The 71,556-nt window shown below is 45.7% G+C and overlaps 3 protein-coding genes across 6 annotated transcripts in view; all 3 read left to right on the top strand.

Moving 5' to 3' along the window:
* Positions 1 to 249, top strand: part of hars (histidyl-tRNA synthetase) — a 26,313-nt gene extending 26,064 nt beyond the window's left edge. For both annotated transcript variants that reach the window (XM_055642796.1, XM_055642795.1), the window contains exon 13: positions 1 to 249. This exon is cut by the window's left edge and continues 106 nt beyond it. The gene's annotated coding sequence lies outside the window, so the exon portion shown is untranslated.
* An 8,330-nt stretch (positions 250 to 8,579) lies between these two features.
* On the top strand, positions 8,580 to 20,138 carry LOC129701542 (dead end protein homolog 1-like). Of its 2 annotated transcripts, XM_055642794.1 has the most exons (5): positions 8,580 to 8,704; positions 11,499 to 11,619; positions 16,159 to 16,626; positions 17,776 to 18,285; positions 19,373 to 20,138. In XM_055642794.1, the coding sequence occupies exons 2-5, from the start codon at positions 11,502 to 11,504 to the stop codon at positions 19,435 to 19,437; spliced, it is 1,161 nt and encodes a 386-aa protein (XP_055498769.1). In that variant the 5' UTR covers positions 8,580 to 8,704; positions 11,499 to 11,501; the 3' UTR covers positions 19,438 to 20,138. The 2 variants fall into 2 exon arrangements, with proteins under 2 accessions (XP_055498769.1, XP_055498768.1); XM_055642793.1 differs by lacking the exon at positions 19,373 to 20,138 and having other exon boundaries at positions 17,776 to 19,335.
* A 4,689-nt stretch (positions 20,139 to 24,827) lies between these two features.
* zmat2 (zinc finger, matrin-type 2) lies at positions 24,828 to 40,742 on the top strand. 2 transcript variants are annotated; one of them, XM_055642791.1, is made up of 6 exons: positions 24,828 to 24,981; positions 26,435 to 26,531; positions 27,363 to 27,486; positions 29,440 to 29,513; positions 36,668 to 36,813; positions 40,451 to 40,742. In XM_055642791.1, exons 1-6 carry the CDS (start codon positions 24,964 to 24,966, stop codon positions 40,592 to 40,594), a joined length of 603 nt encoding a protein of 200 aa, XP_055498766.1. In that variant the 5' UTR covers positions 24,828 to 24,963; the 3' UTR covers positions 40,595 to 40,742. The 2 variants fall into 2 exon arrangements, with proteins under 2 accessions (XP_055498766.1, XP_055498767.1); XM_055642792.1 differs by having other exon boundaries at positions 24,862 to 24,981; positions 26,438 to 26,531.
* The last annotated feature ends 30,814 nt before the right edge of the window (positions 40,743 to 71,556 follow it).

Raw genomic sequence — 71,556 nt, 5'->3', positions numbered from 1 at the left:
ACCACACTTCACACTGGTCACTATCACGGTATAATGTGCTGCAGAGTGAACATCAATCTGCTTGCCAACCAGTATGATAAGAAGCTTACAGACTTCCTCACCGCTAGGGGCTGAAAATAACATTCTCCTGTTCTATTGAGTTTGGGTTTCAAAGTATGCCTTGATCCAATTATGTCTGACATTATTATCCTGTCTTTCATAGGGGAGAGTGAAATTTACAGAATCAATAAAAGACCTGCTTGCAACTTATCTTGTTTGTTTTTTTGAAACAGAAATGTTTGACCACCTCTCAGCTAAAGCCAACTGCAAACTTCCATTGCAAATAAAGCATAATTAATCCTTGGCTTTCCTTGGCTAAATTGGCTGCCGTTTTAAGGCACCATCTCCTATAGAAAGGAGGCACAATGCTGGAGTAACTCAGTGGGTCAGGCTCAGGCAGCTTCTCTGGAGAACATGGATAGGTGACGTTTCGGGTCGAGACCCGTCTTCAGACTCTCGGTCACGGTATGGTACAGCAGTTGCACCATAGCGGACAGGAAGGCACTACAATGGGTGGTGAAAACCGCGCAGTACATCATCGGTGCCCCGCTCCCTGCCATGGATGCCCTCCACCGAAAACGGTGTCTGAGACGGGCCAGGAAGATCATTAAAGACCCCTCCCACCCAACCATGGACTGTTTGCCCTCCTCCCATCAGGGAGGCGGTACAGGAGCCTCAGGTCTCGTACCAGTAGGATGAGGAACAGCTTCTACAATAATACCATCACATTGCTGGACTCGACCGCCGATAGACTTCTCCAGTTTCTCCGTCCACATTGTTCGATTATTGTTTGATTATTCTGTATTTTTATTTCTATATTGCACTATACTACGGACTGACGCTAAACTGCATTTCGCTGTACCCTTACTCGTATTTGTGCAATGACATTAAAGTTGAATTGAATTGAAACCTGGCTCGGAATTCAGGTGAGTTGACAGCCCCGGCCTGCTGGCAGCCAGGGGAGAGTCGATGATCGCGGCTGGATTGCAAGTAAGGGTTGGCGGTGGAGGTAGGCACAGCCTGGATGTGGCCTGGGTGGCGGTGCGGGCCAGGGGTGTTGTCGGCAGCCTGGCCTGGCTGTCAAGGTTGGTAGGTCCATCCATAACCGAAATCCGGTATAAAAGCTGTGTTAAAATGAGGGTTCATTGTACCTTCTATTAGGTAAACTACTTTGAGATGCCAGTGGGAAGGGATAAGCTAAAGCTGCAATTAAACTAAAGGAGGGCCAATAAACATTATGGAAACACCAAAGTAAGGGGAAAATAGAGCTGATGTCTAGAAATAAGATAGACAATAGGTGCAGAAGTAGGCCATTCGGCCCTTCGAGCCAGCACCGTCATTCAATGTGATCATGGCTGATCATCCACAATCAGTACCCTGTTCCTGCCTTCTCCACATATCCCCTGACTCTGCTATCTTTATGACCCCTATCTAGCTCTCTCTTGAAAGTATCCAGAGAACCGGCCTCTACTGCCCTCTGAGGCAGAGAATTCCACAGACCCGCAACTCTGGCCTACTCCTGCACCTATTGTCTATCTCTAGCAGCCTTCAAGATCCCTTTATGCCTCAGTTCCTTCTGGACTTGCACCGTCCAAGTATTCAGTGCCCGAAGAAGCATCCCATTCCGAAAAGTCAGCTTTAGATTTTCGAGATACAGTGCAGAAATGGGCCTCTTGACCCACTGAGTCAATGCCAACAAGCGATCACCCCGTACACTAACACTATCTTACACACTTGGGATAATTTACCATTTTTAGCGAAGCCAATTAACTAACAAACTTGTTTGTGTTTGGAGTGTGGGAGATAACCCAAGCAGACACAGGGAACATTCAATTCAATTCAGACAGCACCTGTAGTCGGGATCGAACCAGGGCCACTGGCATAGTGAGGCAGCAACTATACCACTTTACCCAGGGTAGAGGAATCAAAAAGACGTAGGTTTAATGAGAGGAGCAACGTTGCCACTGTCGCGCCCCTGTCCATGTTCTCCAGAAATGCTGCCTGACGCCCTGAGTTGCTCTAGCACATTGTGTCTTTTTTTGTATAAGCCAGCATCGACATTTCCTTGTTTCTCGTAATCAGTACTCACTAGGGTAACAAATGCTTTCTGCAACTTGTTGCAAGCAGATGTCTGGTCCAAAACAATAAACTGGCTCCGGGATTCTTCTGTTGTATTCAAGCCTTGGACTCGACATTGCAGGGGTTGGAGATAAGAGATCTATTAACACCTCAAAACAATAAACCAGTTTAATTCTGCAGCTGCTGAAGCTTTTAACAGAAAGTTACAAACAAAATCATAAATCAAGGACCACTCACACTCGGGGTTATTCCATCTTCTCTCTCCCTACAAAAGCTTGAAAGCAAGCACCAAATATGTTCAGGATCAGTAAACATCGAAACATAGAAAATAGGTGCAGGAGGAGGCCATTCAGCCCTTTGAGCCAGCACCGCCATTCATTGTGATCATGGCTGATCGTCCCCAATCAATAACCCATGCCTGCCTTCTCCCCAACTCCCTTGACTGCACTAGCCCCTAGAGCTCTATCTAACTCTTGCTTAAATCCATCCAGTGACTTGGCCTCCACTGCCCTCAGTGGCAGGGAATTTCACAAATTCACAACTCTCTGGGTGAAAAAGTTTTTTTTTTCTCACCTTGGTCTTAAATGGCTTCCCCTTTATCCTAAGATTGTGGCCCCTGGTCGCCCAACATTGGGAACATTTTTCCTGGATCTAGCTTGTACAGTCCTTTTATAATTAACCATATAAAAACAATTTTGTATGTTTTTATAAGATATCCCCTCATCCTTCAAAGGTCACAAAGTGCTGATGTATTCAGCAACTGGCCCAACCAATCTTTTGTCACCTTCACCATCAAGTCTAACTTCTTGAAGGTGCTGGCGATCTGATTCAGGGGAGGCCGAGGCTTGTGACAAGAATTGATGAAGCAGATAGCCAAGTGGGTTTTGTGGAAGCACCGTTCCCTCTTGATAACGGGAAAAATGTGGTCATTAGGTGTGAGGTGCTGTCGGAGCTGTTGTACTTGGAGTAAGTGTGGCCCGTCTCCTGCTCCTACGCCACAGCGATCACCAGGGTTGTCTTTCAGTTCATCTGGGAGGGTCAAAGGTGGACCGGGTCTGACAATGCACAAGTCAGCAGACAATAGACAATAGGTGCAGGAGTAGGCCATTTGACCCTTCGAGCCAGCACGGCCTTTCAATGTGATCAGGGCTGATCGCCCCCAATCAGTACCCGTTCCTGCCTTCTCCCCATATCCCCTGACTTTGCTATCTTTAAGAGCCCTATCCAGCTCTCTCTTGAAAGCTTCCAGACAACCTGCCTCCACCGCCCTCTGAGGCAGACTCACCACTCTCTCTCTGTGAGAAAAAGTGTTTCCTCGTCTCCGTTCTAAATGGCCTACTCCTCATTCACAAACTGTGGCCCCTGGTTCTGGACTCCCCCAACATCTGGAACATGTTTCCTGCCTCTAGTGTGTCCAAGCCCTTAACAATCTTATATAACAATCAGACAATGGGGGCCAAAGCGTGCCCAACGTCGCTCCTACCTTGTCTCGCAAAATGTCTCAACGCCAGAACTCACCACCAAGCACCAAGACCTGGCTTGGCTGGAGGTGAGAGGGGGGCCTCCCAATCAGATCCTTCCTGCACCACCAGAACCTCACTACCAGTGCACCCTGCCCTCTGGGCAGCTTATATGGAGAGGATATGGTTGCCAGTGTCTTCGCAGAGTGTGGATTTACAAAGAGTCTGAAGAAGGATCCCTGTCACTGTTTATCCTGAACAGCTCCGTAACGGCGAACTCTCCGATATATGGACTGTTCACAGGATATCATTCAGAGTCGGACGTCATGTGCTGCTGGAGGGTCATCGGTGAAATCCACTCCTTGATCTGCCCTGAAACGTGTTGATTTCACTGCAGAATGAGATGTCCATCAGGGAATGTTGCTGACTGGCCCGCTCCAGACTGCAGAGGTATGCGCTGAGGGATGCACTGAAGCTTGGTGCAGGCAACGCCAAGGCTCTGTGGGGGAGGACCAAAATCAAGGGTCCTGCTGCTGCTGGACATTGGGGGGCAGAGTCCGGTGGGGACACCTCTCAAACAAGGGAAGGGATATCACCCCAGGGGGCCATGTGAATGGCAAGGGTGCCGGGTATAATGATAGTGCAATGAACACTACCAAGCACAACGCAAATGAATGCATGCATAGCCGCAGACAATGTCAGAGAACATTTTGCACGGTTGTTAGTTTGCATGTTTTTATTCTGAATAAAGTTTATTTGGGTATAAAAAAAACATTTGTGGCTGCATCAGACTGTGCGTAGTGCCAAAGCACTTGGACAAGTCCGAAAGTGTTTTATTGTCGTATGTTCCAAGCAGAACAATTAAATTCTTCCTTGCAGCAACACAACAGAATATGTAAACATAGTACTTTGTAAACAATATAATAAACAAGAAAAAATGTTTAATATATATATGTGTTAAGTGTGTATATATATATATGTGTGTGTGTATATATATATATATATATATATATACACATATACATATATACACACACACACACACATATATACACACACACACACACACAGCAAAAAAAGATAAATTCATTGCCCTCAAGTCTATGTAGTTCAGAGCTTATTTGTATGTTGTAGTGTTTAATAGCCTGATGGCTGCAGGGAAGAAGCTGTTCCTGAACCTGGACATTACAGTTTTCAGGCTCCTGTACCTTGTTTGTGATAGCATGAGTGAACTAGACTCACACTCAGTGGGCCGAAAGGCCTCTTTCTGCACTGCACTAAACTAAACGAAACAAGACAAAAAAAGGTGCTGTTTTGGGTTGGGACCCTTCTTCAGACTCCTGAATATGACAATTACATTTTCCTAACACTCTATTTTCACCCCCATTTATCACTCTCTACCTGTCACTTTAATGGATAGAATGCCCATCACCTGAATATAATTGCTATTAATCAATGTCACCTGTGTACAATTAACATTGCTATTCCTGCAGGTTGGTACATTGCACCATTTTAAGAGCTAAGAATGTGAAAGACATGTTTAACAGGAGAATTCAAAATTGTTAAACATTTAAATGGGATAAAATACCAATGTAGAGAAAAGTAATGTATTAAGTGCATAGGTTTATTAGTGTGAGGCGTTCTATATGTGAGGTGGATGCAGTTTAGGTAAGTACTAGAAAAAGGAATTTATCTCCAGAGAGTAAGGGTGGCGGAAGGATCTAATTTAATTATAGTTTATTGTCACATGTACTGAGGTACAGTGAAAAGCTTTTTAGTTGTGTGCTATCCAGTCAGTGGAAAGATGATACATGATTACTATCAAGCCGTCCACAGTGTACAGGTGAAGGATAAAGGGAATAACGTTTAGTGCAAGATAAAGTCCAGTAAAGTCCGATTAAAGATAGCCCGAGGCTCTCCAATGAGGTCGATTGGAGGTTAGGACCGCTCTAGTTGGTGATAGGATGAATCAGTTGCCTAATAACAGCTGCAGCAGCACAATGGCGCAGCAGTAGAGTCGCTGACTCACAGCGCCAGAGACGTGGATTAGATCCTGACTACGGGTGCCGTCTGTATGGGATTTGTACGTTCTCCCTGTGACCGCGTGGGTTTTCTCCAGGTGTTCTGGTTTCCTCCTACACTCCAAAGGCGTACAGGTTTGTAGGTTAATTGGCTGCTGTAATATTGTAAATTGTCCCTAGTGTGTCGGATAGTGCCAGTGTCGGCCTGGACTCGATAGTACAAATGGCCTGTTTCCATGCTGTTTGTCTAAAAAATAAAGTAACTAAAGCTGGGAAGAAACTGTCCTTGATTCTGGAGGTGTGTGTTTTCACACTTCTGTACCTCTTGCCAGAAGGGAGAAAGGGAGTGACCAGGGTGAGACTGGTCCTTGATTCTGCTGGTGGCCTTGCTAAGGCAGTGTGAAATGTAGATGTATCTACTGTCTTACAAGCAGTGAGATGGTGCTTTGTACAACCTGACCTGGGTGGAACATGTTCCATTGGTATCATTTCAAGATCAGGTACATGTGTGAAGAGTTACTCAGGCTTAGGACTAGATTAAAGGGTATTAGTTATAAGGAGAGGTTGGACAAATGTGGGTTATTTTCTCTGGAATGGAGGCTGAGGGAAAACCTGATAGAAGTTTTAAAAATGTGAGAGGCAGAGATTGGGTAGGCAGTCAGAATCTTTTTCCATGGGATGGAGGCATCAATGACTGGAAGGCATAGATTTAAGGTGAGAGGAGGGGGCAAGTTTATTTTTGTACACAGAGTGGTGAGTGCCAGGAACGCATTGCCAGGGGTGGTGATGGAGGCAGTTACAATAGTGGCGTTTAAGAGGCTTTTAGATAGGCACATGAGTATGGATGGGTATGGATTACATGCAGGCAGATATGAGTTGGTCTCGACATTATGTTTGGCTCAGATGTTGTGGGCCTGTTCCTGTGCTGTTCTGTTCCATGTTCTGCAATGTCCTGCAAATGGAGGGATATTGATTGCATACAAGCAGAAATTAGGCTAACTTGGCACGATATTCAGTATAGGTATTGTGAGCCAAAGGGCCTGTCCAGTTCTGTACTCTGTGGACCTTGTACTGTTATTGAGTAGTTTGACTGATCTCCAAGTATATAAAATATATTTGAAGAATGAGAGAGCAATGAGTTGATCAAATTCACAGTGGTGCAGCAGTAGGGTTGTTGTCTTCCATCACGAGTGGCAACAGGTTTGTAGGTTAATTGGCTTCTGTAAATTGTCAATAGACAATAGGTGCATGAGTAGGTCATTCGGCCCTTCGAGTCAGCACTGCCATTCAATATGATCATGGCTGATCATCCCCAATCAGTACCCCGTTCCGGCCTTCTCCCCATATCCCCCGACTCCGCTATTTTGAAGAGCCCTATCTAGTTCTCTCTTGAAAACATCCAGAGAACCTGCCTCCACCGCCCTCTGAGGCAAAGAATTCCACAGACTCACTGTTTCCCTTCTAAATGGTTTACTCCTTATTCTTAAACTATGGCCCCTGGGCCTGGACTCCCCCAACATCGGGAACATGTTTCCTGCCTCTAGCATGTCCAAACCATTAACAATCTTATGTTTCCATGAGATATCCTCTCATCCTTCTAAACTCCAGAGTGTACAAGCCCAGCTACCCCATTCTCTCAGCATACGACAGTTCCGCCATCCCGGGAATTAACCTTGTAAACCTACGCTGCACTCCCTCAATAGCAAGAATGTCCTTCCTTAAATTAGGGGACCTAAACTGCACACAATACTCCAGGTGTGCTCTCACTAGGGTTCTGTACAACTGCAGAAGAACCTCTTTGCTCCTATCTTTGATTCCTCTTGTTATAAAGGCCAACATGTCCCCAGTGTGTAGATAGAACTAATGTGAATGGGTGATCAATGGTCGGCGTGGCTTGGGCCGAAGGGGTTGTTTCCATGCTGTATCTGTAAAAAAAAATTCAAAGCGAACTTGAAAGGAAAGTTCTTGAACAATGGGAGTTGTAGTTTGTGCACACAGAACACATCGCATACTGTCGTGAAATAGTTCACTTATCACCCATGTGTTAAGTTGAGGAATTTTCACCTCTTGTGTGGATGTTGTTGGTTTGATTTTCACTTGTTACATTGGTGGACTGAACGCAAGTGTTCGGCGAAACTGTCGCCGAGCCTGCGCTTGGTCTCGCCGATGTACAGGAGGCCACATCTGGAACACCGGATGCAATAGAGGAGGTTGGATTAGTATTGAGGTCTCATCAACCACATCCCCAATATTTTGGGGATCTTGCTGTGTAAATGTCGCTTGCTCCCTTTCCTATGAAGGGGGAATTTTCTGACTGAAGGAACACTTCCTGGCACTGTGACAGATGCTAGAGAAATGCAGGACATTTCCGAAGTAATCTGAAGTAGAACTCTTGGGTTGGGATGGGAAAGAATTTCCTTGTTGCATCTCACTGACCTCATAGTAGCCGATGGAATTTCGAGTTCTTTAGTCTTTGCATAACGCACTTGGGGGTGGGAATTATGTGACATTTTGTGACAACATCCCCCACCCCCTTCTCTCCTCCACTTACCCACAACCACCCAAGAGAAAGTCTCCTCACCCTTCATTGTGGACCCTCACAACTAACTGACCCACAGTATGAGGTCACACTTAGAGCCCAGGCACAGTCTTGTATATATTTATATAATTCTCCTCTCCCCTACTCCCATTCTCACCCCCCCCCATTCTCCTCCCCCTCTTTCTCTTCTGTCTCTTCCCTTCTCTCTCGCTCTTCCTCCCTCTAGAGAGCGAGAGAGACAGAAGAGAAAGAAGGGAGAGGAGAATGAGGTGCAGGAGGGAGGGAGGTGTTGGGAAGAGCATCCAACTCCAACCACGCCCAACAACGGGCCAATAGAGCAGCATACCGTGCGACACAGGAGGCTTTAACAAGGGGGGAGGGATTGGCGTTGGCGACCCCCTGCCTCTTCCCGAGTGAGAAGAGGGAGCATTGCTTGCTCTCCTGGGGTAGACTGCAGACATTGTGGACTTCAGCCCATCCCAAGACCAGCAGAATTTCCCTGGACAGGGCTGGAACCAAGGACCAAGATCTACTCAGTTCCAGGCGCCCTGCACCTGCACTGACCGGTAGGTATTCTGCCTTTTAATCCCGGCCTTTAAACGCTGCGGAATGGTTTGCATTCAACCCATGCGCCTCCACCCCTGCCTCTGTGCAACGTAGCTCTAGCTGGATATCTCTGCTCCAAGCTCTCACAGGTGGTGTGTCCAAATCCCACTTCAGGGACTCTGCAGAAACTGGTGCAGGGCAGAGGTAACGCTGCCCTGCCAGAGAAATGGTCCAACCAGCGTTTAAATACCAGTCCTGTGTATACATTCAGCTTGGAGGAGAATCCAAGAGTGAGAGAAAGTCAAATAGTGTTTAATTGCCAAGTGCTACAATGAAATTCTTACTTGCAGCAGCAGAACAGGCCTGCAAACACATCACTCACAGATGTCATTAAGCTGGAAAGGGTGCAATGTTTAAGATTTACGAGGATGTTGCTGGGACTCCAGGGCCTGAACTGTAGGGAGAGGTTGGGCAGGCTCGGACTCTATTTCTTGGAGCGCTGGAGGATCTTATTGAGGTGTAGAAGATCGCGAGGGGGAATAAACTGGGTAGGTGTACAGTCTTTTACCCAAAGTAGGGGAATCAAGAACCAGGGGAAATAGGTTTAAGGGTTGCACAGTGTTAAAGTTCCTGCCTGTAAGGATGCTGTCTGTACGGTGTTTGTATGTTTTCCCCGCAACCGCGTGGAATTTTTCCGGGTGCTCCGGTTTCCTCCCACACTCCAAAGACGTACAAGTTTGTAGTTGAATTGGCGTTGGTAATTTTTTTAATTGTCCCTAGTGTGTAGGATAGGGCTCCCCCCACAAAGCATGGCGGATTTATGAAATGAGCTGCCCGAGGAGGTCGTTGAAGCAGGTACTATCACAATGTTTAAGAAACATTTAGATAGGTACATGGATTGGATAGGTTTAGAGGAATATGGGCCACATGCAGGCAGGTGGAACTAGTGTAGATGGGGTATGTTAGTCATTGTGGGCAAATGGGGCTGAATGGCCTTTTGTAATACTATGACTCAATGACTAACTGAGGTGAAGTATAATAAACGACAAAACTGCATAACAACAATACTAGCGTATATAAGCAAAAATCGAACCCAGGTCTCTGGCGCTCTGAGGCAGCAGCTCTACCCACTGCGCTGCCTCTTCATTTGTGTCAGGTGATTGAAAATCTGTAATAAAAAGGAACTGCAGTTGTTGGTTTATACCAAAGATGGGCACAAAGTGCTGGAGCAATAATTGATGAGGAACTGCATCATATTTTGCTCGGGCACCTTACAGCCCTGTGGCATAAATATTGATTTCTCAAACTTCAAGTAACCCCAGCATTCCTCCTCTCTATCCCTCCCCCACCCAAGCTCGCACCAGCTTCTCGTTTTCATTGAACAGCCATCTAACAATGGCCTGCTTCCTTTATCGTTTCTTTTTTGCATAGATTTCATTCATTGTTCTTTATCTCTCAAAATCATTGTCTATATCTCTCATTTCCCTTTTCTCCAACTAGTCTGAAGAAGGGTCTCGACACAAAACGTCACCCATTCCTTCTCTCCAGAGATACTACCTGTCCTGCTGAGTTACTCTAGCTTTGTGTCCAACTCAGTGGGTCAGGCAGCATCTCTGGAGGCCATGGATAGGTGATGTTTCAGAGTTTATGTCGGTCTATCGTTCATTGAAAGTCTTGTGAAACTCCCACGCAAGTTAAAGAACTGAAGAAGGGTCTCGACCCGAAACGTCACCCATTCCTTCTCTCCAGAGATGCTAAGTTATTTCAACATTTGTGTCTATCTTCGGTTTAAACCAGCAACTGCAGTTCCTTCCTGCGCAAGTTAAAAGATGGATTTGGAGACAATTGCCTTTTTTCACGAGTTAAGACGGTGTGTAAACAGTCAACGGAACCAGCCGCTTCAATTATACTATTAACAAAGCAGAACATCTAAGCACAATCAAACAAAGGTTTTCTAGAGCTGGGGGCATTGACAGGTGAACTAACTCACAGCTGACAGTTTCACAGGAGTAGTGAGGAAAATCCAAGCACCAGAATCGGGCGGCACGGTGGCGCAATGGTAGAGTTGCCTCGCAGTGCCGGAGACCTGGCTTTGATCCTGCCCTTGGGTGCTGTCTGTATGGAGTTTGTACGTTCTCCCCGTGATCGTGTGGATTTTCTCCAGGTGCTCCGGTTTCCTCCCACACTCAAAAGGTGTACAAGTTTGTAGGTTAACTTGGCTTTGGTAAAAATTGTAAGTTGTTCCTAGTATGTAGGATAGTGGTAGTGTAAGGGGATCGCTGGTCAGCGTGGCCTCAATGGGCCGAATGGCCTGTTTCTGTGCTGTATCTCTAAAATGAAACTAATTAGAGACACAAGCTACGGTCAAGAATAGAATCAAAGAACTACAGATGCAGGTTTATATCAAAGACAGACACAAAATAACTGGAGGAAGCGGGTCAGGCAGCATCTCTGGAGAAAAAGGATGGTCTTCAGTCTGAAGAAGAGTCCCGACCTGAAACATCACCCATCTATTTTCATCGGCCTGATCCATTGTTACTCCAGCTCTTTACATCTATCTCGTTGAGAGTGGATTATTGTCATATGTCCTGAATCAGTACTATGAGATTCTTACTTGCAGCAACACAAGTTATAGATTTAATTTTAGAGATACAGTGTGGAAAGTCGGCTCACAGACTTTGCATCTTTTCTCGTAAAGCAGCATCTGCAGTTCCTTGAGTCCACGACAAAGTTTTGATGACTCGGAGTATCGGGGGATCTGGGTGAAGTGTGCGTGTCAGAGTATTAAATGTCTCGTATTCATGTTTTGCACAGGTGATGGCAAGCATGCTGTTGAATTCTGCCAATAAGCTGGCATTCGATGCCTGGGTGGAAGAGACAGGTATCGACTTGGTCCAGGTCAATGGGCAAAGGAAGTTTGGTGGGCCCCCTCCAGGTAAGTCATAGAGCTATGGCCTAATTCTGCTCCTATGGTCATAAGGACGTAAGTGATAGAAGAAGAATTAGGCCATTTGGCCCATCAAGTCTACTCCACCATTCAATCATTGCAGATCTCTCCCTCCAAACCCCATTCAATACAATACAATACAATACAATTTATTGTCATTTGAGCCCCAGTGAGGCTCAAACGAAATTCTGTTTAAACAGCCCATACAAACCTCCGACACCTTCCTAGGCAAAGAATTCCACAGATTTAATCACCCTATGATTTATCCAACACAGTGGACCCACTGTGAGGAAAATACAAAGTCTTTATCTCTCCCCCACACACCATGTCACTCATCCCGATATCCAATTGACTAGGGCGATGATATGTCCCACGGATTTTAGGCCGTGCCGGCCAGGCAGATATCTGGAAAACATGGTTAGGTCTAAATGTCACAATGTTGGAGTAACCCGGCAGGACAGGCATGTCTCGGCCATGAAGCCGCGCTGGGTAACGTTTCGACCCCCCTCCCCTTCGAAGAAGGGCAATTGAGCGACACGGGCAAAGGAGAACCTTGCGGGAGATCCGGTAAGCGGTGTAACTTTCTCAGTGCCTTTATGCGGCCTCAACGATTTCTTCTGTTCACCCAAAACCTGTGGCAGCGATGCTGCCTTCCCGCTGAGTTACCCCAGGAGTTTGTGTCTAGCAGCGAGTTACCACCAGCATCCCAACGCTTTCCAGAGGTTTGGTGAGTTCCACGATGAATGAATGAATACTTTAGTATCACATGAGCCCCCGGGTCGTTGAAATTCTTTGGCCGCATACCCACGGTGCTAGGCCCCAACGACAACATAGACCGACAGGAAAAGTTACGAAGTCTCCCAAGTTCAAAGTGAGTTTAAACGGTTTCATGTGTCCCTGATAGGACAATGAAATTCTTGCCCCCCCCCAGCACACATAGAACATAGTAGGCGTTTAACTACAAAACAGATCCATTTGTCCATATACCATAATATAAAATATACACATATGATACACAATATCTGCGGCAGGTGCAACTGGTGTCGCGCCCCCAACATTCTCCTGCTTAGTTTTGTACACCTCTATAAGACACCCATACCATCAGAGTCTATACAGTGTGGAAAGAAAAATACCCTTGATTTGCCCTCCGCAACCCACTGTGGCAAAGAATTCCACAGATAGTCACCACTTGCCTATCTTGGTCCATGACCCATGTGCACCGTGTAGTTTCAAAATACCTATCCACATGTTTCACACATGATACAATGTCTAGTCAATATTGACTAGGAAAGACCTATGTGCTGGAATTCCCCAACTCTGGGGCAAATATCTGGAAAACCCGGTCTAGGTAGAGACATGATGCTGGAGTACCTCGATAAGGGACCCAGCATCTCCTAAGAGAAGAGACCCAGCCTACTCAACGGGCCAAGACCCTTCTGAATTCCTGGCGAATTGTACATTTTTTCTGAACAAAGGAGAACCTGACGTGGATCTGTGTATACTTTGTAACTTTGTCAGTGCCTTTATGTGGCCTCAACCTTTCTTCTGAAACCCAAAACGTCACCCAGAGATGCTGCCTTCCCGCTGAGTTACCCCAGCATTTTGCGTCTACCTTCGGTTTAAACCAGCATCTGCAATTCTTTCCAGAACATGGTTTGGTGATGTTCCAGGTTGAATGAATGAATACTTTATTATCACATGTCAAGTCAAGGTGAAATTCTTTGCTTGCATACCCAAGGGTTGCAAATAGTCGCCACATAAAGACACTGACAAAGTTACAAAGTCGTTCAAGTGAATTTATTGTCATGTGTCCCTGATAGGACAATGAAATTCTTGCTTTGTTTCAGCACACAGAACATAGTAGGCATTTACTACAAAACAGATCAGTGTGTCCATATACCATAATATAAATATATACACATATGTATACACAATATCTGCGGCAGGTCCCCCTTTGTCCTCCCCCTCAATTCCCCTCTTAGTTTTGTACACCTCTATAAGATCACCCATAGAGTGGTACAGCGTGGAAAGAAACAGGCCCTTCGGCCCAACTCGCCCACACTGGCCAACAATATCCCTGCTACCCTAGTCCCACTTGCCTGCTCTTGGTCCATAACCCTCTAAACTTGTCCTATCCATGTACCTATCCAAATGTTTCTTAAATGATGGGAATGTCCTAAGAAGGCTTGAACCTAGCGCTCTGGTCCTCGATTCCCCACGGCTCTGGGTAAAAGCACTGTGCGCTCTACCCGATCTATTCCTCTCTGCGATTTTGTATACCTCCCAAGATTGGGCGGGCGTCCTCCTACGCTCATGGAATAGGAGACCCAGCCTACTCAGGGGTAGAGTTGCCCTCGGAGCTACACCCTGTATTCCCGGCAGCCACAGCGCTGCGGAGCTTACTGCACTGAACCCTTTCAAGGCTTGACCGCTCCCCGCCTCTATAACATGGTAGGGGAACTGAACACAATATTTTAAATGCCGTCTCACCAACGTCCTATACATCTGCAACATGACCTCCCAACTTCTATACTCAGCTCAGCTGAGTCTACCCTTCAGCTTCCTGTGCTCTATGGAATGAAGTCCTAGCCTGCCCAAACTCTCCCTATGTTCTAAATTTGCACCATATCTTGCTGATCATTTTCTACCCATGTTCCTGTCCAAGTAAATGTTGTTACAGTTCCTGCCTCAACTAGCTTCTCTGGCAGCTTGTTCCATATACTAACCACACTCTGTGTGAAAGTTGCCCCTCAGGTACGCATTATATCATTGCCTCTCAAACTTAAATCCATGCCCTCTACAACTTAATCCACTTACCTTGTGAAAAAGGTTCCACTCTACATCTTTCCCTCTTTTCTTGGTTTGAAGAAGGGTCCCGTCCAAAAACATCACCTATCCATGTTCTTCAGAGATGCTGCTTGACCTGCTGAGTTACCCTAGCACTTTGTCTCTCTTTTTTGTAAGTCTGCATCTGCAGTTCCTTGTGTCTCCCCCCATTTTTCCCTCTTCCCTGTGCCGCCGCTGAATGTGCACCAATTTCTCCCTTTCACCTTCCCTCCCACCCGTCCCCTTCCGCCGACATTCCTTCTTCCATCATCACTATTCGCACCCCTTCTATCCTTATCTCACACCTTTTGTCTTTCCATCCCTGGCCTTTGTTCCATACATCTGCCTGATCAAAAATCCCCCTCTCCTGTGTCCACCTATTACCTGCCATTCCTCTCCCTGCTTTCTCCCCCCTTAGCTCCACACAATCGGTCTGATGAAAGGCCCAGACCCAAAACGTCGCCTATCCATGTTCTCCAGAGATGCTGCCTGACCAGCTGAGTTACTCTAGCACTTTGTGTCCTTCTGGTTCTATTTTAATTTTATTTTAATTTTAGTGTAAAGATACAGTGTGGAAATAGGCCCTTCAGCCCGCTGAGTTTTGCTGACCAACGATCACCTGTACACTTGTTCTAACCTGCACAGGAGGGACAATTTACAGAAGCCTATTAAGCTACAAACCTGTATATCTTTGGAGTGTGGGAGGAAACATGGAATCTGGAAAAAACCTATGTGGTCACAGGGGGAACTTAGAACTTTTCACTGCAAATCGTTTCACTGTACCTCGGCAACACGTGACACTAGGCTAGTTATAGATAGAGATATAGAGTTGCACATGCAGTTGTGGATAAACTAAACTAGTAGAGATATTGCGCGGAAAGAGGCCCTTCAGCCCACTATGAGTCCGCACTAATCAACGATCCCCATACACTAGCACTATCCTACACACTACAATTAACTATTTTTACCAAAGCCAATTAAACTACAAACTTGCACGTCTCTGGGATGTGGGAGGAAACCGGAGCATCCGGAGAAATCCCATGTGCTCACAGGGAGAAAGTATGAACTGCTTTTCATGCATAGCATTTCACTGTATCTCACTGTTACTCAGTAATGTGACAATAAAGACAACTATACTGTGTACAGACAGCACCTGTAGTCAGGATCGAACCCGGGTTTCAGACACTGTGAGGCAGCAACGCTACCGCTGCGCCACCGTGCCGCAGTGCTGACCACAAACCTGTTTGGAGTGTGCGAGGAAGCCGGAGCACACGGAGAAGACACTAGCGGTCACGAGGTGAACATGCAATCTCCATGCAGACAGCACCCGTAGACAGGATCGCATGCCATGAGGCAGCAGCTCTACTGCGACACCACTGTGCTACCCAACAATGGACATCATGTGACAAAGCAGAATTCGGCCATTTAGCCCATCAAGTCTACTTCTCCATTCAATCATTGCTGAACCATCTCTCCCTCCCAACCCCATTCTCCTGCCTTCACCCCATGACCCCTGACGAACTAATCAACATGAAGGGTCTCAACCCGAAACGTCACCTCCTTTTCCCCAGAGATGCTGCCTGTCCCGCTGAGTTACTCCAGCATTTTGTGTCTTATCTTTGGTGTAAACCAGCATCTACAGTTCCCTCCTACACAACATTGGACGTGTTTTGTGAAGTCCTTGCTGTGTTCGTTCCTCAGGTTGGATGGGAAATCCTCCGTTGACTGGCTCCGAGGTGTTCGTTGGGAAGCTGCCCCAGGACGTCTACGAGGACAAACTCATCCCGCTATTCCAGGCAGCGGGCAAGCTCTATGAGTTCCGCCTGATGATGACCTTCAGTGGGGAGAACCGGGGCTTTGCCTATGCCAAGTACGCCAACCGCTGGTACGCCCAGTGCGCCATCGCCATGTTCAACGGATACCAGATCCGTGACGGCTGCCCCATCCTGGTGTGCCGCAGCACGGAGAAGAATGAGCTGTGCGTTGCGGGCATCCCGTGGGGCAGGGGCCGGGCGGAGGTGATGGACGTGGTCAAGGAGCTGACCGACGGTGTGTCCGACCTCTCCCTTCACCTCAGTGCCGACCGCAGGAAGAAGATGACCATGTTTGCCGTGGTGAAGTATGAGAGTCACCGGGCGGCGGCGATGGCAAAGAAGAAGCTGGTTGAAGGTATGGCCTGTCCTCCCCTTCCCACTCCCACACGCACCCCCCCCCCCCCCCCCCCCCCCCCCCCCCCGTTCAGGGCCTCCTTGTGTCCATAGGTCCATTGCTCCATTGGTCCAGTCCAAAGGCCCATAAGGTACACAAACATGCTGGAGCAACTCATGGAGAGATTCAGTCTGAAGAAGGGTTTCGGCCCGAAAAGTTGCCTATTTCCTTCACTCCATAGATGCTGCTGCACCCGCTGAGTTTCTCCAGCATTTTTATGTACCTTCGATTTTCCAGCATCTGCAGTTCCTTCTTAAACAAAGGCCCAAAAGTACAGGTGCAAAGGTCCATGTCCAAGTCCAAATGTCTGGTCCAATTGTCCAAAGGTTCTATATTTTCAGGTACATGGGTCCAAAGGCCCATAAATCTAGTCCAAATGTCCATAGGTCTTGTCCAAAGGTTCATTAATCGAGTCTAAATGTCCATGTCTTGTCCATGGGTCCAAAAGTCTATAGTTCTTTACGTCATAGGAGCAGAATTAGGCCATTCAGCCCATCAAGTTGCTCCGCCATTCAATCATGGCTGATCAATCTTTCGCTCTGAAACCCCACTCGGATTAAAACCCACGCAGTCACAGGGAGAACGTGCAAACTCCAAACGGACAGCACCCTTAGTTAGGATCGAACCTGGCGCTGTAAGGCAGCAACTCAACAGTTCCAGTGATTCAAATTTGATCCTGTTTGAGTTTTGTGTTTAGTTTATTGTCATGTGTACCAAGGTCATCCACAATGTACAGATACATGATAAAGTGAATAACATGAATAACGTTTAGTGCGAGATAAAATCCAGTAGTTTCCGATCAATGATAGTCCAAGGGTCTCCAATGAGGTCGCTCAGCACTGCTCTCTAGTTGGTGATGGGATGGTTCAGTTGCCTGATAACTGTTGGGAGGAAACTGTCCCTGAATCTAGAGGTATGCGTAAGACTGTTCATTGATTATGTTGGAGGCCTTGCTGATGCAGCTTGAGGGGTAAATGGAGACTATGAGTGCTGTCTGTACAGAGTTTGTACATTCTTCCTTGACCGCCTGCGTAGGTTACAGGGAGAATGTACCCATGCATGCGCCACAGAGCCAGCCTTAATTAACCTGGTCTGTCGGTTCCTTTACAGATTGCATTGAGCTCTGGGGCCAACCCATTGAGGTTGACTGGATGAAACCTGATGGAAGGCAGAAGGGTCAGCAGATGCTTCTATCCGAAACACAGCCCAGCCTTCAAGTGTCGGCCTGGCCTGTGATGACCAGAGGACTTTGCTTGCCGCCGATCAAGTCTGCCACATGTGCTGCACCCACTGCCCGCTTTGCTGGCCGCAGTGGCTTCTCTCCCTCGGGGGAGAGGGGGGAGAAGATCCAGCGGCCATTCCCTGAAGTGCCGTGCCCGCTGAACGTGGCCTGTGATGTTGTCCGCCTCTTGGACGCCTACTGCCTGAAGAAGAGGCTGGGCAAGCCGGTATACAGCGTGCAGTCTCTGCGCTCCAACCAGCACCGCTTCTTGTTTAAGGTCTTCCTGCCTGGACTCACCGCCCACTTCAGTGGGATGGTTACGCTGACCCCAGAGGATCTGGCTTCTGGCCGGGATGTTCCAAAGGAAGAAGCGGCACGTCAGGTCCTGATGTACTTGGGTGAGTCAACCTTGTTTCCCTTGACCATGTCTACCACCCCATGTCTACCAGGATGGCACAGCGGCAGGGTTGCTGCCTTACAGTGCCAGAGACACGGGTTCCATCCTGACTACTGGTGCTGTCTGTATGGAGTTTGTACATTCTCCCCGTGTGCTCGCGGATTTCCTCCGGGTGCTCCAGTTTCCACCCACCCTCCAAGGACGTACAAGTTTGTAGGTTAATTGGCTTCTGTAAATTGTCCCTAGTGTGTAAGATACTGCTAGTGTACAGATGATCGCTGATCGGCGTGAACTTTTGGGCTGAAGGACCTTTTTCTGCACTGCATCTCTAACGTCTAACGGTTAGATAGGGCGCAAAAACAGGCCCTTCAGCCCACCGAGTCCGAGTAAAGAAATTCCTCCTCGTCTCTTTTCTAAAGGTACGTCCTTTTATTCTGAGGCTATACCCTCTGGTCCTAGACTCTGCACTGGTGGAAACATCCTCTCCACATCCACTCTATCCAGGCCTTTCACTCTTTGGTAAGTTTCAAAGAAATCTTCCCTCATTCTTCTAAACTCCCAACATGTATAAACCCAATGCCGTCTTGACGCTCATCGTTAACCCCCCCCCCACCCCCAGTCTTTTGTTTAGATATCCTCATTTGTTGTCTTTCCTGTGACAATGGATCCACAGGCCACATTTGCACATCTCCCATTACCTCTCCAGCTGCTGCTAATGGGGTCCCTTCCCACTCACCACCGTCCGTCTCTTTTCATCCAATCCTTTCATGAAGCTTTTATACTGTCTGCTTTCGACATCCTTGCTCATCGCAATCCCTCCTGATTTCTCTTTCTTTGTTTCTGCCGTCAAACCCGCTCTCGCAGTTCCCTGCATTTGTCTAAAAGCTTTTAAACCGAGTTGCCGCTAAATCCTTGGGGCTCCTTATAATGTTGCTGTTGTAACCAGGGAACAAATAAGTCATCTTGTTCAGATCTGTATAACCCATTTGTATACATTTGGGTCAACAAAAGCTTTATCTTTTAAGGTTCATGCACTTGGGAAAGGATGTATCGTGCTTTCAATGTTTTTTTTTTCATTTTTATTTTAGGTCACTCAATGGGATTTGAAGGATTCCATCCCCACAGTGCCTCTGTTGCGGAGAATCAAACCTGAAGTGATTGGTTCCACTGGAATGGAAACTTTTGTTGTTTTAAAGTTTTTGCACAAGTTTATTTGTCACGGTTTGAGAAGAAAAATTAATGTTTTGTTACTGCGAGCTCATTCAAAGATACTTTATTTATTTTAAACTCTTAACTAGTAGATTGGTAGCATTTATATTTTGTTGTTTCTCTTTAAAGCTGTCTTTATACTTGCTTCTTAGTTGATCTTGTGATATTTTTGTTGTGTGGTTTAATAATACAAAATTGGAGGCAAGAGAAAGTTAACCAGGGTCAAGGGTTTGATATGTTTAGGAAATGACGGTGAGATACATGCGGAACAAATTGGAGTATTTTTGTTTAAAGAATTTTTCATAACGTCTTCAGTTGTAGATTGGACTGCCACGTGCTGAATCTTCACAATAGTGAATTTAAAAAAAAACCTGTAATAACGATATTTTCTTGCTCCCAAGTATACAAAGTTCTGAATTATAATTTGTATAAAAATTGTTGAATTAATAGTTCCTGAGGATTTGTTCATTTTCATTTTTAGTGAATCATTTTCACCCGCACACAACTGACTGACTTCATCCACTTCACCACTAATTTCCACCCGGCACTGAAATACACCTGGACCATCTCCGACACTTCCCTACCATTCCTTGACCTCACTATCTCCATTGCAGGTGATAGACTTCTAACCGACATACACTATAAACCCACTGACTCCCATGGCTATCTGGACTACACTTCTTCCCACCCTGCTTCCTGTAAGGACTCCATCCCCTACTCCCAATTCCTCCGTCTACGCCGTATCTGCTCCACGGATGAGGCGTTCCACACCAGGACATCTGAAATGTCCTCACTATTCAGTGAACGGGGGTTCCCCTCCTCCACCATAAATGAGGCTCGCACCAGGGTCTCTTCCATACCCCGCAACACTGCTCTCTCTCCCCATCCCCGCACTCGCAACAGGGGCCGAGTCCCCCTAGTCCTCACCTTTCACCCCACCAGCCATCACATACAAAAAATAATCCTCCGTCAGTTTCGCCACCTCCAACGTGACCCCACTACGCGCCACATCGTCCCATCTCCTCCCCATATCTGCCTTCCGCAAAGACCGCTCCCTCCATAACTCCCTTGTCAATTCTTCCCTTCCCTCTCGGTCCACCCCCTCCCCGCGCCCCTTCCCTTGCGGCCGCCGCAGCAGCAGATGCAACACTTGTCCCTTTACCTCCCCCCTCAACTCCTTTCAGGGACCCAAGCAATCGTTCCAGGTGCGACAGAGGTTTACCTGCATCTCTTCCAACCTCATCTATTGCGTCCGCTGCTCTAGATGTCAGCAGATCTATCTCGGTGAGACCAAGCGGAGGTTGGGCGATCGTTTCGCCGAACACCCCCGCCCGGTCCGCAATAACCTAGCTGACCTCCCGGTGGCTCAGCACTTCAACTCCCCCTCCCACTCCGTCTCCGACCTCTCTGTCCTGGGTCTCCTCCATGGCCACAGCGAGCAGCACCGGAAATTGGAGGAACAGCACCTCATATTCCGTTTGGGGAGTCTGCACCCCGGGGGCATGAACATCGACTTCTCCCAATTCTGTTAGTCCTTGCTGTCTCCTCCCCTTCCTCAGCTCCCCTGCTGTCTCCTCCCACCCTCCAGCCTTCCGGCTACTCCTCCTTTTCCCTTTCTTGTCCCCACCCACCCCCACCCCTGATCAGTCTGAAGAAGGGTTTCGGCCCGAAACGTTGCCTATTTCCTTCGCTCCATAGATGCTGCTGCACCCGCTGAGTTTCTCCAGCTTTTCTGTGTAACCTTCATTTTTAGTGTGGTTGGAGTTTTGTTAATAATGAGAAATTCTAGAAGATTTTTCTCTTTAGTATCTGCTGTATTTTAAGTGTTTGTTAGATGTCTTTCATAAGTCATGTTTTGTTCTTTTTGGTGGAAATGCTTCCTGGACACAAATTGGGTGGCACGGTGGCACAACGGTTAGAGCTATTCCCTTACAGCGCCAGAGACCTGGGTTCAATCCTGTTTACGGGTGCTGTGTATGCAGAGTTTGTACTTTCTTCCTGTGACCACATGGGTATTCTCCAGGTACTCCGGTTTCCTCCAACACCAAAGATGTACATGATTGTAGGTGAATAGGCTTGGTAAAATTGTAAATTGTTGCTAGTGCGTGGAGGATAGTATGTGGGAGTCGCTGGTCGGCGCGGACTCGGTGGGTCAAAGGGCCAGTTTCTGTGCTCACTAAACTAAACTAAACTGGCCAGAGACCCAGGTTACGGGTGTTGTCAGTTCGGAGTTTGTACGTTCTCCCTGTGACCACGTGGGTTTTCTCCAGGTGCTCTGGGTTCCTCCCACACTCCAAAGACGTACAGGTTTGTCAGTTAAGTGGCTCCTGTAAAATGATCAATGGTTGGCTGGGATTTGGTGGGCCGAAGGGCCTGTTTCCACACTATATCTTTAAAACTAAAACATTAGACTCCGCAGCTTAGAATTGGCTTTATAAATGACGCAAAACCAACCATGGATTAGGGCTTTGATCCCAAGATATGATTCATTGTCAATTTGGGCCATTTGCACATGGGACTCCCAACGGCATCCACTCTTGGGTTACCTCAGAGTTGTGAAATTTGGGGCGGGAAGACATAGAGTGCAATGTAAAATAATTGGATGGTCTAGTTATTTGACTTGGATCTGTAATTTATTAACCAGGCCCCATCTTACTAGTTAATGGCATTGATAAGATAGATTGCCGAGTGGAGTGACGGGGAGAGAATGGGACCGTGGGGATTGAGGGGGTGGTTGTGAGATGGGGAGAGAAAATGAGAGTGGGGGACTGTGGCAAGGGAGGAGAGGCAGAGAATAAGAGGTGGTAGAGTGGGGGAGGGGGGGAGGGGAAAATGAGAATCATTGGTTATTATTTGTGAAATACATTTAAATTCCAGCTGGAAGTAACTACACCAAGGTAAAATAATTGTCTATGAATCTTTTATAACTGGTCACCAACCTTTGCCAATTCTACCACTGTTAGGAAATTAATGATCTTTTTGTTTACATCAAATCAATAGGCCATGGTTTGCAGTCACAAGGCGATTTGCTTTTCAGAGTTTCTTGTCGTTTAATTCGTCAGGTTCCTCAGCCTTCACGTACACCTGGAATCTAAGAAAACGTGGAGACGGTCTCTATTGAATCACTCCTTCCCTAGACATCTGCAAAGTCTTCTGATTCACTTGCCACGCTGTTTCTCTTGTTAAATATCCATAGAACAGTACAGCACAGGAACAGACCCTCTGGCCCACAATGTCCGTGCCGAACACGATGCCAAGTTAAAATAATCTCCTCTGCCTGCACGTGATCGATATCCCTCCTTTCCCTGCATATCCATGTGCCTATGCAAAAGTCTCATAAACACCACTATTGTATCTGCCTCCACCACGTTCCAGCATGTTCCAGGTCCCCTCCAACCTCTGCAAAAGAAAACTTGCCTCGCACATCTTTAAACTTTGCTCCTCTCTCTATAAAGCTATGCTCGCTAGTCTTTGACATTTTCACCCTGGGGGTAAAAGGTTCTGACTACCCTATCTATCCCACTCATAATTTTATTTACTTCTATCAGGTCTCCGCTCAGCAACCGACGCTCCAGTGAAAACAATCCAAGTTTGTCCAACTTCTCCTTGTATCTAGTACCTTCCATTCCAGGCAGCATTCTTGTGAACCTCTTTGAAATTTCAGAGGATGATGGATTCTTTACCATGTGAGTTGCCTACAAGGAATGCATTGAAATTCATCCCAATTGGAAGCCATTTCGGTTCTTTCTGGCTTTAAAGAAGTGCAAGTTCATTTTATTTGCAAACTCCAGTTTTTTTTTTCATTTTGTATCGTCTAATTTGCAATGCTCTGAAAAATATGGTGCTCCTGTGTTTTGTTCATAAGCTCGTTAATTTTTATTTTTTTTGCCAAAAATCTTTTGGAGGGTTCTTTTTCCTTTTGGTTTATTAAAAGAATGTTTTGAAAACAATGTGTGTTGACTTTGGTACATGGATCTCTGCACAAGTCACTTGCATCCGGTCTCAGATCAGTTGTCGTAGAGCGGTCAACAGTCGAGTCAAATAGGCCTTTTGCCCAACTTGCCAATGCTAACGACCATGCCCCCCCCCCCCGTCTACACTAGTCCCACTTGCCTGTGTTTGGCCCATATCCCTCTAAACCTACCTTATCCATGTACCTGTCTAAATGTCTCTTAAACGTTGTGATAGTACCTGCCTCATCTACTTCCTCCAGCAGCTCATTCCTTACACCAACTATCTTTTGTGTTGGTGTAAGGATACCCCTCAAATTTCTATCAAATTATTCTCCTCTCATCTTAAACGTGTTCTCTGGTTTTTAATTCCTCTACTCTGGATAAAATACTCTGTGTCTCTTGGATTCCTATTAAATATTTGTCCCCTACAGTAATTAGTGTTTGAAAATGAAATGGGAACGTGGAACAAATGGAAACAGGTCCTTCAGCCCACTGTGTCCATGCCGTTCACACTAGTATCCCAACTTTCTTATCTACTCCCTACAAACTAGGGGGCAATTTACAGTGGGCCCATTAACCTACAAACCCACGCAGGTCACAGTGACAACATGCAAACTCCATACAGACAGCACCCTAGTCAGGATCGAACCCGGGTCTTTGGTGCTGTGAGGCAGCGGCTCTGCGTTCTGTGCCACTTTACATCTGATCAAAGATTATAGAGCAGAGCTCTGCTCTATAATCTTTGAATCTGATATCGGCATGTGAGCCGCTGCCCCCCTGGTATTGTAGGAGCTATGTAAATGCAGGTAGTTGTTGCAGGAGGTTACACAGAAAAGCTGGAGAAACTCAGCGGGTGCAGCAGCATCTATGGAGCGAGGGAAATAGGCAACGTTTCGGGCCGAAACCCTTCTTCAGACTGATCGGGGGTGGGGGTGGGTCGGGACAAGAAAGGGAAAAGGAGGAGTAGCCAGAAGGCTGGAGGGTGGAAGGAGATAGTAGGGGAGCTGAGGAAGGGGAGGAGACAGCAAGGACTAACAGAATTGGGAGAATTCGATGTTCATGCCCCGGGGGTGTAGACTCCCCAAACGGAATATGAGGTGCTGTTCCTCCAATTTCCGGTGCTGCTCGCTGTGGCCATGGAGGAGACCCAGGACAGAGAGGTCGGAGACGGAGTGGGAGGGGAGTTGTTGCAGGAGCTGCTGTGCTTTGACTGACAGTTGGGTGACGTGAGGAGGCCGTTCCCCTCCCAGCCTGCGGGCGGCGCTGTGATCCTCCGGCCCTGGAGACGACGCTGTGATGCGCTCTGGGAGTCGGTCCTCCAGCCCTGCGGGCGGCGCTGTGATCCTCCGGCCCTGGCAGCCCCGGGGACGCCTCTTGCCCGTGTTTGCGTCGCGTCCGTCCGTCCGTCCGCAACATCAAAGATCCTGTAGCACGGGGGGAGGAGAGGGGCGACGCGACGCGACGCGACGTGACAGCTTTGCAGCAGCAGCGGCAGCGGGGGGACGGACGGAGCCAGGATGGCGTCGGGGAGCGGGGTGAGTGGCGCCGGGAGACCGGGGGTGGGGGCAGAGAGGGCCGCGGAGCATCCAACCACCAGCTGGTGGGGGAACAAGGGTGGTGATAGAGGTGAGGGGTCACAGGGAGGAGGTCACAGTGGGGCAGGGGTGAGGGGTCACAGGATGGGGACAGAGTTGAGGGGTCACAGGGCAGGGGTGAGGGGTCACAGGATGGGGACAGAGTTGAGGGGTCACAGGATGGGGACAGAGTTGAGGGGTCACAGGGCAGGGGTGAGGGGTCACAGGATGGGTCAGAGTTGAGGGGTCACAGGATGGGGACAGAGTTGAGGGGTCACGGGGAAGGGGTGACAGGTAGAGGGCAGGGGTCACACGGTTGAAGAATGGGCACAGGTCACCGAGAGGGCATTCAGGAGAAAGGAAGTGGCCATGGTTTGTATGAGGCTGGAGGATGGGGCAAGATTGAGTTGTTGTTCCATTGCCATTTATGGAAGCCTGCTGCATGCAAATTGGCCACATTGGCAGCATAAACTACGTTCAAAATATAACTTACATAGAACAACGGCAATGGGCCCTTCGGCCACAATGTTTGTGCCGAACATGATGCCAAGTTAAACTGATCTCATCTGCCTGCACCTGATCCATATCTTTAGTTGGACGTTACTCTATCTTGCACTAATGTAAATATTTATTCAAATCATATGCTATGTCGCTCTTCCAGGGAGATGCTAAATGCATTTCGTTGTCTCTGTACTGTACACTGACAATGACAATTAAAGTTGAATCGGAATCTGAATCTAAATGTAATTTCCTTTATCCTGCAACTACACTGTGGACGCTTGATTGTAATCGTGCATAGTCTTTTCGCTGACCAAACTATTCCCTGCACCTCCTGCGTCTATCACATGCCTTCACCACTATACAGTAGAACAAAACGGAAAATACATAGTGCAGAATATAGTTCTCAGCATTGTAGCAGACCAGTTCCAGAGACCAAGTACAATATCCGCAACATGGTAGAGGTGAATCGGGCAGTATCCTAGAGTATGTAAGGACAGTTCAGAAGCTTGATAATAGAGGGGAAGAAACTGTTCCTGAATCTGTTGGTGCCTTCAGCTTCTGTACCTTTTGCCGGATGAGAATGCGGAGAAGAAGGAATGACTGGGGTGAGATAATCTTAGATTATGTTGGCTGCTTTCTCAAGGGAGAGTATAGTTTAGATGGAATCAAATGTGGAGAGTCTGGTCTGTTTGATGGACTGGGATACATTTACAACTCTTTACTAGTACTTTAATTGAAATGGAAGGATGGGCAACCTAGGATAAAGATGGACCTCCCTCTTGCATGTACACCTCGCATGCCTTTGTGGAGACACCAATCATATCTGTGAGCATCAGCTGCCCTTTCATTGCTTTAATAACCTCCCCACTGTCCCAGTCCATTTGTTACTATTAATCCTTCTCTCTTTACCCAGCAGGCGAAAAGTATGGACTTCCGTAAGAAATGGGACAAGGACGAGTACGAGAAATTGGCCCAGAAACGGTTGCAGGAAGAAAGGGAGAAGCGAGATGGTGAGTGGATTCTGTGGAAAGAAGAATTCCCCTTCCCTGAAGTAAAGTTGTCTGGATTTTCCACCCTTCTATTTTAATGCCAGCGCTGAACCTTTTATTTTGGGATGGTTTGAAGCTTCATGGAGATAATGTGCAGTATCTGCAAAGTTAACGCATGTTGCACCAAAGTATTCTGATTTCATGCCATGTTCAAGTTTAGGTTTATTACTGTCACATGTACTGAGGTACAGTGACCGCAATAAACAAGGATGTTGCCAGGATTTGAAGGGCTGAACTACAGGGAGGGGTTATGCAGGCTCAGTTTTTATTCCTTGGAACGTAGAAGGCTGAGAGATAATCTTATCGGGGTGTATAAAATCACGAGGTGAATTCACCGAGTCTTTTGCCCAGGGTAAAGGAATCACGAACCGGAGGGCACAGGTTTAAGGTGAGAGAGCAAGATTTAACAGGGACTTGAGGGATAACCTTTCCACTCAAAGGGTGAGACTTTAAATTAAACTGAGGCCCCTGTCGATGTCTATGGAATGAGCTGTCAGAGGAGACAGAGTTCAGGCAGGTACAATCATAGCATTTAAAAATTACTTGGACAGGTACATGGATAGAATAGATTTAGAGGGATATGGGCCAAACTTAGTATGGTATCAGGGGTTATGGGGTGAAGGCAGGAGATAGATCAGCCATGATTGAATGGTGGAGTAGACTTAATGGGTCCACTGGCTGAATTCTGCTCTTATAATTTATGAACTTATGAACAATAACAAAGTTATTTTTCCCTGCAGGGTTCTCAACTATAAAGTTTATTTCATTGACATTTTGATGCTTTTTGTTTAGCAAAACCTCCGGTGCCAATCAAGCGGGAGCTGCTGCGTCACAGGGATTACAAAGTGGATTTGGAATCAAAACTGGGAAAAACGATTGTCATCACGAAGACTACGCCCCAGTCCGAAATGGGAGGGTGAGTGCTGTGCTACTCTCTCAATCCAGTGTCCTTTTTATCTCTCTCCCCTTCCACATATGTTCTCTCTATCCATGTTTAGATTAGTTTATTGTCATGTGTACTGAGGTATAGTGAAAACCTTTGTGTTCTGTGCTAATCAGTCAGTGGAAAGACAATACATGATTACAGTCGAGCCATCCACAATGTATAGTTACAGGATAAAAGGGAATAGCGTTTAGTGCAAGATAAAGTTCAGTAAAGTCTGATTAAAGCCCGAGGGACATCCAGCGAGACAGATAGTAGCTCAGGGTGGCTCTCTTAATTGTAGATAGGATGGTTCAACTGAATCACTGGAAATACACATAAAGTGCTGGACTAACTCAGCGGGTCAGGCAGCATCTCAGGAGAACATGGATGGATGACGTTTCGGGTCCCGACCGAGTTGCTCCAGTTACTCCCACTGAGTTACTCCAGCAGTTTGTGTCTATCTTCAATGTACACCAGCATCTGCAGTTCATTTCTACACAAACTGAATCACTGGTTTAGTTTAGTTTAGTTCAGAGATAGAGCTTGGAAATAGGCTCTTCGGACCACTGAGTCCGCGCCAATCAGCAGTCACCCCGTACACTAGCACTATTCTACACGCTAGGGACAATTTACAATTCTACCAAAGTCAATTAACCTACAAACCTGTACGTCTTTGGAGTGTGGGACGAAACCGGAGCACGTGGTGAAAACCCACATGGTCACAGTGAGAAAGTGCAAACACCACGCAGACAGCATCTGTTGTCAGGATCAAACTGGGTCTCTGGCGCTGTAAGGCAGCAAGTCTCGCGCTGTGTCACTGTGCCACCATTGTTGACCAGTGCCATGCTCTCCATGCACCACTGCTTCTTTGACACAGCGATTGATCTGTTTTCATGTCTGGCTTTGCAAAGTGTGAGGAAATTCGGCATGTGTCCAGTCACTTTTCCAAACTTTCACAGATGTACAATATAAAGCATACTGTCGGGTTGCTTAGTTTGGTAACAGCTCTGCCCAAGACCGCAAGAAGTTTCAAAGCGTTGTCATTGTAGCTCTGTACATCACACAGACCAGAATCCACACCAGTGTCTCGATCTACACTTTACTTTGTCTCAGGAAAGCAGCCAGCATCCCTTTATCATGTGTCTGTGCACTGTGGATGGCTCAATTGTAATTATGTATCATCTTTCTGTTGACTGGATAGCTTGCAACAAAAGCTTTTCACTGTACCTCGGTACATGATCAAAGACTTTGCCCACCTGTGGTTATTCACTTACTTCTCCCAGGCTTTTGAACCTGCTAGGGTGGATTCAGAAGAACATCTCTACAGACAGCTTGACTACCCTAAGCACGCACTCTCACTCTATCTATTGACTTCAGTTTGAAATGATTGTAATTTATGGTAACAGCTTCTAAATAAAGCCCTGTACCTCGGTAGGTTAAATTTTCGTGATTACATAATTTTTAGAATGGAATAGGGATAACTTGCTTCTACTACCATCTCCAGTGATGTCCAGACTGTGTGTGAAAAAGTTTTCCTGTACATCATCTTTAAATCTTGGCCTTCCAGTTATTAGTCATTGTGTGAGGGGAATGGTTCTTTATAGGCACAAGGAGTTGCAGCTACTGGCTTACAAAATAGTTGGCAATGTCAGTGGATCAGGCAGCATCTTTTGAGAATAAAACTGAGATTAATTTATATCCAGTTATGTTACCTGACCTGCTGAGTCCTTTTTCTCCAGAGATGCTGCCTGACTTGCTGAGTTACTCCAGCACTTTGTATCTATCTCTGGTATAAACCAGCATCTGCTGTTCTTTGTTTCTACAGTTGGGAATAGTTGTTTGCCATTAATCCCGTCTCAGCCTGTCTCAGTTAAATGTCTCCTCAGTTTTCTACAATCGACTGTACCCTCATGAACTTACTGAGTATATGATTTCTCTCTGCAGATATTACTGTAATGTTTGTGACTGTGTTGTGAAGGATTCAATCAACTTCTTGGATCACATAAATGGCAAAAAACGTAAGTAAACAGTGCGATAACAGGTGGTGCTGGTGGATCCAAAAAAGTTTGTCAGAGATGTTGCTTAGTGTAACTTGACCATGATACAGCCAAACAAAATATCTGATGACATCAGGTGTTGCTTCTGTGGCTGCGAGATACATCGCTGATTATGTTTAGTTTAATTTAGAGACATGGTGTGGAAGTAGGTCCTTCAGACTAATTAATACTTGCCAACCAACGATTTCCTGCACATTCATTTCATCCTACACACCAGGGACAATTTGCAATTTACATAAGCTAATTAACCTACAAATCTGCACGTCTTTGGGATGTGAGAGGAAACCGGAGTACCGGACCAAGTAACCCACGCGGTCACAGGGAGAACGCACAAACTCTGTACAGACAGCACTCGTAGTCAGGATTGAACCCAGGTCTCTCTATCTGTGACTGCATGGGTTTTCTCTGGGTGATGCAGTTTCCTCCCACACTCCAAAGACGAGCAGGTTTATAAGTTAATAGGCTATTGTGAATTGTCCCTAGTGTGGGATAGTGCTAGTGTACGGGGTGTTCGCTGGTTGGAGTCGACTCGGTTAACGAAAGGGCCTGTTTCCTTGCTGTATCTTTGTCAATTAGAAAGCAAGTCTATGGTAGAGCAGTTACTGAGATAGGAAATGGGTTGTACAGCTCTGTCCACGCTGTATCTCTAAAGTCTAAACGTGTATTGTGAGTGAAAAGGATAGGTTCAGTGTTATACTGTTTAGTTTTGTTTATTGTCACATGTACCAAGGTGCAGAGAAAAGCCTTTTTATGCCATAAGAGGATTGGTGAGCACATAACATATTTTAAGGTGACACAAAGTGCTGGACAGTGGGACGGACAGCATCCCTGGAGAACATGAATAAGTGATGTTTCGGGTCGGGACCCTTCTTCAGTCCCGAAATGTCACTTGTCCATGTTCTCCAGGAATGCTTTCAGTTTACTGTAGTTTTAATTTAGAGATACCGTGTGGAAACAGGCCCTTCGGCCCACCGTGCCGACCAGCGATCACCTCATACACTAGTTGAATCCTACATACGGGTGACAATTTACAATTTACAGATTCTTTTATCTTGATTGGGGGAGTCAACAACCAGAGGACATAGGTTAAGTTGAGGGGTGAAAGATTTGATAGGAAACTGAGGTGCAACTTATTTTACCTAAAGGGTGGTAGGTATATGGAATGAGCTTCCAGTTGAGGTAGTTGAGGCAGGTGCTAGACATAGGACAGGTACATGGATAGGATAGGTTTAGAGGGATGTGGGCCAAATGTAGGTAAGTGGAATATAGTGTAGATGGGACATCTTGGTCAGCATGGGCAAGTTGGGCCGAAGAGCTTGTTTTCCTGCTGTATGACTGACTCTATGACAACCTCAGGAATCAATAATTTCTTACTTGAAGATTATTATTTCCTAGCATACTTGTCATTAATGTCACTTATCAGCCCATGCTTGGATGCTAACTAGGTCTGGGCACATGCTGAGATGGACTGCTTCATTTAATCAAATGCAGTACAGCAGTTCACGAGAGTTGACTAGAGCTAATGCCCTCCGCAAGTTGAATCATGGAGTTGTTACAACACTGCAGGAAACCTGTTGGCCCCTCGATCTCACGCTGCTTTTATGTTCAGAGTTATTTAGTCAATTTCATTCCTCAGCTCATTCCCTGTAGCCTTGCAAATTTGCTTTCAAGTACAGGTCCACCATCGGTTTTCGAACACCCTTGGGTCCAGAGCCTTGCTGTATTATCAGTTTTGCCAACCAACAGAGGTCACAGTCTTTGGGGGGCGAGATGCCGGCTTGCAAAGTCAGCCAAGGAAGTCAGCAATGGGAATGGATCTACTAGCTCTGGCCGCAGCTGGCAAAACCAACCCGTCAATCGGCTACGAAAGTCCGCTATGGGAACAGATCTGCCAGCTCAAGCCAGGCTGGAGTTCCAGAGCCCCAACACAGAGGGCAAATTCGACCTGTTGATCGGCGTGGAAGCCCCGATGAAGGTTGTGATTGGTGAAGGCTCCACATTTTTGTGGCAACAGGATGGGGGGGGTTGTTTCAAGTGCGCTCTCGTAATTTTATCCGGATTAGGAGGTGTCCGAAAATAAGTGGTGGACCCGTGTATCATGAATTCCTTTTTGAGAGCTTTGCAAATCTAATCTCACTGTCGTTTTAGAAAGCATATTCCAGATCACAGCTACCCGATGCACGAATAAAGCTTTATCTTGTGTCTCCTTACAAGGACACAGCACAGAAACAGGCACTTTGGCCCTTCGGCTCTGCTGTCCATCAAGCACTCATTTACGCTAAAGCTACACGAAACCACGGTTATTCTCCATATATTCCCATAATTTCCCCACGTTCTACCATTCACCCACACACAAGGAGCAATTACAGTGGGGCGGTGCAGCTGGTAGGGCTGCTACCTCATAGTGCCAGAGATCTGTATTCAATCCTGACCTCTGGCACTGTCTGTGTCTCTGTGGAGTTTGCACGTTCTCCCTGTGACCCCATGGGTTCCCTTCAGGTGCTTTGGTTTCCTCCCACCATCCCAAAGATGTGCGGGTTTGTAGATTAATTGGCCTTCTGTAAAAAATTGTCCTTGGTATGTAGGGAGTGGATATGCAAGTGGGTTAACGTAGAACTAGTGTGAAAGGGTGCTCGATGGTTAGCGCAGACTCGGTGGGCTGAAGGGCCTGTAAACTTAAATAAATATCTTCACCTAGAGGGTAGTGAATCTTGGGAGGTGACTGTGCTTGTTTAATTATTGAGTGTGTTCTGGGTGGCGAGCCATCGTTTCTTGTCTGTTTAAGGGATGTAATGCAGGTGAGTGATGTTGCAGTCATCAATGGTAGAGTTGGTGCAAAGAGGGATGACCTCCTGTTTTCCTATTGTTGATGGGAGCAGGGTAAAGAAAAATGTTCACCTTGAGTTTCTTATGTTAGTTGCATAACATCCAGACCAGGAAGGACATCGCTGTTCCTTGTTGCATCCATACTCTGGAACTCCTGACCCAATTTTGTGTTGGAAAGATTTTCGAGGATGTTGCCCTGATTCGTGGGAGTTATAGGGAGAGTTTGGGCCGGCGCAGCTGGTAGACCCGCTGCCTCAGTGTCACACGCCCGAGTTCGATCCTGTATGCATGTGTGGTGTTCGCACGCTCTTCCTGTGTCTACGTGGGTTTCCTCCGGGTGCTTCGGTTTGCACACATCCCGTAGATGTGCAGGTTCATAGGTTATTTAGGTTTAAGATGAGAAGGGAAAGATTTAACCAGAACCTGGGGGGTAACAGATTCACACAGATTCAAGGTGATGGGTGTATGGAACGAGCTGCTGGAAGAGGTAGTGGAGGCAGGTACTATCGCAATGTTTAAGAAACATTTAGACAGGTACATGGATAAGAAAGGTTTGGAGGGATATGGGCCAAATGCAGGTAGGGACATGTTGGTCAGTGTGGGCAAGTTGGGCCTATGGGCTTGTTTCCACGCTGCATGGCTCTATGATTATAACTACTACCCCAATGAAGAAAGGAGGGACAGATGAACATTCAGTTTCCTATCACCTGCAGACTGGTTGACACACAACAACAAAAATTCACTACCTCGGTATACGTGACAATAAACTAAACTGAAACTGAATTTAGAAAGTCCTGAAACTGTATCTTTTCCCATTTAAATTTGTATCATTCAGCACTTGCTTTGAAATATATATATATGTTTTCTGACCCACATTAAATAAATCAAAAAGGATTGGTGGAAGAAAGTGGCACAGAGGTAAAGTTTCATCCATAATCTTATTCATAATCTCAAGGAGCAACAGTGCAAGAAATTGCAGAGAGTTGTAGACGCAGCACAGACATCGCACAAACCAACCTCCTTTCCATTGACTCCGCCTATATTTCACGCTGCATCCGCAAGGCCACAATCAAGGACCAGTCTCATCCTGGTCACTCCCTCTTCTCTCCTCTTCCCGTCAGGCTTGAGATACAGAAATGTGAAAACACATACCTCCAGATTCAGTGTCAGTTTCTTCCCAGCTGTCATCATGCAACTGAACCATGCAGTAAAAAACTAGCGAGCGGTCATAACCTCCCATATACCTCATTGGAGACGTTCGAACTATCTTTAATCGGACTTTGTTTTGAACTAAACGTTATTCCCTTCTTCCTGCATCTGTAATGTGGACAGCTTGATTGTAATCATGTACATTCTTTCCGCTGCACGCAGCGTATCATTGTACCTCGGTATGAATGACAATAAACTAAATAATGGAGCAAGGATATGGAGATGCTAAAAGGCCTATTTTTTTGGCATTTTGTTTTGGCTTCGGATGTTCCTCTAAAATAAAGTGTCAGGGCTTCCATTGTTTGTTAATCTAGAGTGTTTGGTTTTACTTATCGAGTAGGCTGTTAAAGACTGGTTTATTTATTTTGTTGAAATGACTGCTTGCCCAGAGCAGAGATTGGATTCTGTATAGGGCTGATTAGAAGTAGATTTAAAACTGTACACAGTGTTTGAAGAACACACTTCATATGTGTGTCACATTCTAATCAGGCGCAACTCTCTGGAGTTTAGCGTTGGACAGGAAATGAACTGAGATAGTGATCTGCATTCTCAACACTGGAGTTTTCAGTTTAGTCTACATGCCTTTAGTCTCAATCCTTTTAGTGAACTGTTCCCAAAAGGGAAAATGGGATTGCATGTAAATTAGACTGCAGCTTCACCTTGCAGCACAGAAAACTGACGGATTCAGACTAACAGGCCCATTCAGGTGTCAGGGGAGACAGTGGTACAGCTGGTAGAGCTGTTGCCTCATAGCACAGGAGACTAGGACCTGAGAGTAGGGGAGTCTAGGACCAGAGGCCATAGCCTCAGAATAATAGGACGTACCTTTAGAAAGGAGATGAGGTGGAGTTTTTTGAGTCATAGGGTGGTGAATCTCAAGTTCAAGTTCGTGAGTTTATTGTCATGTGTCCCGGATAGGACAATGAAATTCTTGTTTTGCTTAGCACACAGAACAGAGCATTTACTACAAAACAGATCAGTGTGTCAATCTGCAGAATTCATTGCCACAGAAGGCTATGAAGGCCATCAATGGGTATTTTTATGATGAAGATATTCTTGATAAGTAAATGTGTCGGGGGTTATGGTGAGAAGGCAGGAGAATGGGGTTTGAGAGGGAAAGATAGATCAGCCATGAATGAATGGTGGAGTAGACCTGATAGGCCGAGTGGCCTAATTCTGCTCCTAGAACATATGAACTAAGACACGGTTTCAATCCTGACCTCGGATGCCGTTTGTGTGTGGAATTTACACGTTCTCCCTGATCACGTGGGTTTTCTCTGGGAGTTCTGGTTTCTTCCCACACTCCAAAGTCGTGTGGATTTATGTGTTAATAGTCCCTCTGCAAATTGCCCCCAGTGTGCTGAGAGTGGATGAGAAAGTGGGATGACATAGACCAGTGCGAATGGGTTATCCATGGTCTGTGTGGTCTCAGTGGCCGAAGGGCCTGCTTCCCTTCTGTATCTCTCAACTAATGAGGTGGCACAGCGGGAGAGTTGCTGCCCCACAGCGCCAGAGACCCGGGTTTGATCCTGACCTTTGGTGCTGTCGGTGTGAAGTTTGTACATTCTCCCTGTGACCACGCGGGTTTTCTCAGGATGCTCCAGTTTTCTCTCACACTCCAAAGATGTGCGGGTTTGTAGGTTAATTGGCTTCTGTAAATTGTCCCTGTAAAGGGATAGAACCAGTGTGCAGGTGAATGTTGGTCGGCGTGGACTCAGTAGACCAAAGGGCCTGTTTCTCAAACTAAACTAAACTAAACTAAGGTGGGTAGTTTCCAGCCACCAATAGTGCTTACACTTTAATTGATATCTTTTATTTAACTATCTGCATTAATTAACCCATGATTTGAACACGTCTCAGGGTTAATAGTTAAGTAAAATGACCACTATACTACCACTCTGTTCTCCCTTGGGTGCTTATCCTGTTTCCTTGAAATGCATCAGTACTTCTTGCTTCAATGACTTTTCATCTTTGCCCAGTGAGGGGAGAGAACAAGATTTCTACTGAATTCCCGTTTGGGTTTATTAGTGGCTATCAAATATTTATGGCCCCTTGGTTCTGGTCTGGCCAGCATGCAGAGGCTTCTTCTGTACAGCTACCCTATCCAAATCTTGAAGCTAATTGGTATTTCTCTCTGTCAAGGGTTTTATGGACTTCAATGGGCAAGGTCATCCAGTCAAAATTTAATTCCCATTATGGGATTAGAAGGCAGTTCAGCTCTTAGATAAAATGTAAAAAAAAAAATTACTGGAGAAGTAATGGAATATTGAAATCTCTGGGCTCTAATTTGTACTCCATTTCATTTTAAATAGAATAAATCAGAAGTATTTCTTGTAAGTTGACTGCATCAGAACAAAATGTGTACCAAAAGTACATAGACACAAAATGTTGGAGTAACACAGTGGGTCAGACAGCATCTCTGGAGAAAAGGGACAGGTGACATTTCAGGTGGTCCCCCCTTTAATACTTTAACAAGAACTCAATACAATACTGTTTATAACTGGACTGTAGTTGATACCTATCCTTATGTTAATGCTTTCCCCCATCAGTGATTTTATTTTACACTTTCAGGTCTATTCGTAAAATAATTATCTTGTTTTATGAGAATGATCCCAGGGATAATATGAGGAGCGTTTAGTGGCTCTGGACCTGTAGGAGTTTAGAAGGATGCAGGAGGGGGATCTCATTGAAAACTGCCAAATAATGAAAGGCTTGGATAGAGCGGATGTGGAGAGGATGTTTCCACCAGTGGGAGAGTCTAGGACCAGAGTAAAAGGATCAGAGAAAGGAGATGAGGAGGGATTTTATTATCTAGAGGGTGGTGAATCTGTGGAATTCATTGCCACAGACCAAGTTATTTGGGTATTTTTAAAGCAGATATTGATAGGTTTTTAATTAGTAAGGGCATCAAAGATTATGGGGAAAGGGCAGGAGACGAGAGGGGAAAGTAGATCAGCTACCTTCGAATGGCGGAGTAGACTCGATGAGCCGACTGGACTAATTCTGAGTCTACGCCTTTTGATCTTATGGCCTTATGTTACCACAAGTTGGGCAATGCTGTTTCTGTTTTTGCTTGGCAGACCAAAGGAACCTGGGGATGTCAATGAAGGTAGAACGCTCGACATTGGACCAAGTAAAGAAACGCTTTGAAGTCAATAAGAAGAAAATTGAGGAGAAACAAAAAGAGTACGACTTTGAGGAGCGCATGAAGGAACTGCGGGAGGAAGTGAGTCTTTTGGGGTTTTGTGTGTGGGAGGGAATGTTCGATGTAGCGTGACTGAAAATTCTGTTTATGTTACAACTAGGTGGGCAATGTTGGGACTGGGGCCATGTGGAATTAATGTAGTTGGGGCATCCCGGTCGGCACTGGCAAGTTGTGCCGAATGTCCTATCTCTGTGCTGTATGACTATGACTCAATTGCAAATGAAAAATAATTCAGGAGAAACGCTTTTTTTAAACCCAGAGTAGTAAGACTGTGGAAATTATTCCCATAGGAACAGTTTGAGACAAAGAACAGAAGCGCCTTTAAGAAAAAGAGCTGAATAATTATGAGGGACCTATGAATTGAGAGATATTGTAATGGGAAGAAAGGAGCCTTGTGGAGAGTAATTGCAAAGTGACGCTTCACTCAATGCCCTACATTCTCCGTCTGTTAGATGAACACCAGTCACCCTTGCCACCAATAACGCCAATGGTATAGTTGATGCCTTACAGCACCGGAGATCCGGGTTCGATCCTGACTACGGGTGCTGTCCGTACGGAGTTTGTACGTTGTCCCCGTGACCTGCGTGGGTTTTCTCCAGGATGCTCTGGTTTCCTCCCTCACTCCAAAGACGTACAGGTTTGTAGGTTGTGTAGCAAGAAACTGCAGATGCTGGTTTACACCAAAGAAAGAAACAAAATGCTGGGGTAATTCAGCAGGTCAGGCAGCATCACTGGAGAAAAGGAATAGGTGACGTTTCGGGTCGAGACCCTTGTAGGTTCATTGGCATCGGTAACAGATTGTAAATTGTCCCGAGTGTGTAGGATAGTGCTAGTGTACGGGAATCGCTGGTCGGCACGGACTTGGTTGGCCGAAGGCACTGTTTCCACACTGTATCTCTAAACTAAACAGTTCTGCACTGAAGGGCTTGGTTTCCAGGGATCCATTAACAGAACTAGATCAGTGAGCTTTGAGGTGGTTTGTTTTTCATGGAACAGGGGTCACCTTTCCTGCCTTTCATTTATCAGCGCTCCAGGCAGCCCTGTGGTGCAGGCATATAATTAGGGAGAGATACCCCAGTAATGATCCAGTGTTCTGAATTTATTTGCCACTGATGCATCAGTGCAGACAAATCACATTATTTTTATAATTTGACATTACATTTGGAGGCTTTGATTATGCCTGTAATATTGATTAACTGTCCACTGTTAAAACCGTTAAATCAATCTAGACTCTGACTGTCATTATGCAAGTTGCATGACAACGCCCTATGTCACATGCGTGAACTGCTGTTAGACTTTACCTCAGACTTTAGAGATACAGTGTGGAAAGAGGCCCTTCGGCCCACCGAGTCTACGCTGTCCAGCGATTACCACTAGCACTATCCTACACACTAGGGATAATTTACAATTTACAGAAGCCATTTATCCTACAAACTTGTTCGACTTTGGCGTGCGGGATGAAACCGGAGTATCCCGAGAAAACCTATGTGGTCACAGGGGAAACGTACAAACTCTGTACAGACAGCACCCATCGTCAGGATCGAACCCGTGTCTCTGGCGCAGTAAAGCAGCAACTCTATCGCTGATTAAGTAAATTACTTTATTCTTGGTATATTTTTATGAATTAAAATAATTGATTTCTGCATTGGCTTCAGAAGGTTCTGCAGCAAAGAAAGAGTAAGTGTTGGATATTCAGGGAACTACTCATGCTGAAACCTTGAGTAAAATGCAAAGTAACTCAGCAGATCAGGTAGCATCTCTGGAGAACATGGATAGGCAGCATTTTGGGTTGGGACCCTTCTGACTGATTGTAGTGGAGGGAGGGGAATCTGGAAAAGACGCGGGGGGGGGGGGGAGGTGGATACAAGGGAGGGTGGTTTGATTAGTTAGTTTAGTTCATTGTCACGTGTACCGAGGTGCAGTGAAAAGCTTTTTGTTGCGTGCAATCCAATTAGCGGAAAGAGTATATATGATTACTGTTGAGCCATCCACACTGTACAGATACAGGATAAAGGGAATAACGTATCGTGCAAGATAGTCCAGCCTCCAATTAGGTAGACAGGAGGTCAGGACCGCTCTCTAGTTGTTGTTGTTAGGATCGTTAAATAACCTGTTGACAACTAGGAAGAAACTGTCCCTGAATCTGGATTGGCAAATAGCTGGAGTAAGTGACAAAAGGCCAGAGATGAAAAGGAGACAAAAGGCTGTCGGAGAAGTGGAGGAGACAAACGTAAAGCCGGAGGGAGGGATATGGGTGGAAGGGGACAGGGGGAGGGGAAAGGCGGCTGGGAGAGTGGGATAAAAGGAAAGAGAGGGGAAAGAACGGGGATGTTACTTTAGAGTGATTGTTACCAATTACACTGCCATCTTAATTTGGGTAACCCTTGTGTTAGTGATTTTGGGGGACATCATTCTGTGTTGTGTCTCCATGTGTCACTTCCTGTTCATCTTACCCTCCCTTTCCGAGTGTATACATACACACGGGTGATGAAGGGTCCCGACCCAAAATTACCTCTGTCCATTCCGTCCACAGACGCTGCCTGACCTGCTTAGCTGCTCCTCTTACACTTTGTATTAAGATTCCAGCTTTCACAGTTCCATGTCTCATGGCTGCATTTTGCATTGGTCAAGGATAGGAATGGAGGAACAGATATTTCAGTTCATCGTACTGAAGTGTCAAAAGTCTCTATAATATACCTTTAAATTCATCTATATTAATGAATATTAATGTACTAGCCATGTTTACCATTGTTGGGTAGCAAAAGTTGCAATGAATGTATCTGGCTTGTATTTTGGATTGGTAAACTGAGAGGCAAAACTAGTTTCCCTTCACTCGGGCTTCTCTCACTCAGACACTGCTGGAGTAACTCAGCAGGTCAGGCAGCAGCTTGGGTGAACATGAAGAATAGGTGACGTTTCAGGACCTTTCTATTCTGACCTCGTCCTCTTTTTGTGTGTGGGATTTGCAAGTTCCTCCCAGTGACCGCGTGGGTTTCCTCCGGGAGCTACGGTTTCCTCTCATGTCCCAAGGACGTAAGGATTTGTAGGTTAGTTGGCCCTCTGTAAATTGCCCTGACTGTGCAGGGAGTGGATGAGAAAGTGGGATAAGATAGAACTAGAGTGAATGGGTCGATGTGTACTCGATGGGCCGAAGGGACTGCTTCCCTGCTGTATCCCTCAACTAAACCAAATTAAAACGTTCTTCCATACATGCACCTCACACCATCAACATATGGTGGTGCAAGGAACCGCAGATACTGGTTTATAAGCAAAGATGCAAAGTGCTGTAATAACTCAGTGGATCAGGCAGTATCTCTGGAGGACATGGAGTCTGAAGAAGGGTCCCGACCATAACATCACCTATCTATGTTCTCCAGAGATGCTACCCGATCCGCTGAGTTACTCCAGAACTCTGCACCTGTACATTCTCCCTGTAACCGTGTGGGTTTTCTCCAGGTGGTTCATTTTCCTCCCACTCTCCAAAGATGTACAGGTTTATAGTTTAATTGACCTCTGTAAATTGGCTCTAGAGTGTAGGATAGCGCTAATGTATGGGGTGATCGCTGGTCGGCATGGACTCGGTGGGCCGAAGGGTCTGTTTCCACACTATCTCTAAACGAAACTACATCACATTAAAGGCACTCTGTTGTCATTATAGGAGGAGAAAGCAAAGGCATATCGGAAGGAGAAACTGAAAGAGAAGAAGAGAAAAGCGGAGGAGGAGCTGACGTTTGAGGAAGATGACGAAATGGCGGCAGTGATGGGCTTCTCCGGCTTCGGTTCATCAAAGAAGAGCAGCTGACCAAACAAAGGCACCTCTGTCTTTACCGTCACTTCTTTCTTTCTCCCCTGACCCCCCATTCGAACCTCTCACTCCCATTTAGAATCGGGTCGCGTGTAGTGTGAATGAAGGTGTTTGTTAATAAAGGATTTTTTTTGTAAAAAGAAAAGTTACTCCTTCCTCTCCGGCCTGTTCACGGAAAGTTGCTTTTAGTTTCAGCTGTTCGGAGTTTTATTCTTGGGCAGGTGGGAGAAGCCTTTCAGTCTCCTGAGCCTGAGTTCTGACCTCCATTTAGATCATGTCGTAACCCTGTATGTATTTCAGTGGTTTCTCCTACTTTCCCCATTCCCTTCTCCAACAATGATCTTTCTTCCCTGGACCTCCTCCAATGTCAGAGTGATGCCACACACAAATTGGAGAAATGGCGCCTCATTCTTGGGCACCTTACAACCCAGCGGTATGAACATTGATTTCTTTAATATCAAGTAACCCATGCATTTCCTCCCTATACTCCCGTCCCCCTCCACCAACTCCACCCCCCCTCCCCCACCCATGTGGTCCTACTAGTTCCGCTGTTTGCATCCTTGTATCCCCTCATTATCACCTCTTCCCCAGCCAACAATGGGCCTTTGTAGACTCAACCCTTTCTTGGTCATCTTTTGCCATGTTCCCTCCCCTCTACATTCAATCTGAAGAAGGATACGGACCCGAAACGTCACCGATATGTTTTTTCCAGAGATGCTGCCTGACCCGCTGAGTTACTCCAGCACTTTATGTCTATCTTTGGTATAAACCTGCATCCACTGTTCTATTCTGCACGCTTCTCCTGAAGGCTTAGTGGGTTCATGGCTGTGGCATAGATAACGCCCCCTAAAAAAGATAGAAAGTGCTGGAGTAGGCCAGGCATCATCTCTGGAGAACATGGATGGGCATTGGGGTAGCAGCAATGTACAGAGGGGAAAGATGAGACGGGGAAAACAGGACATGGTTCCAGCTACAAAATCTAGGATGAGCTGTGTTTTGCAAAGGCTTGCGGTTGAAAGGTTCCTTGTGGGTTCACTGGGCCGGCATACTGGTGCAGCGGTAGTGTTGCTGCCTCACAGCGCCAGAAACTCAGGTTTGATTCTGACCTCGTGTGCTGTCTGTGTGGAGTTTGGACGTTCTCCCCGTAGGTTTTCTCCGGATACTCGTGTTTCTTCCCACTTTCCAAAGACGTGCAGATTTGTAGGTTATTGGTTTCTGTAAATTGTCCCTAGTCTTGGATAGAACTAAGGTAAGGGTGAATGCTGGCCGGTGTGGACTCGGTGGGCCAAAGGGCCTGCTTCCACGCTGTATCTCTAAAACTCAGCAGGTCAGGCAGCATCTGTGGAGAACATGGATGGGAGCTATTTCAAGTCTGAAGAAGAAGCGTCCCGACCTGAAACGTCAACTGCCCATGTTCTCCAGAGATGCTGCCTGATTTACACTAGCTTTTGTGTCTTTTTTTATTAAACAGATTTCTACATCGATAACCTCTAGTTAACTTCCTGATATATAACAAAATTGGGATGAATTCAGTGTTGATAGACATAAATCACTGAAGTAACTCAGCAGGACAAGTCAAGTCTGGAGAAAAAGGATGGTTGACGTTTCGAGTGGGGACCCTTCTTCAGAGTTTAGGGCTGTGTCAATTGGCTCAGCATCCTTTGGGATAGGGTGGGAGGCAAGCAGATTCCTTCTCACTAATTATTAAGCAGCATTCTTGCAGAAAATGTAAAAAGCATTAGGTTCAGCCCTGAAAGCCTTAAGTTTGAATATGTATTGTTGCATGGGGAATTACTGCTTTGATGTGAATCTGGAGAGCCCCTGATCTCTCGAGCCAGAACGGTGGCAATAATCTAAAAACCGTTGAACAAATAGTCAATTTAATTTTATTAAACTCCTCTGGTTCATATCTAGATGTACAGTACAAATCCTTTATTCAGCACCTTTCGGTTGACTGGTTCACTACCCGAGCCAGCTCAAACACCTGAACGATTCATTTGATTGAAAATTGTGTTGTATGTTTTTTGAGAGTGGCGGCGTGCCAAGGAAAGGTTTAAACAGCATGAAAAAGCTGCTCGCAAAATATAATGTCCTTTTTAGCCGCAAAATATTTTTCTATGCCTCTCAATTAATTGCCGCCTGTGTTTTCTTTTTAACGCCACTTCAAGACTTTTTTAAGTTTGGCCACTGAAATGACAGTCTTTCATAAATGCATCTTATCGCTAAAATGAACGTGGAGCTCTTGTTTGGGTTGGTGGGTAATTGGGTGGGTGGATGGCCCTGAAATCTTTGGTGAAAGTCGACCTAATGAGTGTGCTGAAGGTATCCAGACTGTGTTCTTGCTCCTTATCAACTCTTGGTGTGAATGTATCCTCGCTGCACCTTCCCCAAAGACTGACTTCTTGTCCTCAAAAGATTAGATTAATAGAGTCATACAACGCCGCAACAGACCCTCCGGCCCAACTTGCCCACGCAAACCGACATGACCCATCTACACTAGCCCATTTCCCTCGAAACCTTTCCTATCCATGTACCTGTCTGAATGTCATTTAAATGTTGATATAGTACCTTCCTCAACTACTCTGGCAGCTCATTTCATATACCCGACACCCTCTGTGTGGAAAAGGTTGCCCCTCGGATTCCTATTAAATCTTTCCCTCCCTCATCTTAAACCTATGGTTCTTGATTCCCATACTCTGAGCAAGGAGACTGTGTATTTACCGTATCTATTCCTCTCATGATCTTGTACACCTCCATAAGATCATCCCTCATTCTCCTGCACTCCAGGGAATAGAGTTCTAGCCTCCTCAACCACTCCCCATAGCTCAGGCCCTCGAGTCCTGGTAACATCCTCGTAAATCTTTTCTGCACCCTTTCCAGCTTAATAACATCTTTCCTTTAATAAGATGACCACCACTGAACACAATACTAAATGTGGCCTCACCAATCAACTGCACAGTTGTAGCATGACCTCCCAACTTTTATACTCTCTACTCCAACTGATGACCACCCTATCTACCTGTGACGCCACTTTCAAGGAACTATGTACCTACATTGCCAAATCCCTCTGCTCCTCGACACTCTCCAGAGCCATTCACTGTGTAGGTCTTGACCTGGTTTGACTTCCCAAACTTTTAACTGCAACACCTCGCACTTTTTTGTATCAAACTCCGCAACTATTCCTCAGCCCAACCGATCAAGATCCTGCTGTCATTTCTGACAACCATCTTCCCAATCTACAATATCACCCACTTTAGTGTCATCTGGCTCCCTTTTGAAAGCAATTTTAAATCTGCTTTTCCCACCCATTTAGCACAGAACATTACAAATCATAATTGCCAGCCTTAAAACATAAAACTATCTTTTGACAAATAGTTAGAGCCATACAGCACAGAACCAGGCCATTCGGCCCACCAAGTCTGCCGACCATCGGCACTCTTCTCCCCATGTTCACATTAAACCTCTCAGATTTTACCCTTCACCCACACAATGGGGGCACTTTATAGCAGCCAAACATCCCACCGACCTCAAACATTTTTTTTTAGATGTGGGAGGAAACCTGAGCACCCAGAGACAAGGAGAACATACAAAATGGACACAGACAGCGGCTGAGGCCAGAATCGAACCTGGGTCTCCAGTGCTGTGAGGCACACTATTCTTCTTGCTGTACTCCTATGCTGCCCTCTTAAATACCCCTTAAATTATTTTAAATACTTTTGTCGCTGAAACAGTATGTTTTCTGAATGATACGCAAGAAACTAGTAGGATTATTGCTTTTTATAAAAGTAGTGGAATTAGATACACTATTAAACTGCTATTTTTATTAGTTTTCTCTTTATTACTACAAACTGGAGGGAACAATGTCCAAAAATCCCAGCCTCTTCAATGATGATATGTTTTAAGGGTTTAAGTTTAGGTTTATTATTGTCATATGTACCCTGGTACAGTGAAAAGCTTTGTTTTTGCATACTCTCCAAACAATACCGTACATAAATACATTCGAGCCAAACTCGTTCACTCGATAGAGCAAAGGGAAAGATATGCAGAATATAGTTCTCAGCATTGTGGCGCATCAGTTCCAGAGACAAAGTCTACTGTCTGCAATAAGGTAGAGGTGAAGCAGGCAGTATCGAAGAACCGTTCAGAACACTGATAACAATGCAGATGAAACTGTTCCTGAGTCTGGTGGTGCGTGCTTTCAAGCTTCTCTATGTTCTGCCCCGATGAGAGCGTGGAGAAGAAGGAATGACCGGGGTGGTACTGGGACAAGTCTGTGATTATATTGGCTGCCTTCCCAAGGCAGCGTGAATTGTAGATGGAGTCAATAGTGGGGAGCCTGGTTCGTGTAATGGGCTGGGCTATATCCACAACTCCCTGTAATTTCTTACGGTTTTGGCAGAGCTGTTCCCATGCCAAGCTGCGATGTAACCCGACAGTATGTTTTCTACGGTAGATAAAAAGGCTGGAGAAACTCAGCGGATGAGGCAGCATCTATGGAGCGAAGGAAATAGGCAATGTTTCAGGTCGAAACCCTTCTTCAGAAGTTTGTAAGAGTCATTGGGGACATGCCGAATTTCCTCGATCTACTGAGGAAGTAGAAGCAATGGTGTGATTGTTTGCAAAGGGATTCTCATTTGTTGGACAAAAGCTAATATATGTTCCAAGGTAAACGGAAAGTAAGATGGTGAGTGATCTCAGGCATAATTTGAACAGGTAGATCATCCTCTGTAAGTGTGGGTGTTATGTGTTGTGTATGTTTCTTTGTGTGCTGAACGTGTTGTGTGTGGATGTTGTGCGTAGTGTGGGAGGTTGTGGGTGTTGTGTGTAGAGTGAGATTGTGTGTGGGTGTTGTGTAGTGAGAGGAGTGTAGTGTGAGATTGTGTGTAGTGTGAGGTGTTTGTAATGTGTGTACAGTGTGAGCTTGTGAGATGGTATGTGTGTGTAGGTATGTTACAAAACTTACCTTCAGCGGTGCTGCAGTTCTGCCGCTGCCCGTGTGCGCGACTTTGGCGCCTTTGAGAGGGGGGCGGGTTTAAAATGCGATCTTTTTGCAGCCTATTCAAATCGATCTCTGTAAGGCTGTTTAGTTGCTAACGAAAAATCGCCTCGACTGCCGTTTTATTAAGTTTATTAAAATTAGCGCTGGATAATTTAATTGTTAGAGTAAATTAAAAATCATCTTCTAAAGCCGTGAACGCCGACAACGGGACGGATCTCACCTAGGGGACAAGGCAAGGTAGGCTGTTTATTTTTACATTAAAAAGTACTTCTTAAGATGCCTTTAATCAAAATTTTAAGTTGTGAGAAGGTGACTTGGAGCCCCTCCGAACCGGCAGTATTTTTCATGCCGACATGGGGCTCAAATTCACTGCAACCGCAACGTTCCAAACCCGCGCGTTCCACAAAATGCCATTCGCAAGGTGATTTAAATGGCCATTAATTTACAGCAATTAAATACTAAATTCCTTCCATTTGGCCTATACATTTATGACAATGAGATTTTAAAATCATGTTATATTGTGAATTCTTGTGTGAATGTTATTTGGACATTTAGGCTATTTAAAAATGTAATCCTTTCTTAAGAAATTGATAGATGTTTAGATCTAGTAATTGAATTTTGGAATTAGCTACAATTGGGTAACCAACAAATTATATGCTTTAATTCCATGTCATCCAAGTAAGATTGTTTAATATTTGTTTCAGAATGCTTCAATCTATAATAACTGAAAAATTTCTTTCAGTTCTCTTAATTTTTAATAAAGTTATGGCCATTTGACTGTCCTTGATCACAGCTTTTGTGTTAAGTCAATGGAAAAGCAATAGGGAACAAGATGCTAATTTCCGAGTATGAAAATGGCCATAACTTGTTTAAAACTGAAGATATGAAAGTGAATTAGGTGTCAAATTAAACTTTTTATGCTTTATCTGATGGGATAATTTGCAGACTTGATTTTTTAAATCTCAAAATTTTGTAACATTGCTAGTGCGTGTAGTGTGAGGCTGTGTTTGTAATGTGTGTGTGGTGTGTATTTTCTCCCTTTTTGAAATTACAATAGTATTTATTTGGGGACATATCTCAGAATATTTAGAAGCCAGTCAAATGCAGCTGATATTGTAGTGTTGGGGATGCAGTATGAAATTTGTTTATGTGTACCGAGAACTTCTGCTTCAGATCCTTTTAACAGGTTGAGTCAGCCAGTTGTGATTTGACAAAGTGGAAGGGAAAAAACAAGGAGTTAAAGCTTGTTTGAAAAATAAAAACAGATGGTAAGACTTGGGGCCAAGGAACTGCAGATGCTGGAATCTTGAGCAATAAAACACAAAGTGCTGGAGTAACTTTGTGGATCAGGCAGCATGTCTGGAGAACTCTGGCGACGTTTTGGGTTGTGTCCTTTCTTCAGACTGGAGTAAGATACAGTAGCTTGACCTGTGCTGTATGAATTGTTCCTGTGCTGTATGACTCCATGGCTCCATATCAGGTACATGGATAGGAAAGGATTGAATGGATATGGGCCAAATGCAGGGAAATGGGACTAGCTTAGATGGGGCATCTTGGTTGGCATGGACGAGTTGGGCTGAAGGGCCTGTTTCTGTGCTGTATGACTGACTTTTTTTAGATATTTTTGTTAAATGCTGAAAGTAAGTATTGATAATAAATAAAAGGCACAAGTTTTGTTTAATTTAGAGTTTAGTTTAGTGATACAGCATGGTAACCAGGCCCTTCGACCCATTGAGTCCGCGCTGACCATCGATCACCCATACACTAGTTGAATCCTACACACTTGGGCCAATTAACCTACAAACCTACACGTCTGTGGAGAGTGGGAGGAAACCGGAGCACCTGAACTAAACCAATGCAGTCACAGGGACAACGTACAATCTCCATACAGACAGCACCCGTACTCAGGATCGAACCCGGATCTCTGGCACTGTGAGGCAGCAACTACCACTGTGCCACTGTGCCACCCATCAACTATGAGATTCTATGACTTTCTGTAGATCCTGTATTTAAAAATAGAAGAGTTCACAAATTGACAATAAATAAATAAAAGCCTTGCTAAAATCCTTGTGAACGTCTACCGCCCTGCCCTTATCAGAACTCTTGGTCAACTCTTCAAAAACGCAGATCAAATTTGTGAGGCATGACTTGTCACTTGTGAGGCACACTGAGTCCGCCTCGACCATCAATCAACCCGTACACTAGTTCTATCCTACACACCAGGGACAATTTACAGATGCCAATTAATCTACAAACCTGCATATCTTCAGAAGAAAGTTCTATGTTATTCCACTCTCCCTCTCCCTCTCCCCCTTCCTCTCCCTCTCCCCCTCCCCACCCCACCCCTCTCCCTCCCTCCCTGGAGCACCCGGAGCAAACCCTTGTGGTCACAGGGAGAACGTACAATGTCCACACACAGACAACACCCGAGGTCTGGATCGAACATGGGTTTCTGGCAGCGACTCTACCAGCTGAGCCACTGTGCCATCCTAATTATCATGTAAGGTTTAAAACCAGCTCATGAATGAGATAGGAAGAGGATGTTTTTGGTGGTTTGGAAACCTGTCTTCCATTCAGAAATAGAAATGTATCTTGTATTTTCTTTATATCAGGAATGATATCCATGTTGACCTGCATTATGCCCCTCTATTCATTTGCTATCTCCTGCCAAACTCTTAACCTAGCTCCGGACTGGACGTGAGTCTGCATTCAAACTGACTGATTTTAGGCATAGTCATAAAACACGGAAACAGGTCCTTCAACCCAACTTGTCCACGCTGACCAAGATGCCTCATCTACGCTTGTCCTATTTGCCTGCATTTGGCCCATATCCCTCTGAACTTTTCTTATCCATGTACTTGTGCAAATGACTGTTAAATATTGTTATGGTACCTACCTGAAGTACCCACTCTGCAGCACATTCCATATACCCACCACCCTCTGTGTGAAAAAGTTGTCCCTAGGGTTCCTATTAATATTACTTTAATTAGGCATTTACAGCATAGAAACGGGCACCTCCTTCTCACCTTGTCCATGCTGCCCGTCGATCACCCATTTATAATAATTCTATGTTATCCCACTTCCGCATCCACTCCCTACACACTAGGGGGCAAATTACAGTGTCAATTAACCTGCACGACTTTAGGATGGGGGAGGAAACCCGAGCACCCGGAGAAAATCTACGCAATCACAGGGAGAACTTGCAAGTTCCACACACAGACAGCACCCGTCATCAGGATCGAATCCAGGTATCTGGCGCTGTGATGTAGCAGCTCTTCCAGCTGCGCCACAATGCTGCCCTAGCTGGTTACAAAAGGAACTGCAGATGCTGGTTTACACCAAAGATAGACACAAAATGCTGGAGTAACTCAGCAGCTCAGGCAGCATATCTGGAGAAATGGAGTAGGTGACGTTTTGGGTTAAGTTGAGTTGCCTGAAATCTCTTCCCTGCTCTACTCACTCTAAACTCATGACTGTGTAGCCGGACATAGTGCGAACTCCATCTTCAAGTTTGCCGACGACACCACCGCGTTGGACGAATTACAGATGGTCATGAGTCAGAGTACAGAAGTGAGTTCGACCGATTGACCAAATGGTTCTAACACAACAATATAGAAACATAGAAAATAGGTGTAGGAGGAGGCCATTCGGCCCTTCGAACCAGCACCACCATTCATTGCGTTCATGGATGATCATCCCCATTCAATAACCCGTGCCTGCCTTCTCCTCATATCCCTTGATTCCACTAGCCCCTAGAGCTCTATCTAACTCTCTCTCCAGTGGTTTGGCCTCCACTGCCCTCTGAGGCAAGGAATTCCACAAATTCACAACTCTCTGGGTGAAAAAGTATTTTCTCACCTCAGTCTTAAATGGCCTCCTCTTTATTTTACCTGCCTTATCATTATCAGTAAAACCAATGAACTGATTGTGGGCTTTGGAAGAGGAAGGATGAGGACCCACAATCCTGTTTATATCAACAGGATATGGTGGAGAGAGTCAGAAACTTCAAATTCCTGGGCGTGCATATTTCCGAAGATCTTTCCTGCACCTAGCACACTGATGCAATTATAAATAAAGCACATCAATGCCTCTACTTCCTGAGAAGATTAAGGAGATTTGGTATGTCAAAGAGGATTCTCTTGTATTTCTACAGGTGTACAGTAGAGAGCATATTGACTGGTTGCATCGTGGCCTGGTTCGGCAACTTGACTGCCCAGGAGCGGAAAAAGACTGCAAAAAGTTGTGAACACTGCCCAGTCCACCACCGGCTCTGACCTCCCCACCATCAAAGGAATTTATCGGAGTCGCTGCCTCAAAATGGCAGCCAGCATCATCAGAGACACACACCATGCTGGCCACAATAGACTATTATTATTATTATTATTATTATTATTATTATTATTGCACTACTATTGTTTGTTTTTTGAGTATGTGTGTATGTGTATGCGTATGTGTATGCGTATATATATATACGTGTGTGTGTGTGTGTGTATATGTATATGTGTGTGTACTTGTGAGTGTGTGTATATACGCACACTGAATTTTATTAATTTTTTTTCTTCTCGTTTAATATATTGTTTATAGTGTTCATGTAACATATATGTAACATATTGCTTACACATTCTGTTGTGCTGCAGCAAGCAAGAATTTCATTGTTCTATTTGGGACATATGACAATAAAGCATAGTCCCGCGAGCCTTCTTCAGACCTTCGCTCCATAGATGCTGCCTCACCCGCTGAGTTTCTCCAACATTTTTGTCTACTTTCGATTTTTCCAGCATCTGCAGTTCTTTCTTAAACACTTGACTCTTGACTTTTGTTTTGCTGAAGATTCCAGCACCTGCAAGAAGGGTGACTGCCTGCAGGAGGCAGCAGAGAACAATAGAAGCCTTTCACAAACAGGAGCTGGGTCTCGGAACGAGAAGCCGATAAAATAGATGAGAGAAATATGATGGGTGGAAAAAGGAGTTGTAAAAATATGGTCAGTAGCAAGAAGTAGGGTAACAGCTGATGGACAGGCAATGTTTCATTCAGGACCCAGACTCGGAGCGGCACCATCAGTGCAGCGGGAGAGCTGGTGCCTCACAGCACCAGAGATTCATGTTTGATCCTGGCTACAGGTGCTGTCTCTGCGGAGTTTATACGTTCCCCGCTGCGAATTATATGGTTTCCTCCGGGTGGTTTGGTTTCCTCCCACATCGTAGTGATGTGTAGCTTTGGAGGTTAATTGGATTCTGTAAATTGTAAATTGCCTCACGTGTGTAGGATGCTGCTAGGGTATGGAATGGTCGCTGGTCAGCACGGACTTGGAGGGCTGAAGGGCCTCTTTGCATGATGTATCTCTAAAGTAAAGTTTCATACCAGTTCACCCATGTTAAATAGAGCGTTAAATTGCCACGTGTGTGTAAGGACTGGTTGCGAAAGTAGGATAACAGGACTAGTGTGAATGGGTGATCTGATGGTTGAGGGACTGGGTGGGCCGAAGGGCCTGTTTCCACTCTGCATCTCTAAACTAAACTAAACTGATAGTAATAAACTTTTTCTTGAGGCAGAAGTGTCCAAGAACAGAAGGTATAGGTTTAAAGTGAGGCCTAAGAGATTCAGGGGGAAGTTAAGAAATAATATTTTCACTGGAGGGTGGGTGCAATATGGAACACATTATCTGAACGGTGGTGGAGACAGAGACTTTCACAACATTTAAGAAATATCTGGATACGCACTGAAGGCTTGGGAACAGCTCCATCCAAGATAACAAGATATTGCAGTGGGTTGTGGATATAGCCCAGTAGGGTATAGATGAAATGCTGGTCAATGGGATGAGTGTATTAATGCTTGACGTGCTACATAGACCCATTACTGTTTAGTTTAGAGGTACAGAATGGAAACAGGCACGTCAGCCCACCAAGTCCACGCCGACCATCGATTATCCGTATGCCAGTTCTGTGTTATCCCTCCCTCCCATCCTACACACCTCATTTATTCCCCCTATTTCACTGATTCTAATTCAAAGCTTGGACTTGATAATGGCGTGACGTCACTCCTCGTCACGTGACCACCTGGAAGCGGTCTATCAGGAAGCAATGGGCCGTGGAAGCAATAGACCGCTTTCCCGCCGCTGTGGACGCTGGGTTACCGCGGGCGCCATTACGAATTCGTGAATTCGCTCGTGAAAGTGCGACAAAGATGCAGAATTGAAGCAAGGGACGAACGAGCGAGCGTAAAGTGCCGACAAATAATATCTCGAGGTACATCTTATCACGATTTTACGTTGTAAGACATCTTATCACGATTTTACGTTGTAAGTAATTTATAATCGCGAAAGTATCAGAATCCCATTCGTGAGTCAGCAGTATGAAGTAATCATTTAAATAGCATGTATATCGCCTATACCAGCGGCGTCGGCTTTAGCTCAGAGGTTACTTCGATTCATTGACGACAATTCCAATCGCGAGTTCGCGGCTGGTTTAACCACGGGCGCTGACTGACGTTTTCTTTCGTTAAATTTATTTTTATTTACTTTTATTTACATGCATAAAATGTTTTGTCTAAAATTGCAAACCAGGAAATGGTCTAGGATTTCTCTAACATTCCTAGGTAGACAAAAAATGCTGGAGAAACTCAGCGTGTGAGGCAGCATCTATTCTAAATGTTTTCTGCAAAACTGCAAACCAGGTAATGTCTTGATTTTGAAGATAGACACAAAATGCTCTAGTAACTATACAGCAATATAAATAGATGTAGTAAAATGCCAAAAGGTTGTTTTACGATATTGCACTTGTGGGAAAGAAACCTTTAAACATGATCTAACCGACAGAGAAATGGTTGCAGGATGACCAGGAGGGGGTGCTCAGTATTCCAATTGCTACACAGTCCCTAAAGAGTGGACCGAATGGGAAAGCAGACGTGTTAATTAAGGAATGCGGAATCGTGATATAGATACAAGAGACAGATCAGAATCAGAATCGTTTTATTGTCATTTGAACATAAGTTTAAACGAAATTGCGTTTCTGCAGTCATCATCATCATCATCAAACAAAAAAAAAAACCCAAAAGACACAATTCCACACAAAACATCCATCACAGTGAATCCCCAAACACCTCCTTACTGTGATGGAAGGCAAAGTCGTATCTCTTCCCTGTTTTCTGTGTCCTTTCCTCTCCCGCAGTCAAGCAGCCAACTGCTGCATCGAGGCCCTTGATGTTAGATGTTAGAGCCCCCCCCCCCGGCAGGCGATGGTAAGTCCCGCGGCCGTTTAAGCCGCGCCAAGCGATGTAAGGCCCGACTCCGGGTCGATTTAAACCCCTCGGTTCGGGCGGGCGAAGTTTGCCGTTGCGGGAGCTCCGAAAAGCGGTCTCCCACCAGGGACCCAATGTTACCGTCCACAGGGCCTGCAGTCGAAGTCTCCGAGCTCTGAAGTTGGGTCGTAGCCACACGCCGCCACAGCGCTCCGCACTCCGAAGTCGGCCAGTCGATAGTGAGTCCGCAGGCTCCGCGACTGGAGCCCCAGGTCGATTCCGGTTGGAGGTTGCCGGCTCCACAATGTTAGGCCCCAACGGGCAACGGGGACTCAACAAGAAAAGTCGGGTCCCCATACAGGGAAGAGATTAAAAAGTTTCACAGCTAAAAATAATATAAAAACAAAACCAAGGCATCCACTTAATAGAGAAAATAAAAGAAGACAGACAGATGTGAAATTGGTACTGGTGGAAATAATGAATACCAGGTCAAAGAAGTCGCAGGGTGGAATGATCTGTTGATTAGAATCTCTTCATTGAATGGGCAATCAAACTGGCAAGTTATCATTGACAAAGAATTTGTGGAGTACTTCGGAGAGTGCTTTGTGGAGCCGTACAATATGGAACCAATGTGGCGGTAGTTCATTTGATGTGGTCATCCATAACGAGGAAGGATTAATTAGATGTTCTTGTGGTTTGGGATCACCTAGGAAGCAGTGACCACAACATAATAGAATTTTAGATACAATTTGAGAGGAACACCCCAGGTTCAAAACCAATGTTTTCAATTTAAGCATTGGTATGAAGGTGGGGTTGTCCGGAGTGAACTGTGTAAATAAGCTAATAGTTGGCTCATAGTTAAACAGTAGTGGATATTTAAACAGTGCAATGGTAGGGTTGCTACCTTAACACCAGAGACCCGGATTAGATCCAGACCACGGGTGCTGTGCGTACAGAATTTGTATGTTCTCCCTGTGTCCACGTGGATTTTCTCCAGCTGATCCTGTTTCCTCCCACATTCTAAAGACATACAGGTTCTGCAAATGACCCCTAGTGTGTGGGATGTGAAACTGGGATAACATGGAACTAGAGTATGGGTTGATCGTTGGTTGCTGTGGACACGGTGGGCCAAAGGGCCTGTTTTTATGCTATATTTCTAAACTAAAACTAACTCAGCGGGTCAGGCAGCATCTCTGGAGAGAAGTCTGAAGAAGTCACGACCAGAAACGTCACCTATTCCTTTTCTCCAAATCTACTGACAGATTACTTAGTTACTCCAGCATTTTTTTGACTATCTTCGGTGTAAACCACCATCTGCAGTACACTCAGTATCTCTGACATTCAGCGTCTGAATGGGGAGTGGCTCTTGTGAGCTATGAACTTTCTTCCTTTCTATAGAAGGACAAATCACACCTGTCGCCCTTTCTCCTTTCCATCTCCGGCCTGCAAAACATTGTTTGCCTGTAGCCCACAAATCATACTTGTCTTCACTCTGTCTAAAGTATAGAAGTGAGATGGATCGACTGATCAAATGGCGCCAACACAACTACCTGGCTCTCAATGTCAGTAAGGCCAAGGAACTGATTGTGGACTTTGGAAGAGGAAGGATGAGGACCTGTCTATATCGACGGGACAATAGCTTCAAATTCCTGGGCGTGTATATCTCTGAAGATCTTTCCTGAACCTAGCACACTGATGCAATTATAAAGAAAACCCATCAATGCCTCTACTTCCTGAGAAGATTGCAGGGATTCGGAACGTCAGAGAGGATTCTCTTAAACTACTACGTGTACAGTAGAGAGCATATTGACTGGTTGCATCACGGCCTGGTTCGGCAACTTGAATGCCCAGGAGAGAAGAAGACTGCAAAAAAGTTGTGAAGACTGCCCAGTCCAACACGGGGTCTGACCTCCCCATCATCGAAGGGATTTACCGGAATCGATGCCTCAAAAAGGCAATAAAGTTTAGCGCAAGGTAAAGTCCGATGAAAGATAGTCCAAAGGTCTCCAATGAGGTAGATAGCAGCTCAGGACTGCTCTCTTGTTGGTGATAGAATGGTTTAGTTGCCTGATAAAAACTGGGAATAAACTATCCCTGAATCTGGAGGTGTGCATTTTCACACTTCTGTACCTCTTGTCTGATAGTAGATGGAAGAAGAGGGAGTGACCGGGGTGAGACTGGCCCTTGATTATGCTGGTGGCTTTGCCGAGGCAGCGTGAAGTGTAAATGGAGTCAATTGAAGGGAGGTTGGTTTGTGCGATGGTCTGGGCTGCATCACCATTGACAGCAGGAAGCGAATCTGCACTCATACCCTGGTATACATTGACGGTGCCAAAGTAATGTTGAAAGCTTTAAGTTCCTAGAAGCATTGAGCTGCCAGAGGAGTTGGTGCAATTAGGTACAATTATCATGTTAAAGAGGCATTTATGCAGACCCTCAGATAATCAAAGTACAGAAGCATAAGGTGCTAAAGTGGGATTTGAGCAAATGGGTAAAAGGGGCAGTATAGACAAGGGGCCCCTTCTGTGCTGCATGAATCTGTGACTTGGCGCCATCTAATGGTGGGACACTACTGCTCAGTGTAGGAAGGAACTGCAGATGCTGGTTTATACCGAATATTGCCGCAAAGTCCTAGATTAACTCAGCGGGTCAGGCAGCATCTCTGGGGAATAAAAGGGTGGGTGATGTTGCAATGGGAGAATTGAAATGCAGTGTTAATTTGATTACACTATCAATTAATTATATTAAGTGAAATATTTTCCTTTATGTTATGTATTGCCGTTGTGAGCTGTCAAGGCCAGAATCTAGAATGAATTCAAACAGTAACATCCTGAAGTGTCTGCTTATTGAGAGGCACAGATAGGGTAGAAAGTTAGAACTTATTTCCCCAGCATGGAAAAATCAAATACTAAAGAGCATAGCTTTAAAATGCAAAGTTAAATGGAGATGTGCAGGGCAAGTTTTTTTTTACATAGCATGTGACGGGTGCCTGGAACACACACTGTGGGGGATGGTGGTGGAGGCAGACACGATAGTGGGATTAGGCAGGCCGTTTAGATAGGCACGTGAATATGCAGAGAACGGAGGGATATGGATCATGTGCAGGCAGAAGAGATTAGTTCAATTTGGCATCATGTTCAGCACAGATATTGTGGGCCGCAGGGTGAAGGGTGGAGGGAGTTGGTGGCTGCAATGACACTGGACAAAGGGCCGGTCAGAAGATCCAGAAGCATACATTCCGCACCCTCAAGGTCGGCTTTCAAGCTTATGTGCCTTCTGCCCGACAATAGCGGGGAGACGAAAGAATGAATGATGTGGGAAACGTCATTGATTATGTTGGTTGCTTTCCTGAGGCAGGGTGAAGTGTAGATGGAGTCAATGGTGGGGAATCTGGTCTGTGTGATGGGCTGGGCTACAACTCTCTACAATTTCTTCTGGTCGTGGGCAGAGCTGTGATGCAAATCAAGCTGTGATGCAACCCGCCAGAATGCCTTCTGTGGTGCATCTGGAGACATTTGTAATGGACTGCAGCGGTAGAGTTGCTGCCTTACAGCGCCAGAGACCAGAGACTATGGGTGCTGTCTGTATGGAGTTTCTACATTCTCCCCGTGACCGCCTGGGTTTTCGCTGGGAGCTCCGGTTTCCTTCCACACTCCAAAGATATACAGGTTTGTAGGTTAGTTAGCTTCAGCAAAATTGTAAATTGTCTGTAGTGTGTAGGATAGTGCAAGTGTATGGGGATCACTGGTCGGTGCGGTGTCTGTGGGGCCGAGGGCCTGTTTCTGCACTTTACCTCGAAACTAAAAAAAGAGTTGCTATAAACATGGCGCATTTTCTCAGTCTCCTGAGGAAGGAGAGGTGTGGGTGTGCCTTCTTGCCTGTCGCTTGGCACCCACTCCTTCTCTCCAGAGATGCTGCCGGCCCCACTGTGTTACTCTAGCATTTTGTGTCTATCACGGGTTAAACTAACATCTACAGTTCCTTCCTACACATCACTGTGGTTGGTTCATGACAGATCATTAGTAATATTAACGGCAAGGAAAGGTGACGCTGTCAACCACTTCCACTTCGTCACCATTGATGGTAATTGGGGCATGTACTCCACCACCCATCCTGAAGTCACGATATATCTCCATCCCATTCCTTCCAACTCAATCTCTTTGATGCCCTCGTTAACTGATTTAGATCCGAATACTGCAATAATACTTTCTTGCTCATGTCCTAACCTTGTTTTTGTTGATTAGTACTTTTCTTTTGTTGTTCTTAGTCTGAAATTGGGGAGTGGTTGGACAGACTGGAATTGTTTTCTCTGGAATGTCATGGAGGGGCGATTTAATAGACAATAGGTGCAGAAGTAGGCCATTCGGCCCTTTGAGCCAGCACCGCCATTCAACGTGATCATGGCTGATCATCCCCAATCAGTACCCCGTTCCTGCCTTCTCCCCCATATCCTCTGACTCAGCTATTTTTAAGAGCCCTATCTAGCTCTCTTGAAAGCATCCAGAGAACCTGCCTCTCTGCTGCGTCTCTCTCTGCCATATCTCTCTCTCTCTCTGCTCTCTGCCTCTCTCTCCGCCTCTCTCTCCGCATCTCTCTGCGCCTCTCTCTCTCTGCGCCTCTCTCTCTCTCTGTGCCCCTCTCTCTCTCTGCCTCTCTCTCTCTCTGCCTCTCTGTCTCTGTGTCTATCTCATTAAATTTATAAAACTGGCCTTTCTTTATTTCTTCCAACGGCCCACAATAATGTGACCCTCGTGCTGAAAAGTTTGGAGGCCCCTGGTGTAGACAGTCAGAATCTTTTTCCCAGGGTGGAAATGTCCAACACACGAGAGCTTAGCTTTGTGAGAGGGGGAAAGTTTAATGGAGATGTGAGGTACAATTTTTTTACATAGAGGATGGTGGGGGCCTGGAACGCATTGCCTGGGGTGGAGGTGGAGGCAAATGTAATAATAGTATTTAATAGGCTTTTAGATAGGCCTATGCAGGGAATGGAGGGTTATAGATCAGACAGATGAGATCAGTTTCACTTGGCATCATGTTCGACACAAATAATGTGAGCTGACGGGTCCGTTCCTGTGCTGTACTGTTCTATTCCGAAGATAGGCACAACATGCTGGAGTGACTTAATGGGTCAGGAAGCATCTCTGGAGAACAGGAATAGATGACATGTTGGATCGAGACCCTTCTTCAGACTGTGTGTCAGGGCACAGGGAAGCCAAAGGTATGAAAAGTACAGAACAAATCAGAGCCAGCACCGATGGCGAAGGAAAGGTGGAGCCAGCAATGGTGCAGCGTTGGTTGTGGACGAGGTGATAACAAAAGGATATGAGCAGTGAATCTGGCAGGACAACGAGGATGGGGGTGGGGGGGGGGAGGGGGGTGGAGAGAGAGGGTATGCAAGGGTTACTTGAAATGAGAGAAATCAATATTGGCATGCACACCTCTGGTATTCCTCTCCCCTCACTCTTAATCTGAAGAAGGGGTTTGAGCTGAACCATCACCTTTTCTCCAGAGATGTTGCCTGACTCGCTGAGTTACTCCAGCGTCTTGTGTCTATCTTTGGTGTACACACTGTACTGTTCATTGTTCTATGTAAGTCTCTAGATGTTGATAGCTAATCAGTGAAGCAATTTCTGAATTTCGCATCTCATTTATCCGATAGCATCTTTACACCTCAGCACCAACTTGCCATCTTAGATTAAGGGCTCACATGTTCCGAGTTCAGCCTTCAGCCAGCTCTTGGCCACTAAAATGTGGCTGTCAGAATTCGCTGTGTCTGTTTGCACAATCCAAGCTTATGTTCTTGAGATCTGTCTATCTCTTTTTCCCCAGTGAGATCTCCAGCGCATTCGTATTACCTTGCATTGAAAGATTAAAGGGAATATTAAAACTAACAGCAAATTTGCATTAATATACTTTCTGTCACCTTAATCAGCAAAGACAGAACCGTGATTAGAAGATAATTAAATCCATGGTTCATGACATGTTACTGTTGTATGTACTGAGATGCAGTGTCATAGAGTCATACAGCATGGAAACGGGCCCTTCAGCTCAACTTGTTCATGCAACCAAGATGCCCTATCTAAACCAGGCCAATCTGCCTGCATTTGGCCAATATCCCTCTGAAATCATTTTTAGGTTTGGGTTAGTTTATTGTCACGTACACCGAGGTACAGTGAAAAGCTGATGTTGTGCGCCAACCCAGTCAGCGGAAAGACTATACACGATTACATTCAATCCTTACACAGTGTGCAGATACACAATAAAGGTATAGTCCCATTTAAGATAATCCAAGGATCTCCAATGAGATAGATGGTAGGTCAGGATCACTACCTAGTTGTTGATAGGCTGGTCCCACCTGCCCGCATGTGGCCCAAATCCCTCTAAACCTTTCCTATCCATGTACCTGTACAAGTGTCTTTTAAATGTTGTTATATGGGAGAGATTGCCTATGCTGGCAAAATGCTCAGCCGGTCAGACAACATTTCTGGTGAAAATGGATAGGTGACGTTTCAGGTTGGGACCCTTCTTCAGTCTGTGCTGGGCTTGTTTTCACCGGAATGAAGAAAGCTGAGCAGTGACCCGGTGGAAGTATGCAAGATTATGAGAGGGTTAGATAAGGTGTACAGTCAAAACCTTTCTCCCATGGTAGAAGGGCACAGTGGCGCAGCAGTAGAGACCCAGTTTCGACTCTGACTATGGGATTAAGAATTCCCTCTTAGGGGAATTACCCAATTCTCCTGCCTTTGCCACATAACCCTGACACCCTGGCTTATCAAGATTCAGCCAATCTCCATCTTAAAAAATATCCATTGACTTGGCCTCCACAGCCATCTGTGGCAATTAATTCCACAGATTCGCCACCCTCTGACTGAAGAAATTCCTCCTCATCTCCATTCTAAAGGTACGTCCTTTTATTGTGAGGCCGTGCCCCCTCTCTGCTCCGGACTCTGCTGTAGATTGGTTACTTTACTTACTAACCAATGTAGTGCTTTGTTATTAGAAGCTCCGCCTACTACCACACCATTCATATTATCGCAACTCGACATGTGCTGCCCGTCAGTGCTGCTGCACAGTAGAAGTAACATGCTGTAGTGTGTTGTATGCATTACTCAATAAATACTGTTACAAGATCAGTGAGTATGTTTGATCCACTCAACATGGTGTCAGATGTGGTCAACCCACTCCGCGTTTAAGTATATCGTTTTTTATTTTATTTCCAGTGTTTTATTTTCACCCGTTTTGTCGCCCTTCTCGTGTTGCTATGGCCAGCTCATTCTGTAAACCTGACCCTCTAATTTTTGACTCGGACCTTGCCGAACGTTGGCGGATTTTCGAGCGTGATTTCAACCATTACATCCGTGCTGCTCATCACAAAGTTCCACCAGAACACCGTGCCTCTATACTTCCCAACGTCGCTGGCTCAGAAGCTATCAAACGAGCAGAGCGTTTCGACTATGCTCCTACAGTTCTGGATCACAACAATCAGATCGTGGTACCTGCTGAAACTATTGATGATCCTGAGGTTCAGCTCACTAAATTCAGACAGCTGTGTGACCTTCGCGTCAACTCCATATTGGAACGTACTACATTTTTTGCTCGAGAACCAGCAACAAGTTGAGCCTGTGGAAGATTACATCAGTGATCTAAAACATATTGCTGCGGGTTTTGCTAATCTGTGTGATGAACTCGGCCGTGACAGACTGCTGGGTGGAATCCGCAGTGATGAATTACTCCGTAACACTGAACTACCCCTGGCCAGAGCTGAGCATGCTTGTCGTATTGCTGAGATCACAACCTCTCACACTAAATAAATGGGGCCCGGACCGTGTTGATGCTACCCACACCTACCGTAACCAGCGCTCCCAGCCCCACACATCATCTCGACAATCTCAAAGATTTATTGAAAAGTGTTCTAACTGTGGCGGGTCGCACCCCACTGATCGCGAACTGTGCCTTGCCTGTGGAAAGCTATGCCATTTTTGCAAAGAGAGAAACCATTTCTTTAAATGTTGCCGAGCCTGTGGGAATCGCTCACTCCCAAGGCTGTCTGTGCACCTGTTAAAATATGAAGATTCCGATATTGAGTACCAAGAGCTACCAGCACCTCTTCCAGTCACTCTTCCCGATAACAGTCATCGCATACACTCCCTGGTTGCTTCCACTAACAAGCAACTCGACCCTGAAGTCTCCCTTCGTGTCAACAATACCATTACTGTTGCAAAGATCGACACTGGAGCCAAATGTAACGTCATGTCATTATCCAAATTTACATGGATCAAAAATGCTGAATGTATTGTAAACACCTCGGCCACTCTGTTAGCCAATGGGGGAGGGGAGGTGTATCCAATTGGAGAAGCTGAGCAGAACTGCCTCCTTGCGTCACAAATGAACTTTTTATTGTCCGTGGGAAAGTTGCAACTCTGCATGGCATTAACGCATACCGGGATCTGGGACTGGTAATGTTCGGACCTGCTGTCCATCAAATATTTCCTGCCGAGGGCTCCACCCAGCAGATTCTTTCCCAGTACAAGGAACCTTTTGACGATAAGTTTGGTTTATCCATCATATACAACATTGTCACCGATGCAAATGTCTTACTTGTGGTACGAGCACCACACTGCATTCCACATGCTATGCGTGACAGAGTACACAATGAACTCCAGCGGATGGTGTCCCTGGGTGTCATTGCCATGGTTACCGACCCATCCGACTTGGTTTCCACTATGGTGGTTGCAACACGGAAAAATAAAGATGAAATCCAAATTTGTATCAATCCCACAGACCTGAACACAGCGAACAAACACTCACACTACCCGATGTTCACGGTGGAGGAAGTTGCTGCCCAGCTAGGCAGTGCCTCCATGTTTTACATTCTAGATGCCAAAAGTTCATTCTGGCTGATCCCGTTGGACCCCGACTCATCCAATCTCACCACGTTCGGCACCCCTTTTTGGCCATTACAAATTCCTGAGGATGCCCTTTGGCATCACCTCTGCCAGCGAAGTATTCCAGCGTACAATGGAAAAATTATTTACGGGGTATCCTTGTGCCATCATTGTTGACGATATTCTCATTGCAGTTCACTAGCCAGTGTTTCAAAAACTTTGCTCAACGATGGGATTTTCGTCATGTCACCAGCAGTCCATAATTCCCACAATCAAACGGACTTGCAGAACGGGCAGTCCGGAGTGCCAAACAATTGATGGAGTGCTCACACCTTGCCAAATCCGATGTCTACCTGGACCTGCGCAACTTAAGAAACATCGTCCGTGACCCAATACTGGGGTCTCCTGCCCAACACCTGATGTCCCAACAGACCTGTGCTGCACTACCTGTGCCCCAACAACTGCTGCAGCTGCAGGTTCGTTCACCACTTGCTGTACAGAACCATCTCCAGCTGAAACACGATACCCAAAAGTGATTTTTCGTTAAGTCCAGCAAACCACTTAAACATCTCTCCAGTGTGCAAGTCGTTCACCTTCAAACCAACAAGGGATCCTAGCAGGAATGACGGTAGGAATGACGGCAGGAATTTCTGGGCATAATCCGGAAGACGCAGGATCATTTCATTCCAAAAAGGAAGAAAGATTTTAAGGGGAGTAGGAGTCAACCGTGGCTGACAAGAGAAGTTAGGGATAGAAAAAAACTAAAAGAAAAGATGTATAACATGGCAAAGAGTAGCCGGAAGCCAGAGGATTGGGAAACTTCATAGGACAACAGAAGGAAACAAAACGGGCAATACGGGCTGAAAAGATGAAGTACGAGGGGAAGCTGGCCAGGAATATAAAGAAGGACAGTAAAAGCTTCTTTAGATATGTTAAGGGAAAAAGAGTAGCAAAGTCAAATGTGGGCCTCTTGAAGGCAGACACAGGTGAAATTATTATGGGCAATAAGGAAATGGCAGAAGAGTTGAATAGGTACTTCGGATCTGTTTTCACTAAGGAAGACACAAACAATCTCCCAGGTGTACTGGAGGACAGAGGATCTAAGTGGGTAGAGGAACTGAAATAAATTTTCATTAGGCGAGAAATAGTATTGGGTAGGCTAATGGGACTGAAGGATGATAAATCCCCGGGGCCTGATGGTCTGCATCCCAGGGTCCTCAGGGAGGTGGCTCTAGAAATAGTGGACACATTGGTGATCATTTTCCAATGTTCAATAGATTCAGGATCAGTTCCTGTGGATTGGAGGATAGCTAATGTTATTCCACTTTTCAAGAAAGGAGCGAGAGAAAAAACGGGGAATTACAGACCAGTTAGCCTGACTTCGGTGGTGGGAAAGATGCTGGAGTCAATTATTAAAGAGGTAATAATGGGGCATTTGGATAGCAGTAAAAGGATTAATCCAAGTCAACATGGATTTATGAAAGGGAAATCATGCTTGACTAATCTTCTGGAATTTTTTGAGGATGTGACAAGGAAAATGGATGAAAGGGTACCAGTGGATGTAGTGTATCTAGACTTTCAGAAAGCCTTTGATAAGGTCCCGCACGGGAGACTGGTGACTAAAATTAGACCACATGGTAAGTTGCTGTTGACATGGATAGAAAATTGGTTGGCAGACAGGAAGCAAAGAGTAGGAGTGAACGGGTCCTTTTCAGAATGGCAGGCAGTGGCGAGTGGAGTGCCGCAAGGCTCGGTGTTGGGGCCGCAACTGTTTACCATATATATTAATGATTTGGAAGAGGGAATTAGGAGCAACACTAGCAAGTTTGCGGATGACACAAAGTTGTGTGGTAGTGTGAACTGTGAAGAGGATGTTGGGAGGTTGCAGGGTGACCTGGACAGGTTGAGTGAGTGGGCAGATGCGTGGCAGATGCAGTATAATATAGATAAATGTGAGGTTATCCACTTTGGCGGCAAAAACAAGGGGGCAGATTATTATCTCAATGGGGTTAGGTTAGGTAAGGGGGAGGTACAGTGAGACCTGGGCATCCTTGTACACCGGTCACTGAAAGTTGGCTTACCGGTACAGCAGGCAGTGAAGAAAGCTAATGGAATGTTGGCCTTCATAACAACAGGATTTCAGTATAGGAGTAAAGAAGTTCTTCTGCAGTTGTATAGGGCTCTGGTGAGACCACATCTGGAGTATTGTGTACAGTTTTGGTCTCCTAATTTGAGGAAGGACATCCTTGTGATTGAGGCAGTGCAGTGTAGGTTCACGTGATTGATCCCTCGGATGGCGGGACTGTCATATGAGGAAAGATTGAAAAGACTAGGCTTGTATTCACTGGAGTTTAGAAGGATGAGGGGGGATTTTATAGAAACATATAAAATTATAAAAGGACTGGACAAGCTAGATGCAGGAAAAATGTTCCCAATGTTGGGCGAGTCCAGAACCAGGGGCCACAGTCTTAGAATAAAGGGGAGATCATTTAAGACTGAGGTGAGAAAAAACTTTTCCACCCAGAGAGTTGTGAATTTATGGAATTCGCTGCCACAGAGGCCAAATCACTGGATGGATTTAAGAGAGAGTTAGATAGAGCTCTAGGGGCTAGAGGTGTCAAGGGATATGGGGAGAAGGTGGGCACGGGTTATTGATAGGGGGCGATCAGCCATGATCACAATGAATGGCGGTGGTGGCTCGAAGGGCCGAATGGCCTCCTCCTGCACCTATTTTCTATGTTTCTATATAAGATTTTCTCGAATTACCCTGTCATGCCTCTGCATTTTCCCACCAGGTGGCAGTGTTGAGTCAGCAAACTACAGTTCATTTTAACTCCCCTTCCCATTTCCATACTGTTCTTTCTGTTCTGGGCCTCCTCCATTGCCAGAGTGAGATCACACATAAACTGGAGGAACATCAAGCTCTGACTTTATTCCTTGGAGCGCAGGAGGATGAGGGGTGATCATATAGAGGTGTATAAAATCACGAGAAGAATAGATAGGGTGAATGCACAGTCTTTTACCCAGTGTATGGAAATCGAGAACCAGAGCACATTGGTTTGAGGAGGAGGAGGGGAGGGGGGGGGGGGGGGGGGGGGGGGGGGGGGGTAAAGATTTAATATGAACCTGAGGGGCAACTTTTTTACGCAAGCAGTGGTGGGTGTATGGACGAACTGCCAGAGGAGGTACTTTTGCAATTTTTAATAAATATTTAGACAGGTACAATGATAGGATGGATTAAAGGGGATATGGGCCAAACGCATGTCAAAAAAAATGTGTGCATTTACCTGATCTATTCCTCTCATGATTTTGTACACCTCGATAAGATTACCCCTCATCCTCCTGCACTCCAGGGAATAAAGCCCTTGCCTGCTCAGTCCCTCGAGTCCTGGCAACATCCTGGTCTGAAGAAGGGTCCCAACCAGAAAAGTCACCTGTTCCATTTCTCCTGTGATGCTCCAGCATTTTGTGTCTAACATCTTGGTTAATCTTCCCTGAACCTATTCAAGCTTAACACCATCTTTCCTATAACATGGTGACCAAAACTGGACAATACTCTAAATGTGGCCTCACTACAACAGACTATTATTGTTATTGCACTATATTTGTTTATTTTTTGAGTACGTGTGCATGTGTATATATACACACTGAACTTTTTTTCTCCTGTTATGTGCTATGTTTATACATCCTGTTGCGCTGCAGCAAGCAAGAGTTTCTTTGTCCTATCTGGGACATATGACAATAAAACACTCGACTCCAGGACAAGGGGTCACAGCTTAAGGATAAGGGGGGAAATCCTTTAAAACCGAGATGAGAAGAACTTTTTTTTCACACACAGAGTGGTGAATCTCTGGAACTCTCTGCCACAGAGGGTAGTCGAGGCCAGTTCATTGGCTATATTTAAGAGGGAGTTAGGTGTGGCCCTTGTGGCTAAGGGGATCAGGTGGTATGGAGAGAAGGCAGGTACGGGATACTGAGTTGGATGATCAGCCATGATCATATTGCATGGCGGTGCAGGTTCGAAGGGCCGAATGGCCTACTCCTGCACCTAATTTCTATGTTTCTATGACTCTTTTGACTCACCTTCTATCCTCATTACTCTGATTGATGAAGGCCAATGTGCCAAAAGCTTTCTTGTCCTCTGGAATAGATGTGCTGGGCTACAGTTTCCTGTCCTGGAGGTGGTTGTGTTTCCCACCTGAGGCACAGGTGGATGGGGCTGGGACCACAGTTCAAGGAAGAAAGGCGTGATGCTGGGGAGAAGGCTGAGAAGAACCTAATTCGGGGCGGACACAATTTATTTACAATCTCCAGCAACTGAATTGGAGATCAAACAAAGTTCTGCAATTAAAATGATCAAATAAACTGCGGGAAATATTTAGAAATGGAAGTCGGAGTCACCAGATCAAATACAACACACTCCCAGCTGGGACTGGCAGATGAATGGAACTTTTCTCTTTATTCAGCACTTTGATGAATCTAATCCCAGTGCTCTCTGCAAATCCACTGTTGTAGAGGATTAATACAAATGATGGCATTGTGGAGCAAAGGGAGGCTGCTCCCAGGACAGCTCACTGCAATAAAATGGGGAACCCTTCTGGCCTGAGAAGGAACAAACAACTGCGGATAAAATGAAGAAACAAGGAACAGCTGATGCATGGTTTATGCCAAAGATGGACGTAAAGTGCTGGAGTAACAATGAATGAATGAATGAAAGTTTAATATCGCATGTGATATGTCACAGTGAAATTCTGTTTTGCATTCCACACACAAATTATGTAAAGACATGCGACGTATATGGTGCCGACAAAGTTTCAAAGTGTACAATGCGGTCCCAAAGGTCCCTCCTTGTTCTTGCCCCCCCAGCTCCCTCTTTGTTATCTCGGTGGCGAAACATTGACCAAACACCGGCACCCACCACGGGCCCGTCCGATGTTTCAAGTTGGAATCCTTCCTCAGAAGGGACTAATGTTGGTCCCTTCTTCATGTCCCCCCTCCCCACGCCGGGGTCCCCCTCCGTTCTCAGCGTCGCACGCTGCCCACCAGGGCCCGACCACCTGGGACAATGGTTCAATGGTGCTTTGTACCTCGCATATGCAACTACACAGTGACATTCTTTTTTGCGTATGTTACACATGTAGGCGCGGCTTTTTTAGCGATATTTCCAAAGTCCGGTTGGCCCTCTACCTTGGTCTATTCATGCAGTTCCCGCAAACCGACATCCTTCTCTTCCCCTTGCCTGCGCATCTTTGTATCACGGCGGCACCTCCTGCAGCCAAATATGAAGACGCTGGAGCCACTACCAGCTGGAGACTCAGCGGGTCAAGCAGCATCTTTAGAGATACAGCGCAGGAATGGGCTCTTCAAAGACACACGCCGACCAGCGATCACCCCCATACACTCGCACTATCCAACACACTTGGGATAATTTATTATATTACAGATGTCAAATAACCAGCAAACCCGCACATTTCTGGAGTGTGGGTGGGAACCGGAGCACCCGTAGGAAACCCACGCGGTTTCAAGGAGAACGTGCAAACTCTCTACAGACAGCACCCATAGTCAGCATTGAAACTGAGTCCCTGGTGCTTTGAGGCAGCAACTCTACCGCTGCACCACTGTGCTGCCCTCTGGAGACAAAGAATGGGTGGTGTTTTGGGTCAGGACCTTTCTCCACAGCCATCAGTGGGTGAACTTTTCTAATTTTAAATAACTTCTACTTACATTCCCCTCCACTCCCTGCGTCCTCCCCCCCTGCCCTTGCCCCTTTCCTGCACCTTAGTCCTATTACCAGTCCACAGTTCTCCATATTGTTTCCCCCTTGAGATCACACCTTCCCTTGCCAACAATGGGTCTACCAGGGCACCACCCTGCCTGATGTCATTTGTGGCCGGCTTTGCTTGGTCTCGGCCTTTTCTCACCTCCACCTTTTCACCTCCCCCTCCCCCATCTCTACTTTCAGTCTGAAGAAGGGTCCAGGCCAGAAACTTCACCTATCCATGTCCGACAGAGATGCTGCCTGGCCTGCTGAGTTTAGTTTAGTTTATTGTCACATGTTTCACATGCCAAGGTATTGTGAAAAGCTTTTGATGCGTGCTAACCAGTCAGTGGAAAGACAATACATGATTCCAATTGAGCTATCTGCAGTGTACAGATACAGGATAAAGGGAATAAGGTGAATAACATTTAGTGCAAGATCGAGACAGTAATGTCCGATCAAAGATAGTCCATGGCTCTTCAATGAGGAAGACAGGACTGCTCTCTACTTGTTGGTAGAATGGTTCAGTTGACTGATAACAGCTGGGAGGAAACTGTCCTTGAATCTGGAGGCGTGTGTTTTCATACTTCTATAACTTTTGCCTGATGGGAGAGGGGAGAGGAGGGAGTGACTGGGGTGCGACTGGTCCTTGATTATGCTGGTGGCCTTGCCGAGGCAGCGTGAAGTGTAGATGGAGTCAATGGAAGGGAGGTTGGTTTGTGTGATGGGCTGGGCTGTGCCGACAATTCTCTGCAATTTCTTGTGGTCTTGGATGAATCTGTTCTCAAACCATGCTGTGATGCCTCCTGATAAGATTCTCTCTAGGGCGCTTCTGTAGAAGTTGGCGAGAGTTGTTGGGGACATGCCAAAACTTCCTAAGCCTTCTAAGGAAGCAGAGGCGTTGGTGTGCTTTCTTGGCCATTGCTCCAAAATGGGTGGTGCTGGAGAAGTTGTTAGTGAAAACTCCTAGAAATTTGAAGCTTATTTGAAGAAATTTGAAAAGTTACTTCAGCACTGTGTCTATTTCCCTGAATTAAAACAGGGTGGGTGAAAAGCCGTCACGGTACACTTGGACAGGTCTATTCGCTGGAGAGGGGTTTGGGAACCTGAGCACCATTTAATGTCCATCCCCAATCGCTCTTGGTGGCAATCCGTCTTCCTGAGTCAGCACATATCTTAACAGATTTGTGTTTATGAAGGAACTGCAGATGCTGGAAAATCGAAGGTTGACATAAATGCTGGAGAAACTCAGCGGGTGAGGCAGCATCTATGGAGCTAAGGAAATAGGCAACGTTTCGGGTCGAAACACTTCTTCAGACTGATGTGAGGGTGGGGGTGGGGGGGGGAGGGGGGGTTGGGGGAAGAAGAAAGGAAGAGGTGGAGCCAGTGGGCTGAGGGAGAGCTGAGAAGGGGACGAGAAAGTAGGGACTACCTGAAATTAGAGAACTCAATGTTCATACCGCTGGGGTGCAAACTGCCCAAGCGAAATATCAGGTGCTCCTCCTCCAATTTACAGTGGTCCTCACTCTGGCCATGGAGGAGGCCCAGGAGGAGGCCCAGACTTGGATTGTTTGCTCTTGAATGCAGGAGGTTGCGGGAAGATCTTTAGATTTTACAAAAAACAGGCCTTCCCCTACCGATTCCACGCCGACCAGTGATCCACGTACACTACACTACACTACACGTACACTATCCTATGCACTAGAGACAATTTCCAATTTTATTGAATCCAATTAACCTACAAATCTCTGGAGTGTGGGAGGAAACCGAAGCACCCGGAGTAATCCCACCCGGTCACAGGGGGAGCGTACAAACTTCGTACGGGCAGCACTCGTAATGATGATCGAATCCGGGTCCATGGGCAGTAAGGCAGCAACTCTACCGCTGCACCAGTTCACCGCTACATTACGTTGGGGTAATCAGGAGACACAATGGAACTGCAGATGCTGGAATCTGGAGCAAAAAGCAAAGTGCTGGAGGAACTCAGCGGGTCCGGCAGCATCTGTGGATGGAATGGCATGTCGGGTGGAGAGAATAACATTTTGGGTCAGGACTCCTTCAGATTGGTGGAGTCGGGGAAGGATGGGGGCGGAACAAAGCCTGGCAAATGATAGGTGGATACAGGTGAGTGGGGAGGTTTGATTGACAGATGGTTGAAATAAGTGACAAAGGCTGGAGGAGAAAAGGAGACAAAGGGGTGTCAGATAAGGAGAGGAGAGTTGGGGTGCAATGTATAGCACAGAAACAGACCCACCTTGTCCTCAACTAGCCCTATCAAAACAATGGCCAAGAAAGCACACCAACGCCTCGACTTCCTTAGAAGACTGAGGAAGTTTGGCATGTCCCCAGCAATTCTCACCAACTTCTACAGATGTGCTGTTGAAAGCATTTTATTGAGATGCATCACAGCATGGACGGCCTCTTTTCCATAACTATATTCAAAAGTATTAATGTGCAGTCATGTGTATAGCTATAACCTGCGTCTTGAATCTGCAATAGAAAACCTTGACTGGTACATCTAACGAAGATGGTAAAGTGTATTGGATGCCTTGGGACTATGAAAGATTGCATAGTTACAAGAATTTGCGCTCTCTCAAATCTGCCTCTATGGACATCGCAAAGAATGTTACAGGCAATGAATTATTCTGTTGTCTCGTAACCCCTATCGAACTAACATTGTTCTGTCTATCGAGCCGCTGAGGTGTGCTTTGAGGCAGATAGTGGGAAATGTAAAGCAATTGCCATAGTTTCAATAAAAGCAAGCCACGGCATATATATCATTTGGACACCAAGAAGTCAATTAGTTAACAAAAGCCTAGTTAATCAAAAAATTGATCCAGGTCCATGCTTTTTAAATTTAGCCACATTTAAGGCTACAATTCTTGAGGATGTTATTTGGCTGGGTATATGTCGCAAGAATATATAAAGAATATATAGCAAGCAATTAGAATAAATGTCCTTTGGTGTTTCAGAAACAACTAATGGACCACTTTTATGTCAAAAGATTAGTTAATCCAGCTGTAGAGCATGCAATTACTGCGATAAATTGTTCAAGGATAATTGAGAACAAATCAGACTTGCCAGTGAGCACTGGCATATTATTAACAGCAACTAGAAGGGAGTTTGCTCTTGTTTCATGACACAGGCACATTAGTGCAGTAATGTGCCTTCACAAATCGTCGTGTTAATTCAGAACACCCCCACTCAAAAGAAAATCTTCTCCTATGTCTCTCCATAGAGCCAGAGGGTGCTGAATCTGTGGAATTCATTATCACGGACAGCTGTGGAGGCCAAGTCATTGGGTGTTTTTTTTTTAAAGCGGAGATTGATAGGTTGTTGATTGGGAATGGCGTCAAAGGTTACAGGGAGAAGGCAGGAGAATGGGGTAGAGAGGGAAAGATGGATCAGCTGTGATTGAATAGCACAGTAGACTCGATGGGCTGAACGGCCTAATTCTATTCCTAAGTTTTATAGTCAGTGTCTTGTGTGTCTGTGCAGGCGTGTGTCTCTATGTGCATGTCTGTGTGTGTCTGCTCAATCTATTGATCGGCAATGTCTCATCAGCTTCTCTCTCTGTCTGTCATCCTCTTGCTAGTAATTCGATTCAACAGGGTTTTGCAGTTAAAGTGTTAAGGTAATTGATTAGTAAGGGTGTCAAAGGTTACGGGGAGAAGGCAGGAGAATGTGGTTGAGAGGGAAAAGTAGATCAGCATAATTGAATGGCAGCACAGACTTGATGGGCTGAATGGCCTAATTCTGCTCCTATGTCTTTTGACTTCCTGCATCTCAATGTAATATCAGAGACATTGGGGACATGCTGAATTTTCATTGTCATCTCCTTTTCATCAGTGTACTTTCTTGGCCATAGCATTGATGTGGGTGGACCAAGACAAATTGTCAGTGAAATTTCCTTTCCCTGGTCACCACAATCACTACTAGTGTTGAGCTATGTGCATATCTGCACCATGTTCACCACAGACGTGGCAGGCCGAAGGGCCTTTTCCTGTGCTGTGTATAAGTCAGCAACATTATGAAATACTCTCAAATCACAGTAGGTGATTGGAGTTATAGCAAAACACAG

Source organism: Leucoraja erinacea, chromosome 11 (genome assembly GCF_028641065.1).
Source record: "Leucoraja erinacea ecotype New England chromosome 11, Leri_hhj_1, whole genome shotgun sequence".
Lineage (NCBI taxonomy): Eukaryota > Metazoa > Chordata > Chondrichthyes > Rajiformes > Rajidae > Leucoraja > Leucoraja erinaceus.
The sequence above is the reverse complement of the archived record's forward strand: the minus strand, read 5'-3'. Positions and strand labels throughout refer to the sequence as shown.

Coding starts and splice junctions, on each gene's coding strand:
- zmat2 (XM_055642791.1), top strand. Junction 27,487..29,439: donor CCCCAGTCCGAAATGGGAGG/GTGAGTGCTGTG, acceptor TTCTCTCTGCAG/ATATTACTGTAATGTTTGTG. Junction 36,814..40,450: donor TGAAGGAACTGCGGGAGGAA/GTGAGTCTTTTG, acceptor TTGTCATTATAG/GAGGAGAAAGCAAAGGCATA.
- LOC129701542 (XM_055642793.1), top strand. CDS start 11,502: ATGGCAAGCATGCTGTTGAATTCTGCCAATAAGCTGGCATTCGATGCC. Junction 11,620..16,158: donor GTTTGGTGGGCCCCCTCCAG/GTAAGTCATAGA, acceptor TTCGTTCCTCAG/GTTGGATGGGAAATCCTCCG. Junction 16,627..17,775: donor AAAGAAGAAGCTGGTTGAAG/GTATGGCCTGTC, acceptor GTTCCTTTACAG/ATTGCATTGAGCTCTGGGGC.